The sequence below is a fragment of the Podarcis melisellensis genome (assembly GCF_964234715.1).
Source record: "Podarcis melisellensis genome assembly, chromosome: 2".
Classification (NCBI taxonomy): domain Eukaryota; kingdom Metazoa; phylum Chordata; class Lepidosauria; order Squamata; family Lacertidae; genus Podarcis; species Podarcis melisellensis.
Window position 1 is genome coordinate 68,241,490 of NC_138529.1, and position 60,948 is coordinate 68,302,437.

The 60,948-nt window shown below is 47.6% G+C and overlaps 1 protein-coding gene and 2 long non-coding RNA genes across 3 annotated transcripts; all 3 read left to right on the top strand.

Moving 5' to 3' along the window:
- Nucleotides 1-16,150: 16,150 nt before the first annotated feature.
- On the top strand, nt 16,151-19,688 carry EGR1 (early growth response 1). The gene is made up of 2 exons (XM_081899280.1): nt 16,151-16,594; nt 16,993-19,688. Exons 1-2 carry the CDS (start codon nt 16,333-16,335, stop codon nt 18,396-18,398), a joined length of 1,668 nt encoding a protein of 555 aa, XP_081755406.1. The 5' UTR covers nt 16,151-16,332; the 3' UTR covers nt 18,399-19,688.
- A 5,906-nt stretch (nt 19,689-25,594) lies between these two features.
- Nucleotides 25,595-47,764, top strand: LOC309363895. The gene is made up of 4 exons (XR_014165625.1): nt 25,595-26,186; nt 27,212-27,298; nt 42,763-42,855; nt 47,452-47,764. It is a non-coding gene; the product is annotated as an uncharacterized lncRNA (long non-coding RNA).
- A 960-nt stretch (nt 47,765-48,724) lies between these two features.
- Nucleotides 48,725-60,528, top strand: LOC309363910. The gene is made up of 4 exons (XR_014165644.1): nt 48,725-48,805; nt 54,588-54,682; nt 54,937-55,017; nt 57,607-60,528. It is a non-coding gene; the product is annotated as an uncharacterized lncRNA (long non-coding RNA).
- Nucleotides 60,529-60,948: the final 420 nt, after the last annotated feature.

Consider the following 60,948-nt stretch of genomic DNA (forward strand, 5'->3'; position numbering starts at 1 on the left):
TGAGAAGTTTAGGAATCAGAGGAAATTTCCAAAATTTTGACCTTTTGTTAGATCCCAAGACCCAAGTTTCCTTCTTGCCATCCTTCCTCTTCTTTGGTTCCTGAATAAGCACTCAGCATTGACCTTTGTTTCACACCAGTCTGATGAAGCTTAGGCCACTGTGTCAGTTTCTCAGGCAGTTAAATTGCTTGGTTAAAAATACAACAGTGTCATTTGACCCAAGGGTCACCTACAGAAAGCACATCCACACCATACACTTAAAGCCTTCTTATACCACTTTAACAGTCATGGCTTCCCCCAAAGAATTCTGGGAACTGCAGTTTGTTAAGATTTTTCCTAACAACTCACAGCACCTTTAACAAACCTCTGTCCCCAGAATTCTTTGGAGGAAGCTATGACTGTTAAAGTGGTATAAGATGTAAAGAGCATGCTTTGGATGTGACCAGTATCTCACCCCACATCCTTGCCATAGGTCTTTTAGGCTGGCAGCAGTAAGAGTCCTGCTCTTCCATAGGTGGCAGCAGCTAACAATCCATTGAGCCATTCTATTGTGGGTTTAACCCCAAGTATCCAAGGTGAAGCATTTATATGGCCAGCAAAATCAGTCTTTCTCGTGACCCTGCTCCTACAGGGGGTGCCAAGGTAAAGCGAGAGCTAAGGGCTCTCTTGTAGGGGACGCAGGTGGCGCTGTGGGTTAAAGCCTCAGCGCCTAGGACTTGCCGATCGAAAGGTCGGCGGTTCGAATCCCTGCGGCGGAGTGCGCTCCCGTTGCTCGGTCCCAGCGCCTGCCAACCTAGCAGTTCGAAAGCACCTCCGGGTGCAAGTAGATAAATAGGGACCGCTTACCAGCGGGAAGGTAAACGGCGTTTCCGTGTGTGGCTCTGGCTCGCCAGATGCAGCTTTGTCACACTGGCCACGTGACCCGGAAGTGTCTCCGGACAGCGCTGGCCCCTGGCCTCTTGAGTGAGATGGGCGCACAACCCCAGAGTCTGTCAAGACTGGCCCGTACGGGCAGGGGTACCTTTACCTTTACCTTTAAGGGCTCTCTTATATATCACACTTGTGTTAAATCTGTGAAACGCCTTTAATCTTCTCAGAGCAAGACAATTCCTTTAAAAACAAATCTGTGTGGTTGATGGCTTAAATAATGCAAGTCGGATATATTTTTAAAGCCAATATTTTTCAAAAGGTTAGTTTTCAAACCTTAGATGTGCTATTGAACTCGAGGAGATCAAATGCCTTTGACAAGTTGAAAGATATTTGGATGAAAAAGAATGCCAAGTAATTAGATTCAGCCGCGCTGACCTACCATGTCAGGGTGTCGTAAGGCTTAATTAATTTGTTTATGCCAAGATCTCAGAGTGCTTGACAGAGGCTCCAAAACGTGGAGGAAATATCTCAATACCCACATTAAGGAGAGGAAGGAAACAGAAAATAAAGTGGCAGCTCGGCTTACCAGGGCATGTCATTAAGAAAAACAAGTGTTCCATTAATGTTGAAAAAGACAATAAAATGGCAGCTCTGAGACTTATTGTAAGTCTGAAGACACAAAGGACCCAAGTCTTGAATCAAAGCCTGAAGATCAATTCTTGCGAGCTTTCTCTGTTTGCTTATGAGTGTTCAACCTCAGAGCCCTTCAGGCATATAAAGAGCCATGGTGTAGCTCTTTGGCCTGTGCAACTGACAGCACTCAGAAGCTTCTGGGTTGGCCCAGCCTAGTATGGCCAGTAGGAGCCTGGCTTGCTTCCTTCCTTCCTTAAACAGCACAGCACTTCCTGTTGTACAAAACCAAACCTTTCTTCCTCCAAATGAACAAACACTGACTAGCACTCCTGAAATCTGTTGCAGGTTTTCCCCCGATCCTGGATCTGACTGGGAGTTGGTAATCCAAGAACATTTGGAGGTTCATGGAGGCTCACCAGCCATTTGCCAGATAGTCCGTGTAGATCCAGAGCAGCTGCTTCTCATTGATCTGTACTTGCCATGCAAACATTGATAGGATGGAGTTACTACAGTTTTTTGGTGGCGGTTGCTTTTAAGTTGGAAACAAGTCACTTTTCATGGCAGAAAAAACTGCCCATTTAATGTCTTCAGTCCTGCTGGTAAAGGGTAATACAGAGTGTTGGGAGGTTTGGCTAACCCTTCTCTGTGGTGTGTGTTAGAGTGTGTCTATTCATAGCTAAGCAAAATGTAATTGCCCTACCCATTAACAGGAACTTCATCAAAATCAGATCAGCAGGGGTTGGGAACTTCTGACCCACAGGCCTAATCAGGCCAGCTAGGCCTCATTTAGCCCATGAGGCGACTTTGTGCCAAGCCATGCCCACCTGCCCACGTGGACAGGTAAAACCTGGCTCAGCCAAAATGGGGCTTGCAGGCACCGCCAGTCAGCTGATTGTCAGAAGTCCCATTCAAAGCTCTGCTCAAGTTAGTACTTTGAGAGGGTCTGCCAAAGACCCCTGTAGGCAAAAAAGCTTGTGTGATGTCAGGTGAGACTCAGCCTGCATGTCATACTTGGCCTGCGAGAGGTAGGAGAGAAAATGATTTGCCGCCCAGCCAGATCCACTGTCCTACCCCCAAGATAACAGATGCAGCATAGTTGTTGTTCTTTTTAATGCTGTTTCTGTAGTTTATGAGGTGGTGAGGAGGACTAGAACACAAAGCTATGGCCTCTTTTTTCAACATATTGAGCAATTTTGTGTCAAGAGGGAAATCTGGCCAGAGTATGAATGAGAAGAATAGCACTTCAGACCATGAGTTCTGCAGAAATGGTCTTTGTCAAACTATGGCATCAGGCAGCTAGCCAGAGGGCCAGTGTGGTGTAGTGAATGAAGTGATGGAATGGGGAGACCTGAGTTCAAATCCCCATGTGGCCATGAAGCCAATAGGAGGGCTCTGAGTAAGTCACTATCTAACCCAAGAATAGCTAATGTGTTACCCTCCAGATGTTGTTGGACTACAGCATCCATCAGCCCCAGCCAGTGTAGCCAATGGTCAGGGCTGATGGGAGTTATAATCCAACAACATCTGGAGGGCACCACACTGTCTATCCCTGATATAACCTGTATACAGACACCTTTACATTGTGTAGACAGGAGCTGGCTATCTTTTGGTTGGTTGATTGTGTTGCTTCTCAACCCGAGCTCTTTGAATAGCGTTGGCTACAAATCAGAGGGAACAAATAATAAATAAATCACAGACATCTACCAGCCCAAGGCACAACTGTCAAATGTTGAGTGTCTCCAAGGCCACAAATCAGAGCTGGCAGCACAAATCTTACGTCTTGTCCCAGTTTGATTGCAATTGGCTTGTTACGTAATTTGCAGAAAAGCAGCGGAGATCTTGGCAGCTCGGCCAGTCTGCACTGTAGTGCTTCAGACCATCTGCTCCTGAGTACATCGAAATGTGACTGGCATTCAGGGATGCCACTGAAAAACAACTATTACCACCAGTTCCTGATGACAACAGTGTATGTGCCATGACCCCCCAAGGGTAGAGAGAAGTCTACATGGCCAATGAGAAAATGTGATCTGATTGAGTAATCAGACCCAAAAAGATACAAAAGGCAGGTCGCTGGCCAGCAGTGATTTAGGGAGCAGACAATAGGAAGGACTCTTCTTTTTTCCTTTCCTTTTGGTATGTCAGTCTGTGTCCTGTGAGTGATGTTTTCCTTTTGTTTTCTTTCTCCTTAATCTGATCACATTGAATCTTGATTTTTTTCCCTCAGACTTGTGGAAAATGTGACAGAAGCAGAGAGCAGCATTTCCTGTGTCAGGGTGACTGAGATGTAGCAAGAAACCACAATGCTTATTTCTGGTGGTGATGCAGCAGTCTGGAAACAAATGTACTGCAGAAGCATCGCTCTTCCTCTTCTTTTTAAAGACCGAACTATTTACGATAACCTCGAGTGGAAACATTTACAGCCCGGCGGAACAGGGCGTGTTGTCCCTTGTACAGACAAGGCATTCAGCCTCATTTCTTTCCTTTGCCATATTAATAGTAAGTTCCAATGCCACATTTGAGATAAAGGAACAGGTGCCACAAACGGCCACTTACAAATCTAATTTTGAAAGGGTGGGGAGACATTGGACTGTACCCAGCTCTTCAGAGGCCAATCTTGCAGTGTAGCATCAAGGCTAAGACGACTTACAGGGTCAAACTCCTCCAGACAACTCATCCTGATTTGCTTCCACAAAACTTATGCAATGATCACACTATGTCCAGTCTATATTGAGCACTCATTCTGGTTTTCAAAGCAGTTATACGACAATGAGCATTCATCCTGATTTGCTTACATGGGTGTTTTTACTCCTTCACATTAATCATTGGTCATCCCACCCTTTTCACTACATTTCCTTGTCACTTTCCAAATTGCAAACAAAAAACATCAGGGTGGTGGTTTTTAAAGTGGATTTGCTGTGCTAGGGCAACAAAGTGCTTTTATCCACTTCAACTGCACAAACCTAAACTTCCAGCATGCACTTGAACCTCTCCTGCAAAACTCTGGCTGCCTGAAGGCCCCCTGTGGTACCAGAGGTCATCTACTTGTCACAGAAGGCGAATGGTCAGTTGCGCAGGCAGCTAACATGTCTCGCCTGCCGAGTTAGCATCCACCCAGCCAAAACGGCTTCTTTTCATGCTAATATCAGCAAGGTGAGAAAGTGCTTTCAAATGCTGCTGGATGGATATGCTTACTGGCTGCTAATGGCCTTGCAGCATTATGCGCCAGTGCCACACGAAACCAGTAACAGTCCTTTTGTGTGTCAAAATACATGCCTTAAACATACTGCAAGGGATTCACAATTGACTGCAGCTCCCTGAGATGCAGACTCATAAGGGAAAGGAAATCAACAAAACCACAGTCAGAAACCAGGGACAGAAAGAGTAGATAGAAAGTAGTGTGTCAAACTGAAGAGGCACAAGGGAAGTGTTTATGTAGTTTATAATACGAGCTTCTCAGTTCTGTGATTCATGTTTTATTGTCTACTTGCCAGAAATAACAATAATTATGCTGCTTTTATTGTTTTGTATGGTATTTTTCCATATTGTTTTTTATTCTTTTAATTTTTGTATGTCACCCGAATTATTTAAGTTTTTGGGCAGCCGTACATGTACAGTAGATCGATAAATAATATTTTCAAAAAAACAGATTACTCTCTTAGCGGACTGTGGAAATGCAGCAGACATAATGGTATGACAAGTTTCAGGGCTCCCAGGGCCTGCATTGGGCTTGGCTTCCTTGAAATGAAGATCACTGAAGACTGGTGATGTTTTCCGTGATGTTTTCTGTTTATTTACACAGGTATAGAGGCTGAGAATAAAATGGAAACATCCCACCATTATGCCTCCAAGAGAAACTGTTCCCACATTATATTGGGGGGGGGGGGCACCAGCACCAAAGCCATTGCTTTGGTTTCTCCCAGACAGCAAACCAGGCCTCTCTGTCGAGATTGCTCTACTGTTGCTTTTCTTCAAGCTGCAATACCATCACCTTCAGCCAGGGGAGGAGAGAGAGAGACATGCCCCCTTCAGCTTACCTTCCAGAAGCATCTACAGTGGTACCTCAGGTTACATACGCTTCAAGTTACATACACTTCAGGTTACAGACTCCGCTAACCCAGAAATAGTGCTTCAGGACAAGAACTTTGCTTCAGGATGAGAACAGAAATCGGGCTCCGGCGGCGCGGCAGCAGCAGGAGGCCCCATTAGCTAAAGTGGCGCTTCAGGTTAAGAACAGTTTCAGGTTAAGACGGACTTCCGGAACGAATTAAGTACTTAACCCGAGGTACCACTGTACAGCTAATTAGCTTCTATTACAACACTTCCGCTAAAGCTTACATAACCAAGCAGTACTCAACCGACCTGGCTAGGCTGCTTACTTACCAAAGAAACTGGTCAGATAATTTCTGCGCTCTCCTTCCAGGAAAGAGTGACCCATCTGGTGGGGCAAAGCCACAGCAACAATGGAGCTGCTGTTTACTAGGAGGTGAGAGGTGAAACCTGACACTCACATAGCCCTAACCTTGTTGCCTCTTCCATCCCTTCCTCTCCTAGTGACTGTGATGCTACTTCTAGGAAGCTATTGCTGGACAAAGTGTTCCTGTCCCCTTTTCTGCAGAAATCTTGCAGCTATAGCTATACAATCACAGGCTTAGAGGGGAGCCCCCCAAAGCCATTTAATCCAACCCCAAACATATTATATTCCTCCCTTCCAAAGAAGTCTGCCTCCCATTATCTCTAGAGACAGATGGATGCCAACTCAACTCCCCCCCCCCAAAAAAAACTGGCGTACTGTAAAGCAACAATAAACCTATGGCAGAAGAACTATTTCTCCTCTAAGGCACAACGAAATAGATCAATACACGATAGAAGCATATATGATTAAATACACACAGTCATTGCACAGTTGCATTTGCTAGCACCAACAGAAACCCCTTTCAGGCAAACTTTTTCCTATTCAGACCTCAAGTTCACAATACCAAAAAAAAACAGGGCTAAAGTCAATTAGCCTTCATCATCCCTCCTAGTGCTCAAACACAAAGGTTAGATTGCTCATTCTGAAGAGTTCACCCAGTCCCCATCACCACTAACAAGGGTAATAATAATAAAAACAAACAGTGTTACAGTAGGTGTCAGATGCTGATGGTGGTTGCTCGTGAGTAACCAGGCAGAACTCCGACCTGTCTTTTACAGGTTTTATTGTGCAAACTATTTACAGTGCAGATCTACAAAGTTCATATCCATCTTAGTCACTTGCAGAATCCGGGAGTGGCCCTTTCTGGCTTCTCCCCCAACACAAGAACTTCGGCACCCCAAGCCTCCTCCTTCCATCCTTGCGTTTCTCCTGGCCAGCCTGGCGAGGAGAGGCGCTGGGGCTCTCAGCAGCATCCTTGAGCCGTTTTCTCACTTGACTGGACCCTTCCCTCTCTTCTCCACTGGAGGTGTGGCTTTTCCCACTGCTGGAAGAGGAACTGCTCCTCAGGAGTTTCGGAGGCTCTCTGTATCCCAACAGCGCCCCTGCCTCCCTCCCCTGTTCTGATGGCAGTCCGCTGACAGTAGGCAATGGGTATGTTCCCATTAGGACCTGCTCCGCATCCAGTGTACTCCCACTGCCAGTATTTGAAGCCATATTCACATGTTAGCTACAATTCTTGATAGATACTGCTGTTTGTTGTTTTTTAAATCAAACCAGTTTCAATCCGGCTAGAAAACTGGATGCAAAGTAAACGGTAATGTGAAAATACCCTAACAGCCATCATGCATGCGCAGATGAGCACACATACGCAGATTAACAGCTTCATGAATAGGAGTTGGGGGGATGTTGCAGGAACAGGGAAACCAAAAATGTAGGGGGCAGTGAAGATCCCTTCCCCATTCTCTGATGAAACACAGCAGGGGGAAATGACCTTTCTTCAAGTTGTGGATCAGTAATTTATCATTTTATCATGATCTCAGCAAAGCATTTAACTAAGTGCCCCCATGACATTTAGCTTATGAGCTAGCTGTTTAAAAGGCCTAGGGTGGATGCTAAAAAGACTGTAAGATGGCACCAGACCAGTCTCTCCAGGAAGGCTCTTCCATAACTGATGTGACACCACCAAAAAGGCCTCCTCTGCCTTGCTTCATTTGGTGGAAGCACCCTCAGAGCAGGGCCTCTAATGAGGATCTTCAAAGATCAGGTAGAGAAGATTATTCTGGCAAGATTTATTCTTGACAAACCCATGCTGGCTGACACTAATCATTACATAGTTATGAAGATGGTTGCTCTGCTCCCCGGCTGAATTTCAGCAGGAAAAGGGGGCTTTCTTTCAGTGCAGGAAACCAAGAAGCTGTGTCCCTGTTAATTCTTCTGGATCACTCAGCAGCTTCCATTCTCATCAGCCATCATATCCTTACAGACCATGTGTCTGAGATGGAGATCGAGGCCATAGTGTTCAGTGGCCCATTCCCATTGGGATAGCCACTTCCAGAAGGTGGTGCTGGGGGACTATCACCTTGGCCCATGGCATTTTTGCTGTGGTGTGCCAGAATGTCAGGCCTGGACAGGGAATCAAATGCGGCCCTCCAGGCCTCTTAATCTGGCCCTCTGGACTCTTCTCAGGCCATATATCCCCCCAGCCACACCCCTTCTCCAACCCCCATGAGTGTTTCTGCCTGGCGATGTTCTTTCTCCGGTGCTGGAGGCAGTATGTCTCTGAATACGGGTTGCTTAGAAACGCAGGTGGGCAGAGTGTTGATGCTCTCATGTCCTGCTTGTAGGCCTCCCACAGACATGTGATTGGCCACTGTGACTAGATGGACCTCTGGCCTGATCCGGCACTTTTCTTATCATCTTGTGTGTCCTTTAACTCTTGACAGTGCCACTTGCTTCTCTGGTTGGAGAATAGAGAGGGGTGTGCAAGTGGGTGTGTAGAAAGAGGTCTGTGGTACGAAGGGGAAATGAACCTTTGTTGCCCTGCCTGCTTTTCCTTCTGGGCCCACCCACCACTGGCATTGACCCCTGGAAGGCTGCTGCCTGGAAGGAAATGGATCCCTCAATCTACATGAATCTGTTGAGTGAGGTCATCTGAGGATATGCAGTGCCGTGTTATCAGTATGCTGATAACACCCAACCCGTCTCCCTTTCATCAAATTCAGGTGAAACTCTGTAAGTACTGGACCAGTGCCTGGAATCAGTAATAGATTGGATAAGGGCCAATAAACAGAAGTTCAATCCAGACAAGACAGAACTACTGTCAATGGTAGATCATCTGACCTGGAAGGTGGATGGTGGCATTCAACCTGTTCTGGATGGGATTATACGACTCCCTCTGAAGGATCAGGTTCACAGTCTGGGGGTATTATTATTAGACCCAACCTTGTATTGGGAGGCCCAAGTGGTTCTCAGGCTATGAAGCATCTCTCACAGCTTAGGCTGGTGCACCAGCTGTGGCTACTTCTGACTAGATAGAAATAGCCTGGTCACAGTTATCCATGCTCTGGTCCTGCTGGGACTATTGCAATGTTCTGTACACACAGCTGCCTTTGAAGACTGTCTGGAAACCGTAGGTGGTTCAAAACATTGTGGCTGCATTTCTGACTGGCACTGGGAGTATGGATCATATACTGTACTATAAGTTTTGAAACAACCACTTTGGCTCCCAGTCTGGTTTTGAGCACACATCCTTATTGATTGGTTTTAACATTTGATGTAATTTAAAGTCTGTGACTCTCCTGCCAACCTAGCAGTTCGAAAGCACGTCAAAGTGCAAGGAGATAAATAGGGACTGCTCCGGCGGGAAGGTTAATGGCGTTTCCGTGCGCTGCTCTGGTTCGCCAGAAGCGGCTTAGTCATGCTGGCCACATGACCCAGAAGCTTTCTGTGGACAAACACCGGCTCCCTCGGCCTATAGAGCGAGATGAGCGCGCAACCCCAGAGTCGGTCACGACTGGACCTAATGGTCAGGGGTCCCTTTACCTTTACCTTTAAAGTCTGTGACTAGGGTATCTTAAGGGCCAAAGTTTCCCACTTGAATCTGCCTAGGTATTATGATCACTGCCAGAAGCCCTTCTCTGGCTCCATCCACTACCAGAGATGAGGCGGGTGGTGACCTGAGACAGGGCCTTTTTGGTTGTGGTGTCCCATCTCTAACATTTGCTCCCGAGAGGTTTGCCTGGGGCTGAGTCTGCTTCTTTTTCTTTTCTATGTGTGTTAGGTGAAAACTGCTGTTGTCCTGGGAACCCTTGTGAGCTGGAGTCACATGCCTTAAATAAGCAAGAAAAAACAAGGTAGTGTTGTTATTTCTATATTAGGAAATGAAGAACAGAAACTGAAAGATGGTAGGCTGCCTAAAACCACCTCATGCTGAAATGAGCTTTGAACTGAGAACTTCATAGTTTGCTCTTAAATTGAACTATGATGCACACAAACATGGGAGTGAGTGCTAATGATTTTTTTCTTTATTCAAAACTGTCAGATAGCCTGGGGAGCAGGCAGTCCCCACAAGACTGGAAATCATCAGAGGCCTACACTTACCCCTTTATTTCAGAGGCAGCATGGTGAGTATGTTACTCCAGAGTAGGAGATCGGGCCACTCTGCTTATCACAGGGTTTCCTCCTGTCCATGTAAAGTCCCAGCACCTCACCGCCTGTATAAAATCTCTCCCCGAATATAACCAAAGCATGCATAACAATGGTCAGATTCCCTTCTCTAGTTCAGCTAGCACAGGGATGTCCAACTGGTCAATCGCGATCTACCGGTCAGTTGTTCCTGGTCAACTTTGGGTTTGACTCCCCAATAAAAGCTGAACAACTTCGGTTAATCCAATGGGGTAGATCACTGCCAGTGTTTTTATAGTGGGAGTAGGTCAAAGTCTCTTGGAAGTTGGACACCCCTGAACTAGCACATCATCCAAATAGGGTTTTCCCCCATCCAAAACTGGAGAGAAACACAGCTGTTGCCTGAGTAATGCTGAATCCAGCAGTATTCCCAAGCCCCTCTCATACAGTCCCATGCAAGGTAGGTCATGCACTCAGCTCTGAATTAGCTGTTCTGCTGAACAAAAGTATCTCTGTGTTGACTTGATTCAGTTTCCATTGAGCAATGTAGAACTTGCTTCTGAGTAGACATGCAGAGGATCAAGCATTAGTCATTATGCAACAGTTCTCAGGAAAGGATTCAATGAGGAAGGGACAATAAATCTGAAACACATCAAAAACTGTACTAGAGAAATGCTATTTGTAGGAAGAGCTCAGTCCTATGCTTGCTAATTAACATTATCAACAAATTAGATGATTAGCAAATGCGTTAGAAATCAACAGAGGAAATGGATAAAAGGTTCTGGTCTGCTCTTAAACATGGCATTACAAACAGCCTTAATGGGGTTTTTTTTTCTCCTCATACCTTTGGGATTTATTATGATTATTTATTAAACTTATTAGAATGTGACCTGAATTAGGCCAAAAAAAATACCTGGCCTAGTTTTATCCGTTTTGTTTTCAGCACAGAGCAGGAAACAGGGATTTCTTGGAAGGGGAGAGAGGGGAGCCTCCTGAATCTACCTCTGACAGATGTTACAATGTTGGCAGATGAGGATTTCTTTCAATCCCCCTACAGAGAGATGTAGATGGAAGTGCAACCTACAGCCTTTGTAGACATCTTTACAACCAAAGGCAGAATAATAGCCTACTCCCCTCCCTGCCACACTACAGGAAGCTGCATCCCCAGCCCCTTGCCCAAGAGCGAATGTGTAATCTGCAATTCTCCTCCTTTCCAAGTCTCCTGTCTCAACGACACAAAAACAGGTCTGAGAACCCTTCCCTTCCTTCATTTCCTTTGAGCTACTTCTGGAAAACGGTGTGCATGTTCAAGCCTGCCTTTGCATGTTCTCTGTGTTACACACGTGTGGCGACTTCCACATCTCAGTGATGTCAGGCGGCAAAATTCCCTGTTGATTTTAGCAGCTTGTAAGCTTATTGATTTATTTCCCTTGTATCCAGCTCCAACTCAGATCAACTTGCATCTGGTTGCCAGGGCACTCTCCCATCCCAGCAGCTTACAAAGCTAGACCTGTTCAGTTTTCAACAGTGGAATCGCAGATGATGCTTTCAGATCGTCGTCTGCGCTGTCTGGTATCATGGGTTAATTTTATAGGTTGCTCACCTGCTTTAGGTAACAACATGTAAATCTGAGCCACATGATTGGCCCAGTGGTTGCAGCAGTATGGTCATTCTTCGCCCCCTTTTGACCTTTGAGTAGGAAGTCTAGAACATAAAATATTAGCTCTGTGTGTGTGCGCTCTAATTTACAGCAAGTGCAATCTGTTTTCACTGTGCTACCTCACAGCATTTCCCTGTCCCCCAATCACAGAGAAGAGTGCCCTCTTCTGGATGGATGGTATCACAGCATTTGACATCTTTATTTCAACTGCATTTGTTTTTGTCTTTGCTTTGTGGTTTATGGGCCATTAAATTAATAGAACACTTAAAATTTTAGTATAAGAATATAGGTTTCCTGTAGTATCAAACAATGGAAAAAGGATGAATAAATAATCAGACAGAGTGATATGATATAGCTTTTCTGATATAACTGAAAAATGAATTTAAAATGTAGTGGGTTGGATTCAGAATTCAGCATGCCTGGTGCAAACTGAATTCCTCACCTTCTGGTTCCCACAACAGCCTTCCTAGCACCTAGCATTGTTCCACCAAGGGTTGGGGAGCCCCGCTGAATGGGGTCGGCTGTTGTGCAGATAGGAAGGCTGAGAGGATGGGTCACACACAAAAAAAAGCTGAGTGGAAGCTCCTTCCATGAGCAGAGCCCCCATTCGCATCAGTTTCCTCTGCCCCATTTGAGAGGAGGCACACTTCCCCCTCAGCCCCCTCTGCCACATCTCAGCCCACCCAACAAGGACCTTATGGAGCACTGGAAGGTTGCCATGGGGGCACTCAGCTTCAACCAGCTCTCTCACACATGGCTTAACTCCGTGTCCAACTCATTGTATGAACTAAGCTTAAATTGCATGTACACCACAGATCACCTTATAGCCTTTCATGCCTATAAAGCCAAACGTTTTGCTTAAAATACCAAGTCCGTAAAGGGGGGGGGAATGATATAATAGCTTTAACCACTTATAAAAGCAGTTTAAAAATATGCCACGATACTTTCTAAAGCCAGAATTCTGTCCCGTTTCTCTCACTGCAGCCTGAGTATGTGGCCAGCTGTTCTTGAAGAAAGGCCACCTTCCTTGCACCATGTTTAGGGTTAAAGTAATGATTGCATGCCATCATATGCAATCCCATCCACATTTTTCAGAATTTCTGATAGTCAACACACTTTCAGTTTCTCCCTATAGCATATTTTCTTATTTTTGTTCATGTTTCTTGCTGTACACTGCCCCAAAATCTCATGCAATAAAAGATGGTAAATAGGGGTGTGGGGGTGTACACACATGGCTCCTTCTAACAGCAATCTCATGCTCTGAGTGACAACGACTATGCGGCCAAAATGGGGCCACTGAGAAAGAAGTGGGAGGTTATGTGGGAAAATCCGGAAGTCGGCAGAAGGACAACTTTAAAAGCAAACAAACCCATAGGGGCTTATAAACAGCCTTATGAGGACTGAGCATGCTCAGTAGCCAAGGTATATTGAGTGTCGTGGGCTGGGGTGGGGAGAAGGAATGAAGCATGCAGAATTAAAGCAGGTTTAATTTTTGCTTAATCTTGACTCTTTTGTTGCAGGTCCCACCTTTTCTCTCTATATAACTGCGGGGTCATCTGCGGCCTGTTCACACGTTTAGATAATGAGACTTACAAGCGTGAATATTCAGGCGGGCTCCTTTCGTAAGCAAGGACTCCCTTGGATCATCCCCGTACCCGGATCCTGCAGCGGTATACGCTGCTCTGCAAAGCGTTCCCCTAACGGAGCCGCGTTCAGACGACGCTGCTGAATGACTAATCTAACGGGGAGGGGGTGCCTGTCTTTCTTTCGCCCTGCCGCGGAGGGAAGGGATCCCGCAGCAGCTGCCAAGCCGGGGAGGGAGCCTCCGGAGCCCGCAGAGTGACGTGGCCAGGAGAGCACACGACAGGCGACGACACATAGGGGTCTCCTGGGCATGCGCAGTGAGGGAGGAGAAATATTGGGGAGGGGGCGATGCTCGGACGTCTCATGCCAACGAAGCTCGTATGGAGCCATCCTCGCTCAGGTTCTTGCACGGCGGCTGGCTGCTGCCTGGGAATTCAGTGGAATCCGTAAAAATGGGGGATCGCCCCCCAAATCACGCGCCCCTTAAGATCAGGAGTTGTGCTGGGGAAGGGGGTGAAATCCAGCCTCACAGAGAGAATAATGAAGAGAAGATGCTTAGAAAAGGGGAGATCATCCACTGGCCCACCAAGGGGTTGCCCTTGTAGCCGCGTGGGGCGGGAGGAGGTGGGCAAAGGATGCCTCGGCTTGGGCTGCCTCTGCCCGGCTCGCAGCAGCCTCCGCCTCCGCCTCCCGCCCAGGCTGTGAATGCCGAGGATTTCCCTCCCGTGGCAGGGATTCCTCCTCCGCCGCGGCCCCCGCGCGCGGAGGGGGCGGAGGGGGGCTGGGCTGGGCTGCTGATTCCGCGTCTCTCTGCAGCACTAGCCTAATTCCAGCACAGGAGCCTCTCTCCAGCTCCCAGCTCCGAGCCGAGTCTCCCAGGACTGCGGGGGAAGCACTTGCAGAGGCGGCCGCGCAGGCTCAGTGAGATCTCACTGCGTCTCAGGTTCTCTCGCTGGGCAGATGCCAAGAAAAGGGGGGGAGGGAAGCGGGGGAGAGAGAGCCAAAAGAAAAAACCCGAAAGCCTGGGAAGCATCAGGGGCTTCTCCTTGGCACCGAGGAATCCCTGGGCTGCCTGCGCTGGGGAGTGGGGCGAATCCCACCTGCTGCTGCCAAGCAGCCTGTTTTGCAGGGCCAGCCAGCTGCGAAAGAGACGCTCGGTCGCAGCTGGCCCTGGGCGCCAGGGGGCAGCACTGAGCCGCCTGCTTTGCAACTCCCCGAGATTCCCCTGCATTTCGCATCATCAGGAAATTCCCTTTGACGAGATGCCTCTGCAGCCTTCTGCAGTGTGCGCGCCCGGGGTGCTTGGCGCTGGCACAAGCTTTGCTTTCTGTTTCCCTCCAACCTCCCGCCCCCAAACCAGCCAAGCAGATTACAAGGATAGGCCAGGCTGGACGAAGCGCCCGGCTCCGCCTGGAGGAACAAAGGGCACCCCCAAAACTGGCCCCAGAGGAAACAAATGTTTAGCTCGCTGAATATATATGCAAACATCGCGAAGGCCTTGCAGCTTCAAGTTGGTGAAAACGAATCCTTGCATTCGCCTTGGAAATGGGGGGGGGGGGAGCAAAACCAAAATAAATTGAGGCGGCTCGACCACTTCTCTAAGAGGTCAGTTGGGGAAATGAACACCTTGAGGTGAGAATAGGCGCGTGCGAAGTGTCTCTGGCAAGCTGCCATCCCGAGCAAGAAGAAGGTGCAGCAATGCTACGTGGTCTCAGTGGTTGCCTCCGCCATATAGCGCTTATCCGCACAAGGCAGGCTGTCAGCAGTATCAGCCTCCCCGAAATGTATCGGGAGGAAACACGTGCACCCTACAGCCGAGGTGCAATAGGAAAGCATAAAAAGGGAGAAGCCCCAATTCTGGAAAACACCTCAAGGAGCATGCCGATCCACCTAAAATATACATATACAAGATCACATCCGTGTGCATATGCATATCACTAATTTTGGAATCAGAATTATTGCCCGGTTCCGATTGCACCCAGGTCCTAGCAGTGACCTAACTTCGCCCATATGCACGTATTGACAAGAAAGGAGGAAAAACCCATCCTTTCGCCCTCGCCTGCCCTGATTATCGTTTAAAGCGCGACTAATCCGCTTTAGCGGAGTTCTAGAATGCACGCTTCAAACTTGGGAAGTTATTCCCGCAGGAAGTTCGACGGGCGCCCTCTGGCGGCGGATGCGCTTCTCCGGCGCCGCTTATTGGCTCTGCCCGCTGCACTTGCCGCCGGCTTTTCATTCTCCCGCGCGCCCCCTGGCGTCCGGGGGGCGGGAGGGCTGCTCCTCGACTCGGCCCCCGCCGATGCGGAGTTGCCGGGAGCGCCGATCAGGCGGCTCCGCAGCGCCTGGCCCCACAGGGCAGCAGGGAGACCAAGGGCTCCTCCGCGGCTCTCCCAGCTCCTCCTCCCCCTCCCTCCTCGCCGGTCTCTCCTCGCCTCCCGCCCCTGCCGGAATTGCCATATAAGGAACAGGAAGGCTCGTGCCGGAACAGGGCCTTTTAAGGGCATGGCCTTATATGGACTCTGCGTCCGGGGGCTTCCGGGGGCCGCGGCGGAGACTGCAAAGCGGGGATCCCGCGGGGGGGGGGCGTGCGAAGGCTCCGGTTCCGAGGCCCGTGCCGAGGGACGAGGTCCCCCGGGGCCCCAGCGGCCCAGGCAGGCCGCGGGACTCCCGCCTCGGGCCCGGCCGCAGCCCCCCTTCTCGGCTTCCCCCAGTGTCAGGCTCTGACGCCAGGCGGGGTCCTCGCGCCCGGGAGCCATATAAGGGCTTCCTGCCTTCCATATTTGGACATGTACGTCAGGAAAGGGGCGGTGCGGGGCCGATGAGACCCGATATATAGAGGCTGCTCTGGGGCGGGCGGGGAGCCGAGAGCTTCTAGCGAATCGAGCCAGGGGGAGCCCCAGGCAGGGCGGGCGGGGGAAGGGAACGCAGCGTCTCCCGCGGGCACAGCCAGGGGGAACCCCAGGCCAGCGCCCACCCCGTCGACCCCCGCTCCTCTCGCCGCCCCACGGGCGCCGTAGCCCCCGGCCCAGCGCCCCCCCCTCGCGCCCCCATGGCCGCGGCCAAGGCCGAGATGCAGCTTCTGCCCTCGCTGCAGATGGCCGATCCCTTCGGCTCCTTCCCGCACTCGCCGCCCACCATGGACTCCAACTACCCCAAGCTGGAGGAGATAATGCTGCTGGCCGGAGCCGGCTCGCAGTTCCTCAGCCCCGGCGGCGGCAGCGAGAGCGGCGGCGCCGGAGGAGCAGGAGGCAACGGCAGCTTCAACCCCTCGGGCGAAGGCGGAGAGCAGTCCTACGAGCACCTCGCTGCAGGTAGGCAGAGGCACGTCCCGGGATGGGGGGGCAGAGGGGCAGCCCTCCACCCCGTCGGGCAGGGGACTCCGCTATCCTGAGCGCGCGCGGGGAGGGAGGGGGATTCTCCGACGTGCGTCACCCGCCTGGGCCAGGTAGCTCCGGCAGCTGGAGCCGCGCCAGGCGCTGCAAGATGTAGCGCTCCATCCTTCCTGAGCCCCGAGGGAAGCTGGGGGGGGGTCCCCGAAGTGGGGCCGACCAGGCGAGCGCGATGCCCCGAGATGAGCAGCTAGCTGGGGGGTGGCAGCTGTGGCTCCGATGCCTGCCTGCTTGCTTGTTTGCTTGCCTTTGGGGTGGCGATGGACGGAGGAGGAGGCGGCGCTGTGGGGACTTACCTTGGGCCGCTCTTCTCTCGGCAGACACTTTCCCCGACATCTCCCTGAGCAGCGACAAGCCCTTGGCGGTGGAGACCAGCTACCCGAGCCAGACCACCCGCCTGCCGCCCATCACGTACACGGGTCGCTTCTCCTTGGAGCCGGCGCCTGGCAGCGGGGGCAGCACCCCTCTGTGGCCCGAGCCTCTCTTCAGCCTGGTCAGCGGTCTGGTGGGCATGGCCACCCCGCCCGCCACCTCCGCCGCGGCGCCGCCGGCGTCCTCCGCCTCGCCGTCCATCCCGTCGTCGTCGTCCGCCTCTCCCAGCCCGGCGTTGAGCTGCTCGGTGCAAGGCAGCGACTCGAGCCCCATCTACTCGGCGGCGCCCACCTTCCCAGCCCCAGGCGGCGCCGACCTCTTCCCGGAGCAGCCCTTCGCCAGCCCGTCGGGGGGCTCGCTGTCCTTCCCGCCGCCGGCTTACCCGACGGGCAAGAGCACCTTCCAGCTGCCCATCATCCCGGACTACCTCTTCCCGCCGCAGCAGCAGCCGGGGGGCGACCTGGGCCTGGGCTCGGCGGAGCAGAAGCCTTTCCCGAGCCCGCAGCCGTCGCTGACGCCGCTGTCCACCATCAAAGCCTTTGCCACGCAGAGTAACGGGGGCGGCGGCGGCTCGGCGGCGGCGGAGCCCAAGAGCCTCCCGGGGTCGTACCAGGCGCAGCTGGTCAAGCCCAGCCGCATGCGCAAGTATCCCAACCGGCCCAGCAAGACCCCTCCCCACGAGCGGCCCTACGCCTGCCCCGTCGAGTCGTGCGATCGCCGCTTCTCGCGCTCCGACGAGCTGACGCGCCACATCCGCATCCACACGGGCCAGAAGCCCTTCCAGTGCCGCATCTGCATGCGCAACTTCAGCCGCAGCGACCACCTCACCACGCACATCCGCACCCACACGGGAGAGAAGCCCTTCGCCTGCGACATCTGCGGGCGCAAGTTCGCGCGCAGCGACGAGCGCAAGCGCCACACCAAGATCCACCTGCGGCAGAAGGACAAGAAGGCCGCCGACAAGGGACACGCCGCTGCAGTCGCAGCCGCCCCGACGGCACCTTCCGTGGCCGCCTCCCCGCTGGCTCCCTACTCCGCCTCGCCGGCCTCCTACCCGTCCCCCGCCTCCTCCTACCCCTCGCCGGGGCCAGCCTCCTACTCTCCTCCCGTGACGTCCTATGCCTCTCCCGTGACTTCATACGCTTCCCCCGTGACGTCGCCCTTCCCCTCCTTCCCCTCGCCCTCGGTGGCCACCAGCTACGCTTCCATGGCTTCCTCCACCTTCCAGAGCCAGGCGGCAGCCACCCCCTTCCCATCCCCCGGTGGCCTCGGCAGCCCCTTCAGCTCGCAAGTGACTTCTGCACTTTCTGACATGGCCTCCACTTTCTCGCCCAGGACAATCGAGATCTGCTGAGAGGAGAAAAGGGGGTGAGGGGGGGACATACAACCACCACCAAGACTTTCGCAAGACCCACCCACCCACCCGTCTAGGTAGGGTAGGGTGCTGATAACGAATCTTCCTCCAGCACTTGGTGAAGGAACAGTGGACTCCCTCCCAAGCCAACCCGGCCCCCCAGCTTTCCAGCGGCCGTGGGGTGGGCTGGGGTTGGGACTTATCTTTCAACTTCAACTGCCTGATGACACAAGCTCCCGGACACCGGAGTTCCTCTCCACTTCTGTTCTGCATGGACGAGAGAGGTCTTTTTTCTTCCGCGATGATTTCCCCCCAGCCCGCAATTCATTCCTTAGGGGGGAGCAATGGGACTTTGGGGGAAAAATCCATGCATAGACAATGTAATATTGTATTATGTGCCATGGCTTTGCTTTCCTTCTGGGTTCTTGACGTGAACAACCTCTTTGCATATTCATATTGCGTTCTTTGGAGTACGAAGGGCCATCTCTCTCGCGCGAGCTCTTTCTTTTTTGTATAAATGGTAATTTTTCCGCTCTTTTCGTGACGACAAAGCTGTACTGGGTTTTACAACTTGTTTTGGGGGGTGGGGGGTGGGATGGGGGAGGAAACCAACAAACAAAAAAAAGCAGCACTTAACTATGTATTTGAGCATGTCAACAGAGTGTGATGTTCTTTGTAAATATCACCTAGAGGATGAAACACTCTCGCGTGGCGAAAAGTTTTCGTTTGGTTTGATTTGTTGTTTTTCCTTTTGAGAACAAAAAAAAAAAAACACGTCCCAAGTCTTGGTGCCTTGTTGTGAAGCCCTGCTGACGTCATGCAACTCTGCGATTGGATGCTTTGCATCTAGCCTTAAGGTGAAAAAAGGGAAAGTGGGGGGGAAGGGGACTCTGAGGCTCAAAAACACACACACACACACACACACACACACACACAGGAAAAAGGGGAAAGGAGCCGGGAGACAGAATGTAAGCAAAAAAGCAAAACAAAGCAAAACAAAAACCCCGAACTTCTCAAAAAGTCTATTTTTGTTACAGAAGTGTAAAATTTATAAATATATTCAGCAGTTGGAATGTTGTAGTTACCTACTGAGTAGGCGGCAATTTTTTGTATGTTATGAACATGCGGTTCATTATTTTTGTGGTTTTATTTTTGACTTTGTACTTGTGTTTGTTTAAACAAAGGTGACTGTTTGGCTTATAAACACATTGAATGCGCTTTACTGCCAATGGGATATTTGGTGTACAATACCCTCTGGAAAAGTCAATAAAAAATATCGAGAGACCAGCAGCCCGGCTTGCTCCTTGCTTCCTTCCTTCCCTATAGGCTTCCAGGGCTCTGGCCCGGCAACTCTCCTTTCACTCACCCCTGCTCTGGCCCTTTTCTGTACCTGCAGCCCAGCCCGATGGCTGGGCCTCGTCCCGCACCAGTAGGAATCTCTACCCTCAGGGTGGGAAGTGATCTCTGGATTTCTCTCTAGGGGGAGAATAAGATGCCCAAGTTCTCTACGACCCAGTTGTCATGCTTATGCGTGCGGCTGATGTCTCTATTCGCTCTTCATGCAATGCAGAGGTTTGTTCCACGCTGAACGACGTCGCCTTGCTCTCCCAGACCTAAAACGCCAACTAGCCCTCTCTTCCCCTTCCCACTGGGCATTGGGGGGGGGGGCGATCCTCGCGAAGGTTGGAGGGAGAGGACTCTGCCCCCCGGATCTGCCAGGTCTGTGCCGAGCAGCTCGTCGTCGGAAGTGTCTGCACGTCTCTGCGGTGTCTAAGAGCACAGCTGAGTCCACCGCCAGCGCCCTCCATTAGCTTAAACCCGACGGCTCTTTATTTCGCTGGTGGAGGCGTGTTTGCTGTAGAGACGGTGGCGAGGGGATCGCATGCCCCCAGGCAGGTGACCCTAGACAGATAACGCTGGAGGCATCCCGGTGGCGAGGGGGAAGCATGCCAGGCACTTGGCTTAGATGGGGCAGGCGGGATGTGGGGCTCCTAATCCCCGTGGTCCGAGATCCCAGGCAGCCGTGAGTCCCTCAAGCCCCTAGATAGCAGCTCTTCTGCCAGGGAGCTAAAGAACTGACCTCCTTCCAGCCTCCCCCATGATAAGGGTGGAGAGGATGGATCCTGTTCCCACTCTATAGCAGGGCTGAGCTGCGGGTCCCAAGATCAGGACCAGACTAAGCCGAGAGAGAGAGACCCTCTACGGAGGCACCTTGGCCAAACCCCGCTGCCTCCGTTAGCTGTTCACACCACAGCTACTAAGCACGCTCGCTCCCTTGGCAGAGCAGATACAGTCTCTCTCTCCCGCTTCAAACATTGCCCTAAGGCAGGAGTGGCGGCATGCAGAGAGACCCATCCAGAATCGGGGCTGCGAATTGGTTCTCTCGCTTGGTTCTTGGCTTCTCTAGCCGGGTTCAAATGGCTGAGGAGCTCATTCTAGGATGTTGGACCCTACCTTGACTGTTCTGAAGGGCCAAATTCCCTTTCAATCTCAAAATGTTGCTTATCACCCCGGAGTCTCCCTTCTGCTCCGGTTTATACGCAAGTAAGCCTCAGCGTGGGGTTTATTCCCTGGCAAACGGGTGTAGGGTTGTAGGTCTCGATCGCAATCCTCTGCATGTTTACGCAGGAGTAAGTCCTTCAACAGGGGCTCAGTCCTGGATCAGCGGGCACAGTATTGCAGCCTGCGTCGTCTCCGGCACAGCAGTAGGTCACTATAGTTCCCATTTTACAGATGAAGAACTGAGGCTGGAAGTTATATAATGACGGAAGTGAGCCGTGAAGCTATACTGCAGTGAGGGGAGCTGCTAGAGAGAAGGTCCCCCTGCTTCTTACTAGCGCAGGTTTAATACACTCAGAAGCAGAGGTTTAGCAGAGACTCCCTCATTCTCCAATCCTGGAATACTTTCGCTCTCTTCAGGGTTGCCAACTTTTTTTTTTGGATAGGTTCCTGTGCAAGACAGGCAGAAACCTCACAGGTGCTGTATCTCGCAGCGTGGTGATCAGAGTGGTAGGAAAGCGCCACCCGATACATTTCTGCCTGTTCTGAAGCTGTAAACAGTTCAGGAAGTTGTGACAGAAAAACAGCTGGGTGTTTTTCTACTATCTCTGGGTGGGCCCTTTCTCACCTCCTCATCCTCAGAGCCTGATACGAGACAGGGCTCAGCCTCAGAACTTGTTCTGAGTGTCTACATCATTCGGAAAACCCCGCGCCAAGCAGGAGCAGCCTGCGTGGCTCTGGGGCTTGTGGAATCATGGAAAACAGCCTTCCTCTGCACATGTGCAGAGTGCATTCGCACCCATCTGGTATCTGTCTCCAGTCTTTAGGGCATTTCGCTGATGTGAGGGGGAGGACTTGGGGGCGGAAGGGACATTACTTCCGGACAGCTTGATTTCCTCCCCCGCCATTCAGAAACCGGGCGCTGCCCCCATAGGCCAGTGGTAGCCAAGGCATTCAGATGATGGACTGCAACTCTTATCATCCCTTGCTTGGGGGGGGCAATCGGAGTTGGGAGTCCAGCAAAATCTAGAGGGCTCTGAGTTGGCTACCTCTGCCCTAGGCTGGGGGGTAAGTCGAACTGACTTACCCTAGATACCCTAAACAGTATCTAGAAGTTTGCATTCCGACTTTCATCGCTGGCATTTTTCTACGAAGCAAACTGGATTTATGCATCTGATTTCAAAGTGGATCTTGTTTTTGACTCTGGGTGCTTGCGCTGCGCAGGAAAGATGAGGATATTTTAAAAGGATGGGCTGGGAGGAGACGCCCAGCTCCTAATAAACTCCTTCGTCCAGCATCCCTTGAAAAAGAAGCCGCGAGGCTGTCCGCGCCGTCGAACAGACAGGACTTTGATTCCACTCCCGCGCCATATACTGTATTAGTTCCGCACCACCCAGTCTCTTATTTCTGAAATGGCAGCAGCCGGCTGATACTGAGCCCCCCTTGTCCCTTCCCCGCCAGCAAGCTCAACCCACCCAGTTAAGTCTGCTGCCCGACTTGGCATCCCGCTGTCTTTTCTTTCGACGGGGGCAGAAATGATGGCTTTGCTCCAAAGCGGCTCCTCCCGCCGAGGAGGCGCTATTCTGAGGCTACCCAGAGGGCAGGGCTTGGGCTTTTTGGATCTTGCGCTGGGCGGGGAGGGGGGGGAGAGAAATCTGGTTCTGAAATCCCACTCTGGCCGCTCACGAACCAGACCCCCGCCCCCTGAGCCCCCTATGCCTTAAATGCAGGGAGAAACGCAATGGGACAAGCGTTTCCTTGCACGGAGATGCAGCGTGGCATCGCCTTGCCATTCCTGGAGGAAACCTGCCGCCCCAGAAAGTCGTCACCCCAGTAGCTCTGGGCATTTGCAGCCTTTCAAATGGGAGTTCTCAGCAAACATATTTGGAAGTCGGTCGGGCACACAAGAACTGGGCTGGCTTTGAAATAGGCGAGCTTAGCGCGGTGGTGTCAGCCTTGCAATATACTAAATCCTCATAATTCCATGGCAAGAGCGTCCTGAGAGCCAATCGACCTTTTCTTTCTGCGCCGTTTCCGAGCTGCGCCACAGGCGCAAGTTCAACCGGTGAAGCTTCCTCCCATCACTTCATCCCAGGGCCAAACAGAGGCTGCAGCTCGGCGGCCACCTTCTGCTTCCTGCAGGGCTGGATGGAGATGTGGCTGGGGAGTGAAATGGAGCCCCCAACTGACAGCACTTCTCTCTCATCAGGACCACCGAGCCCAGCCCTTGCTGCAAGGCAGGCGGGCAGGCGGGCATCCTGCACCTGCAGACCTCCTGCCCGTCCTTTCCTTGAAGGGCTGCTTCCACAGCCAGGCAGCTCGTGGATTCGCTCTTCTAGCCTTCTCTCTTAGGAACAACGCTTATTTTGATACCCAGCCATCACTCCTTATCCCCCCCTTTCTAAGCAGTAAATTATGCTTTCCGTTTCTCATTACAGTATCGGCAATCCTTCTAACAACCCTGTAAGGTTGGCCAGTATCATTATTATTCCCGTGGGACTTGAGTCAGGGAGTTGTTGATTCACTCTCTGATCTGCAGGAGTCTCTCCGTCTGACAGCCTGTATCCTGCTTGTGTTTGCGATGCTTGAATCTTCCACTTAGCGCCACCAGAACCTGGTAGCCAATGCCAGTTCCTTCATCAGGGTTCTCATTGGTCAGAGTGTTTGGGGGGGAAGGGAAAAGGCATTGATTGACATGTTGGAGTGGGGCGGGGGTGGGGGTTCCTCGCTGCTTCAGGAGGCTGCTTCGGTTTTACCCGGAGCCCACGAGGAAAACTTCAGATAGCTGAACGCATGGGATGGGGCTTTGGGGGACAAAAGGGGTGTTTACATCGTTGGGTCCTATCCTAATCCTATCCATTTCCACTCAGACTGCCATGAGATTTCTCCTAGGGAAGCAGCGCGCAGGATTGCAGCCAGCGGGAGCTCCAGCTGACACATATTATTGGCTGCTTCAGTCCTAACCGGGGGGGGGGGCATATCCTCAGGGGAGGGGAGGCGAAGGGAGTCCATCGATACAGAACCAACCGGCTGGCACTGAACACAGATGTGAGGAAGGAGAGACTGAGAAAATCAGAGAGAGAGATGAGAAGCAGTCTCCATTTCTCCCTTTCCTCGCCCAGCTTTGCTGCTTGTTTTTTTCCCCATTTGTGTTGCTGGACATATTTCTCTGCAGTATCTCTTTCCCCGGTGCCAGATTTGTAACTAAAGGGACTCCAGTAGAATAAATCTATCAACGGGCTGAGCTTCTGAGTTCTTGGAGCGGCCTCTCCACCCACTCCCGCCTACCTCTGGATATATCTTTCTCAGGCCCATAGATCTCTCCTTCCGGGAGTGGGCTTTCATCTGTGACCCTGGTAGGACTCCAATGGTTTGGCTGCGAGTTTGTGTCTTTTATGGGTCTTGTCGTTGGGTTCAACGGGATCATAGTATCACAGAGTTGGAAGGGATCACCAAGGGCCATCTAGTCCAACCCCCTGCAACGCAGGCATCTCAACTAATGCATATTTCCAGTCTATTATACCCTCTTCCTAGTCTTAATAGGACTCACTCCTGCAGCCTGCTCAGCCTTGGCGCTATAAAAGAAAAGGTGCCTTGAAGCGTGTGCAGAATGCCTTTCTCCCACCATCGAGTCACCACAACCAGACCCCACGCATCTGGGGTTATGGAGATGTGTTTATTGGACAGAGGGTATAACAAAGAGGCACGTTTTCAACTGCAGGCACGTTTAGAAATGAAATCATTTAGCTGCAGTAGTCGCTGAGACCCATTTATATTCCACAGAATTGGAAAGTGGGAAGATCTCCCCAAATTCCCCTGTGTTTTATCTCGGATATCTGGGTACTCTTCTAGGTATGAGCTTTCTGGAGGTCCAAGGCTGCAAAGAAGGGCTGAGAGGAGAGCTGGGCTCTTTATACTGGTTTTGTAATCCAAGTGAGTTTTGAAGGCAGCTATGAGCCTGCAAACCTGCGGCAGAGCTGCAAATAGGGATGTGAAATGACGTATCCAGGAGCTCACCTCCTTTTATGCTGAGCTAACCCATCAGAAATCCCAGCTTTCTGAATGCATCATAACTCACTAGGATTAGACCCACGACTAAAACGCGGAGAAAGAAAAAGGGGGAAGCCCCCTCCCCAATACATGATTGTGGGTGAGCGTCTGATCAGCTGGGACCGTACGCTGATGGGCACTTAAGGCATCTGCACTGGGTTATACTCGGCAGTACTCAAAATGCAAGCGAGCTGCCCATCGTTTTGGTGGGCGCTGCCCCTCCTGCGCCTCTCTGGGTCCAGGAGGAGCCTTCCCCGTGCGAGCAGCACAGAGCCGGCTGCCCCGCCAACCCACCGTCGAAAGGGTGCTGCGCGCCCTTTAAAACGCGCCCTCCACGTTTCTTCCTAGCCGACTCTGGGAATCCCCGCTTCCTTGGCAAGCGACGGAGCTCCCAGCTGCCAAGTGGAGGATTTTATTAGACGGCCGCAGCGGGAGCGGATGAGGGGGAAGGTGCTGACTCGGTCTGTCTGCAGCGAGGGATGGATGGATCCGGAGACTTTTCCTGTTTTTCCCTTTTTTTTTTAAACCCAGGCTCGGTCGGTTCACACGGTTTTCGCCGCGAGGACACCGGATTCCTGCGCGCCCTGGAAGCTGGCGCGCTCTCCCGACGGGGCCAGTCAGCGGGGGAGAATCTGTTTTGGCTCAGTTCGCCAGCAGCTGCTTGTAATTTAAAGCCCTGCTTCGGCGCTGACCATTAAGTGACAGGAAAGGCCTTGCGTCACTCTTGGAGCCGGCCCAGGCGCAGGGAAAGACGGGGGGGGGGGGAGAGAAAGAGCACGCTAGTAGGCCATGCTTTGGTAGTAGTAGCAGCCGCCGCCGCTGGAGGAGCCCCCACTCCCGGGCAGCCTCCCGCGCCTGGGAAGCCAACCCCCCAGCGAGCAAGCGCCGCTGCTTGGCGGGAGCTGCCTGGCTCCCACTGCGGAAGCCAAGCGCAGGAGGGAAGCCGCCTCACTCGGCTTTTGCCAGCCTCCGAGCCGCGAGAGCAGCGAGACGAGCCGTCCCCGTCATCCGATCCCAGCCGCCGAGCCAAAGCTGAGCGGAAGCAGCCCTCGTTTGGTTCCAAGCAGGAACTGCCTTGCCCATACATGGCGCTTCCTGCCCTGCGCGCCATACATGGCCCTTCCTCGCGCGCCATAAAAGGCGCTTCCTTCCCTCGGCGGCTGCTGGCTCGAGGCCTGGCCTGGCCTGTCCCGGCCCAGCCCGGCGGCGGGAGAGCAAAGGGAACAATCCGCCCGCGGGGTGAGGCGGGGAGGGAGGCAGGGAAAGAGAGAGAGAGAGAAAGGCGAGGTGACTGGGTTTGCCAAGCCCTTTATGGAGCGGCCCCGGAGGCCACGAAAGGAGGAGTGCTGGCGAAAAGAGGAATGGCTCTTTTGTTGCTGCCGCTGCTCAGGCCGTTGCCTGTTAGAATAAAAACAAAACAATGCCCCCCGCCCAGCGCCCTGTTTTACCCAGAGGGAGTAATAGCGAGGTGAATAGCGGAGCTGTTCCTTGCATTCTGAGCAGATAGACCTCTCCTCTTAGAATACGAATTTCCCAATAAGACAGCTTTTCACCTCAGAAACCCATTCAAAGCCCCCACCCACAGTATCTCAGTACATCCAAGCAGTGACTGTACATGTCAACTCCTTTTGCCTCCAGGTGAGCACCACTAAGTTGCTTGTTTTTGTCTTTCTTCAGTCAGGGTTCCTCTAACATTTTGTTTTATGCCACCCCAATCTCTGAGCAGAGCACTTACCCTGGATACCCAGGGTTCGGTTTCCTTGGAATGAGAGACGGCGGAGACTGTGGTGTCTTTAGGATATATGGTTTATTTACACATGTATACAACCTGAGCCAATGGTGGAGGGTGTCACAGCATTAACACCCCAAAAGGGTATTGCTTCTCCCATGCCAGAAATCAGGCATGACTTTGTCTCTCAGCTGCCCAGCCTGCTTCTTGTTTCTAAGTCACACACCTCAGATCTGGTTTTGTTCTTCTAACTACCAGACCCGGGGAGGGATATGGACAGACAGACACCCATTTGTTTTCTTGCACAGAGCCACTTCCTTTGTGGCCCTAAGGACCCATACTTAGGAGTCCATTAACTCACCAAGAAGTTGGCCTGGCTATTCCAACAATTGAATCCTTCGCTAGATTTTAATCCTTGCTGGATCCAGGAATTGGAAAGCACTCAGGCCTACAGCTTAACCTCCTCTCCAAAAGCCTCACAACAATATGCATGATGGGCAGAGTTCAACAGGTTAAACATTTACCCTCTCTGCAGGGCCCTGATGAGAAAAGATGACGTGAAATTTCTGCCTGTAATGCAACAACTGAAGGTGTAGGAGCCTAGCCTGGAAAAAAGAAATAGGTAACAAGCAATGCTATTTTATATTAGCACAGTTACTATGTTTCCCTGTATTTAGTAAAGAAGATTGGTAAAGCCTCACTGCTTCTCAGCTTTGTATGCTCAGGTGTTGCAAGCCTTGGTCTAGAGGAGCAGCTCCCCAACATTTTTGTCCATGGACCACTTGAAAAGTGTTAGCAATGTGTGCAAATTTCCAAGTGTGTTCAGGAGGCAACTGTCTTGTGAAGTACCCATCTTTGGTGCAAATTGCTCTCCTGTTGTGCCAAGTGCCTTTCCCTCTTAATTCCCATTACCAAACTTTCAAGTGTGGGAAAATTTATAATATACTGGTTGTAGTGGGGTTTATAGTGGTTGTAGTATGCTATCATTGGGTAGTGAGTTAACACCAGCTTTCTACAACTTGGTGCTCTCCAGATGTTGTTGGACTTCTAACTCCCATCATTCCTAGCCAGCCGGTCAATGCTCAGGGATGATAGAAGCTGTAGTCGAAAACACTGGGAAGCCTGACTTATACCACATTCTATACTCTGTCATACCAGGGTCAGGGTAGCATATATATATATATATATATATGTATGTATATATGTGTGTGTGTATAAAATATTGAACTCAATGAGAGGGAGTTTCCTTAGAGGAGCTCCCCAATTGGAGCCTAGACAGGGGCATCTCTGTGGCCTTGGGTGGGTGTAGAATTTGACACAAGTGTAGTTCTTGCCCCTATCACCTCTGTCCCGCACATAATTTCACCCTGTTTTCGCCACTCTGGTGGCATATCTTCGCAGGTGGAACAGCTCTGCCAGTGGAGTGTTCCATTGGTGTATTTTGAATGTTCCACTAGTATATCTGTCAGACCAGCAGGGTATCTCATACCCTGCCAGTGCAAGGGGGCTTCCACAAGATCATAAGCCTCTCAGACTGCAGAACCTGAGTATGGTGTTACATCCCTAAATATGAGTTTCCAATAGGCTGCTGTAGGATTTCTTCAAAGTAATTGGCTTGAGAAACAGTTTAAATTTATTTAGTGGTAAAAAGATGTTTTTGTTGTTGCCAGAAATGGCAATTTCCTTTTTTCAGATTATTGCTTACAGAGCTCCTAGGAGCAGCTCTTAAAAGACCCCTGCTTTAGGAGGGCCAAGAATAATATTGTGTAAGAGGCAGGGAGGAGGAGCGGATTCCATCTGTGTTTATTTTGGCCAGATTCTGCTAAGGTTCAGTAGTGATTGAAGCTGGCCAAAGTTGAAGGTTCCATCAATGTCCCTCAAGGAGTGTTAATATATTGCACATATTGGGCCAATATAAGAAATGCAAAGAAAAACAACAAAACCGAAAACCCAAACCCTTCTGTTAAAACCAAACTGAATACTTGACTTTGCAGGTTTCATGTTAGGTGGTGCCAGGAGGAATGGTAGTTACTCCAAAGGGCTTTGTTGCTAAAATTTGTGTTTGGCACGTAAACCTGAATGACTCGTGACTGTCTTGTTAAAACTTGCTTTTAAATAATGAAGCATAAAAGTGTATGTGCAGATGTTAGAAAGTAAGAACTCTATGTTGACTTTCTTAGTATTAATCACTGGTAAAATGTTGCGTGGCAAAGCTCAAATGTTGCTTTAAAGGAGGAGGAGAGATACCTCTTTCTCTTTGTGTGTAGATAAATAACACACACACAGAGAAAGTGGTAATCTTTGTGAGGTTGAGAGAAAACCCAGCTCCTCCTCCTTATGCAACAGTCATGCAAAGGCAGGTTTATTTTTCTTTTGCCAGCATGCAGGGAGGCAATAAGCTTCTATTCCAAATGGAAAAAATGCCATGCATGCTTGCCACTCCCAATTCTTTCTGGATTCTGCAGATGCAGCAGAACAGGGACCTATATAAATCTGGCATCTTGACTGCAGACTCATAGAAATCTGTAGGACTCTCCTCTTCTATAACCTAATTTATTAACATTCAAGGTTATGATGGATACTCTGCCATTTCTCTCTTCCCTGCTTTAGCTGCTATATGAACACCTTACTATTTATTCTCACTCAGCATGATTGTCCATCAATGGTTAAAGGTGGCTGGATCAAAGGTTTGATACTTTATGGAGCATATGGGGCATTGTGGAGCTATCTTACCCATAGACAGTGGCTTAAACTGTGCTTTGCATGAAATCTATTGGGAATCTGGAAAGGGAGTGCATGAGAACAGTGGGTACAACAATGAGGCAAACAAATTGATGCATTCTTCAGCATCCCACAGCAGTGGGACTGCCAGATGTGAAGAGAAAGCCAAGTACCTTAATTATCATCAAAGCTGTGTTTGGTATATATTGTTCCATGCCACCCCAATCTCTGAGTGGTGTGATTCCAGTGGTCTTGGCACTCACACAGGATTTGTATTTCCTTTGGAAATTAGGCACAATGGAGACTGCAGTGTCTTTATGATATATTGTTTATTTTTACATACTGTAGATACAACCTGAGTCTACAGTAAGGGTTTTCCAACATTCACATGAGGGGGGGCTTGCTTCCTACAGAAGCATAGTGTTGGATTCAAAGGCAGCCAAACACCCATCTCTGTCTCTTCTCACATCTTGTCCCAGCCTGCTCACCAAGAGCTCTCGCTCACTTCTCCCCTGCTTTTCAAACCCCTTTCAAAAACAATTTTTCTTCAGCCTCCATCATCCAGGATGAAACCCTATTTTTTTTTCCTTTCTCTGCCCACTAGCACATACAGTTGGAGGAGGGCCCCCTTCCCTATATCACAGTCTTCTCCCCATTGATAGCTCCCCCCATGGGCTGATGACTGGCTGTCATCAGCCTTCATTCCATTTAATAGCTTCTCTCCCAGGTAATACCTTTTTCTGGGAAAAACAGGGTTAGCCTGCATTTTTACACTTCTAAATGCAACATTTGTCAACCCATCTTAATTCTCAAAGCACTGATTAAACCCCAAACACCCCAGAATCTAGTGGGAGTCAGGGCACCCACAAATCCATAACAATATACATCAAGTTCATAGCATTATCAATTGTAATACAATATTTGATTAGCTGTCTGTTGAGCTCAAGAACAATATTATTTACCTCCTAAGATTTATTTTATTCATCTGGTGAGTCATCAAAGCTAACCACAACTGGCAATGAGATTTTAGTTGTTGACAGAAGCAAAAGATTGGAAGTTTTCTTGATCTGAGAAATCAATCTTAAAACTTATACTTATGTGTTTAGCTTTGATACTCAGTAATATTGCTAAGGACTGTGAGACTATTTTCCTGCATGTGTGAAATCTCTCAAGAAATGCATTCCATTGGTGCAATTGAACAAATAACTAATATTAGCTTATATATGAGTACAGAAAACAGAAACTGGAGAGAAAGAGAGAGATATGATGGATATGTTTATTTTTAACTTGGATGTATAGAGATGCCAAGAATATTGAAAGGTAAAATATGAAAGCCTAGGGCAAAGACAAATAGTGCTCTAAGATCCAAGTATTCACCCCAGATTGGAATTCTGCTGAGGGCACTTGAGGCAATAGTGTGAGAGAACTAATTAGACCTCTGACTTTAATTTCAAACAGATACACCCTCCACCTCTCAGTGTAAAAACCAGGCCATCTGACGCTTAAATAAAATGAAACCAGAACAAATATTTTAAGTACAGATGCTGAAATAGCTAGCCATAGCCAAATTTCTCAAGTCTTGCAGGAGATGGATTCCTCTTGGGGTTTTATAGGAAATGAATGTAGTCAAGGTCAGTCTTACTTTTAGGCAGAATGAGGTAGCTGCCTCACACAGGAGTTGCTGAGAGGTGCAGAATAGACAGACCTGTGTGTGCTGTATGACCAGACCTCCACCCCCCCAAACTAACCTGTTGCCCCCAGAAGATGCTCACTGTCTCATTGCAATGTTGAAACAAAACTCAATTGCTAGTCTGGTTGGCTTGTGTACATGGCATGGGGATATGTACCATCTTGTCCTTAGGTGGAAAAATATATTGGGCCAGCCCTTTCTGCAGTGTTTATAAAGTCCAAAGGTGAAACCTGATAAGAGCTACAATGGAAGAGATAACTAGACTCCTGGAAGAGCCTGACAATAGAGTAAGGAAACATGGGGAATGGAGATTTTGTAACCAACAAAAATATTTCCAAACCTTGCCAAAGACAATTCACTTGGTAGAAAGTTAGTAGGGTTCCTAGCACTGGTTACCCAGTGTTTGGCAAAAAATGTATGGTGGAGTGTTTGCTTAGTGCACTGAGATCCTAGCTATTAGGAAAAGGCTTGTCCCTTTGAGGCAAAAGTAAATAACTTGGATACACTGAGAGAGGTAGTTGGTGAGACTTTCAGGGACTTGATAGAGAAGTCCCGCTATTGCTACTGTAGAGAATAAGCATACAGACATAGTGAGGACAGGGATGGGGTACCTGTGGCCCTCCAGATATTGTTGGACAATAATTTCCATCTTCCACTAGCCAGGGAGCTGATGAAAGAGTTGGAGTCCAACAGCAGGATTCTAGGATGCCCCGGTTTCCACATTCTTGGAAGATGGGAGTGGAGTTGTATTGTGGGGGGTTAATTAGAAGCAAGGAGAGATGGGGCTGTTGTGAATGTTAACACGGCAGACATCACACACTATATTGTTAAAAGCCAATAGCGCAGTTGATGGATGGGGGAGATCAGTGATTCTAGTACATGTTAGTGTCAATTCATTGGGAAATACAGTGGTACCTTGGGTTAAGAACATAATTCATTCTGGAGGTCTGTTCTTAACCTGAAACTGTTCTTAACCTGAGGTATCACTTTAGCTAATGGGGCCTCCCACTGCCACCGTGCCGCTGCTGCTCGATTTCTGTTCTCATCCTGAATCAAAGTTCTTAACCCGAGGTATTATTTCTGGGTTAGCGGAGTCTGTAACCTGAAGCGTCTGTAACCCGAGGTACCACTGTATAGTTATCTAGTCCTGGAAGTCAAAGCTGTTACTCATGTTTAATTTCACAAATAATATTTTAAAGTGCATTCTTGCTTGAATGAGGCAATACCTATATATTTAGGGCACAAACCTGGCAAACAGAATTGGGAGACCCAAGCTGATTGTGCCTAAGAATATCTCTGAGGAAGGATTTGTATTCAAAATATAGTGGGTTCAGTTAATGGATTTCTGTATAGCTGGAGGCTTATTCCTTTCTTTTTGTGCATTTGGTTTATACCTCTTCATTTTTGGGGTAAGTGGGTACCTTGGAAGTAAGCATTACTAAAGGTAGAGTTGTTCAAGATAGAAAAGGCCTTGCTGAGAACAAATCAGTGTGGTTCCTGTAAACTTAGAGAAGTCCTGTCTCACCAACCTTACAGAACTGAAGGTATAAATAATTATATACTTGGATTTCCAAAAAGCTGCTGACAAAGCCTTCTAACAGGCTTGGGAGCCAAATGTACCCCTCCTAGCCTTTCTGTCTGGTCCTAGGAACACTTCCTGGGCTTAGGAACTCTCTGCAGGCAACACCACTGCTTCACACCCCAAGTTTTTTTGCATGGTTGGGATGTGTCTGTGAACTTGGATAAGGCCTCTGGCTTATCAGGATGGATAAGCCAGGATGATTACTATCCCCATTTTTGCTTTCGTCCCCATCCACCACTGGGATGTGGCCCCCAGAAGCTTGCCAAGAGGTAAATGTGGCCTTGGGCAGAAAAAGGCTCCCCAAACCTGATTTAGAATATTGTGTGTGGTTTACATTAAAGGTAAAGGTAAAGGGACCCCTGACCGTTAGGTCCAGTCGCGGCCGACTCTGGGGTTGCGGTGCTCATCTCACTTTATTGGTCGAGGGAGCCGGCGTACAGTTTCCGGGTCATGTGGCCAGCATGACTAAGCCACTTCTGGCGAACTAGAGCAGCGCACGGAAACGCCGTTTGCCTTCCTGCCAGAGAGGTACCTATTCATCTACTTGCACTTTGACGTGCTTTCGAACTGCTAGGTTGGCAGCAGCAGGGACCGAGCAACGGGAGCTCACTCCGTCACGGGGATTTAAACTGCCAGCCTTCTGATCGGCAAGTCCTAGGCTCTGTGGTTTAACCCACAGCGCCACCCGCGTCCCTTGTGTGGTTTACATTGCCTTGCCTCAAAAAGGAAATTGTAGCTTTAGGAAGGTGCAGAAAGAGGAAAACCAAGAGATTAAGCGATTCAAGCAACTCTCATATAAGGAAAGATTACAATATGTGGGTCTGGGTCTCTTTAGTTTAGAAAAGAAACAAGTGAAGAAGGACATGACAGAGGCTTATACCATTGCGAGTGTTATAGAAAAAGTTCTCAGGAAAAAATTAAAGGAGTTGTCCAGTGAAACTGATTGGCAGACAGTTCAGAACAGGCAAAAGTTCAGATTCAGCAAAGCTCTTAGAAAACCTTAGGAAAATAGGTTCAAATGGCTTCCCAGGAATGACTTTGTGTTGGTGTATGTGCACTAACCAAATGCAGTCCATCCGGGAATCATACATGAGATAGACATTTGCTGTTGCCCAAAGAGGTATTCATTTATCTGCTCCAGGCATGCCAGGGGAACTGCTCTTCTGAAAGTGCCTACTGCCCATTATATTTGGTTCTTTATAGAAATAATTCTCAAACTTGTGAGATGTCCACCTTTTGGGGAGGGGCACGAAGTGGAAGGAGGATCAAAGTTTCAGAGGAGATGGGACCCTGGGGTATGCCATGGATCTTTCCCCACTAACCAAGACCCAGGTAGAATGATCACCTTCTGACAGTGAACATCCTATTGGATTTGTGTGCATGATCCCATCCTTACTTCTCCTTGACTCCAAATGTGATTTGGGAAGAAGCAAGTTTAGGACTATCTGCTGTGCTCTTAATGTTTCCTGGAGTGTATCTGTAAAAGAGGTTCAGAGATATTCTGCAGTAATGCATATGTCAGATTACTGTCCTGATTCTCATGTCATTGGATGCAGCTGATGGTTGCATGCATGTAGCTATACACACATAACTACATACAAGGATCTATGGATATTCACCCATGTAACAGATAACTAGTGCTGAGGAACTAGAAAGCAGTGAAAGTTTTGAAGCGAGCAGAGTTAAAAATAATACTTGAGAAACACTGCATAGATTCACCCGACAGGCAGGAATTATTTTGGCAAAGACAGATTTCCAGAGAAACAAGAGGTAGAACAGGCCTGAAATTCTGGCTAAGAATTGCATACTTTTCTTTTAAAAGCCTGCAAACCATAAAATTAACTTAGCTTTTGGGAAAGCCAATCTACCAAGCACTTACACGTCCCTGGAAATTCTTTCCTGTGGCATTTCTTTGTTTACACTGCCCTCTTACGGTTTCTGGTAAAATAGCATCTGTATCTAAATTTGTAAACATTTTATTGCAGTTCCTTACATTATTATTTTTCTCTCCTTGGTCCTTGTCTTAGAAAACCATGTATCATTATTGCATTGTTCCTTGTGCTGGACAAGGATCTGGGAGACCAGGGTTCAAATGCCCACTCGGCCATGAAGCTCACTGGGTGATCTTGGGCCAGTCACTCTCTCTCAGACTAACCTACCTCACAGGGTTGTTGTAAGGTTAAAAAGGGAGGCTGGGAGGGGGAAGTGTGCATGCCACCTTGATCTCTTTGGAGAAAAGGTGGAATTATAAATGTAATACTAAATAAATATTTCCGATCAGTCTGGTTCTTGACTGATATACGCTCCCAAGAAGATGAGGACCACTGAAAAAAATACGTTTAAGAAGAACCCTGCTGGATCAGGCCAAAGGCCCATCTAATCCAGCATCCCCTATTCTCCCAGCAGCCAGCTAGGTGTCTGTGAGAAGCTTGTGAGCAGGCCCTGAGTGCAATGACACTCTCCCCATTTCTGCCCCCAGCAACTGGCATTCAGTCGCATTACTGCCTCCAACAGTGAAGGAAGAACATAGCTGTGGTGAGTAGTTGCCATTGATAGCTGCTTCTTCCATGAAGTTTTCTGATCATCTTTTAAAGAGATCTGATTTGGCTGCCACCAAATTCAATTGTTTGGGTATGTGCTGTGTGAAGAAGTGCTTTCTTTTGTCTGTCCGGAATCTTCCAACATTCAACTTCAGTAGATGGTCCTGAGTTTCTAGTATTGTAAGAGAGGGCGAAAAAGTCCCTGTCCACTTTCCCACACCATCTTATACCCCTTTACTCAACTTTTTTTTTTTCAAAACTGAAAAGCCCCTTCAGCTTTGTTTGTGTAATGGGGCTTCTCCCCCTCTTCCCCCAGCATATACCCCATGAAACCCCAAAAGTTGGCTCTTAGGGGGGGGTTGGGAGAGCCTCCACAACCCTGCATGCAGGGAGGAGAGGGGAGATCACTCCTTTGGAACTATCCCCTTAGTGTGATGTTGAATTCCTCCTATTATTATTGTGCAAATATTATGCACACGTGTGGCATGGGTTTGTGCCCCCAAATACCCATGCTCCCAGTTTGTTGTACGGATAAAATGGTACATGTACATCACTTCTAGCCACTTGGAGGAAAGGCAAGATCTAGACATATTCAATGTGGTTTTGCTTTTTGGCTGTAGGCTAATGAAATCATACTTCTTGTGAATGCATGATGCATCTCGTGATTAAGTCCTGAGAGGTGCTGCATAGGGTCTACAAACAAGAGTTGTGGATGAGGAGTAGAGATCTTTTGCTGTTAAGCACTCAGCATCAGAGGCATAGCTGCGGAGGGACTGGGGGGCGGGGCGCACTGGGTGCCACACTGCATGGGGTGGTACTTAACTCCTGGGAGCGACATGGTGGTTTGGGTGCCTGCAGGCTCTGCGTTGCCCAAAATGGCAGTGTGGGGTTTGCATCTGCCTGCTGCCTCCCCCTATAGCTGAGGGGGAGGCAGCAGGCAGACTCCTTGGAGGCTCCTCCCAGCATGCCCTGCCCCAGCTCACCCCACCCCCATGGGCGACTCGCCTTGTCCCCGGGCACAGGGCGTGCGCACTGCCCTGGGTGCCCGAGCGGCTAGGTACACTGCTGCACAGCATCATCGAAGGGCAATGGGATATTCTTAGGGAACTTCCAGGGGACAGATGGAAAAGAGTTTCTGAAGTAATGTATAGCTGATTTTATGGCAGGGAGAGAGGAAAGGATAGATGATAGATAGATAGATAGATAGATAGATAGATAGATAGATAGATAGATAGATAGATGCTAGTACTCAGAATTTGTTCTCTTACTTGAAGACTGATATTAGTAGAAACAAAATATGATGCCTTTTCTTTTCATTCTGATGGATGTACATGTAAACCTGTGGTCCTTACAGTAGGTGTCTAATGGAGCAGCTAGCAGTGTGGCTTGTACAATCTGGTCTTTGTAGAACACATCATGTGTATCCATTTGACACTGCAGCTTAGATTGCTTGGGAATTATGCTGGAGAGTTCAGCATATCCAGGAGGAGACACAGAAACTCTCACAGAACTGGTAAATTTGGTGGTTACTTTCCATATGTACTCTGCCAAAGACAAAATGGTAGAGAATCTAATTGAACAAAACAAACTAATCGTTTGGCAATCTATGTGATAATTGACAAGGTTCTTATGGACACAATGCTTGCTAGGGGATGGCAAGTAGAAAGAAATGTTGAGTGTATTAGGAACTGTCTGGGAAGACTAACTTCTAAACAGTGACGGCAGTATTCTTCATCTGAGGAACTTGGTTTCTTTTTTCGCTCCATCTGTTTTCTGCTTCCTAATGTGCTGCTGGCATGACAACTTTTCCACTGTCTATTCACTGCTTCATTCCCATGACAAGCCATGGGAATCTCTCCTGAGTGCAGGAGTCAGTGTGGGATTGTATCTCAGTTTGATTCATCCCTTCTGGATGTCGTATATGTTGTCAGCTCTTTGGCAGTAGTCTTTCTGTGTTGAGAGAATAAGAACAAAGCAACTCTCTTCAAGGCTTCAGCGGTTACTTAATTTTGAGAGGCATGACCGCACACACGTAGCTTTTAAACTGCAGAAGCTATGGACTCTTACCATCGGGTCCTTGGGGGTGCAATGCACAGGGCTTTGTCCATTGTACCTGGCTTCACAAATTCCACAAATCAGCTGACTGGCAGAGTTTGTGAAGTTGCATACATAAGGCCCCCATAACAGTTCAAGCTTCAGGACCACCAAAATGTAGGTCTGCCACCGGCTGCAGCCCAGCCCAGTTTCAGCTATCAGACCAATCCTCTCCTGCCCCTTTCATCTTGCCTAGCCTTTTCATCTTGCCTAGCCTTGCCAAAGCCCAGTAGTCCTTGTTCTAAGGTGCAGCAGGCACCAAAGCTAGGCAGGCAAGCAAGCAAGCAGTCCCACCTCTCCTTCTTCCTCTTTTTTCCATCCTATCCTCCTTTCTTGTCACTTATACAGCCACTGCTGCCCCCTTCCTCTTACCTCTCCACCTCTGCTTGCCAAAATGCCCAGGGAGCAGCTGCAGCGAGATCAGGCACTCCCTTTCTACAAATACCATTGGGGAGGGTCCAGATAAGCCACTCCACCTTTTAACTTGCTGGCTACCACTGTCTCCTACCTAGGACACACTAGGCAGGGCTGGCAGGTGGGCATTAGGCAGAGCAAACCAAGAGGGTGGCCTGCTTACAGAGACTTCCCCATACCCTGGTCTCCCACTTTGCTTTGCAGTTTGTAGCCTATGTGGGTGGAAGTGCTTGGGCAGATTAGGGATGTTGTCTGCTGTATACATCCAAGAAGCTAGAAGTGTGCTAGTGTGTTGGAGATCTTTAATCTGCCTTGATTTTCTGCTTTTCATGGTCTTGTGTTATCATTAGTATCATCTTACAATACAATATCCTGACTACTAAAGTGATTTTTTAAATGCCTGTACTTGAATTTTAAACTAACAGGGCAGTATAAAGAAAAAGGACAACTCTTTACTTATTTTCAAAGTATTGTATTCACCCAAACACCAACCTATTTGAAGCCTTTTAAAAATTGCCTTTAGGGTGAGGGGGCAACACTGCTAACTTTTGCTCCCTACAGCACTGCCCCCCCATTTGATAGCACCGCCATTAGAAGTATGTGTAACATGGCTCTGCAGCCTTAGTAACTTTCTCCCTCACAGTATCTGAGAAACTTTTTAAAATCCTTAACTTATAAATTATACACTTATAAATTCCCTTTAGTACTTTCCAGAATAGTACCACAAAGTCTGGGAGGGAAAATGTACCTACACCATTTCCTGCAGCAATGCTTTGCCATTTTAGAAGAGTTTCTACTTTATATTATTATGATGAACATAAGCAACTTAACATATGTAACTTAGCATATAGGCATCTGGCTGGCCACCATGTTAACGGGTTGCTAGATTAGGGGGACCACAGACCTGATCCAGCAGGCCCATCTTATGTTCTTAGCCATAAGATGTGGTGATAGGCAGTGGCTTAAAAGGTAAAGGTAAAGGGACCCCTGACCATTAGGTCCAGTCGCGGACGACTCTGGGGTTGCGCCGCTCATCTCGCTTTATCGGCCTCGGGAGCCGGCGTACAGCTTCTGGGTCATGCAGCCAGCATGACTAAGCGACTTCTGGTGAACCAGAGCAACGCACGGAAACACCGTTTACCTTCCTGCCGGAGTGGTACCTATTTATCTACTTGCACTTCGTGCTTTCGAACTGCTAGGTTGGCAGGAGCTGGGACCGAGCAATGGGAGCTCACCTGGTTGTGGGGATTCGAACCACCGACCTTCTGATTGGCAAGCCCTGGGCTCTGTGGTTTAACCCACAGCGCCACCCGCATCTTAGATGGCTTTAAAAGAGAACAGTTAAATTCAAGAAGGATAAGGCTATCAATGGCTGTTGGCCATAACTACTAAACAGTGCCTCCATGTTCAGGGGCACTGTACCAAATACTGAAGACAAATGGAGTACAGTATGGTTATCCACCACATACCCAATCACTGATGGAAGCAAAGTACTAAGCTACAGTGACCCAATCCTGCCAGGATGACAGTACTATGATCAGAGAAGGAAGGGGGAGGGGAGTCTGAAAGGAATGGCTAGACAACACTTTGTGCATTACCACAAGTGACCACATGATGTCACCAGGTGCCAAGGTACTCCTGATGTTTGCAAGGAGCACATCAAGTCTGAATAATTCTTAAGCAGCTGGCCCTCCAAAAAACTCCTACCGAAAATCAGAACAATTTTGTTTGGCAGGAAATGAACCTTGCTAGTTAGCAACAATAGATTTATCTTTAAAGACAGTGTTTTTCATCAGATTAATTTTGAATCCTTCATTTTGTTTATAATCTTTCTCTCCCTTTGTCATTTGAGGGGTCTGGTGTGTTGCTGTTTTACAGTGAGTAGGAGGCCATGCTCAGCATTCCTCCTTTCTTATAAACCTTAATACAAGATCTCAATGTGGGCTGCTGAGATGTGTTTGTAGAGTTTTCTGACTCAGGTGCCAAATTAAATTGGCTTGCCCTAGCTAGTGTATGTGTGTATGGTGTTGGTGTATTGGGCCTGCCCTTCCACCACTGCCAGATACACACACACACACACACACACACACACCTATTGCAGATTAAACTCTGCCCCATTCACTCATTGCTTTATGCCCACCAGCTCAATGTATGCTTTGCTGCCAAGCCACCTGTTGCAATGTTATGGTGTATCACGGTACTTGGTTTATGCTTGTTAGGTTGATGACTTATCCATCACTAAAGAAGAGGAACTACATAGCCAAAAGAAAACAAGGACACAGATCTCAATAAAGTTTTCATTATCTTACCATAATTTAAATAGAAATACATCTCATTCACCATAGTGGGTAAGACAGTATTCAGTTGACCCGTGTGCCTGCTCAGTCTGCTGCCAGCTGTTGCCTGTTGACAAACAGCTTGAAGGTTCCACCTGCTTTCGCTTTTTTGGGTTCTCTGTATCTTTAAACTGGACTTGGATTGGTAGTGCTTCACACAGAGGAATCTTTCCGTCAGAAGACTGTCCTCTGACAGCCCTTCAGATAGAGATTTGTCCTCTGTAAAGGAGGGCACATGGGAACCCAGATTGGCGGGGGGGGGGTGGGGGGCGGAATAACTGGAGATGCTTGGGCACTTTTGATTTACAGTTAAGGCCAGAAGGTAAAATATATATTTTAAATAAGAGCAAAATCTCTTAAAATATAAAGAAGAAAAAAATTATCCAAAATGTATACAGTGGTACCTCTGGTTACGTACTTAATTCGTTCTGGAGGTCCGTTCTTAACCTGAAACTGTTCTTAACCTAAAGCACCACTTTAGCTAATGGGGCCTCCTGCTGCCGCCACACGATTTCTGTTCTCATCCTGAAGCAAAGTTCTTAAAGTCCTGTATACCTGAAGGAGCATCTCCACCCCCATCGTTCAGCCCGGACACTGAGATCCAGCACCGAGGGCCTTCTAGCAGTTCCCTCATTGCGAGAAGTGAGTTTACAGGGAACCAGACAGAGGGCCTTTTCGGTAGTGGCACCCGCCCTGTGGAATGCCCTCCCTTCAGATGTGAAGGAAATAAGCAGCTATCCTATCTTTAAAAGACATCTGAAGGCAGCCCTGTTTAGGGAAGTTTTTAAATATTTAATGCTGTATTGTTTTTAACACTCGATTGGGAGCCACCCAGAGTGGCTGGGGAAATTCAGCCAGATGGTCGGGGTATAAGTAATAAATTATTATTATTATTATTATTATTATTATTATTATTATTATTATTTTATTATTAAACCTGAAGTGTATGTAACCCAAGGTACCACTGTATAGATACACCCGAGTTCTTTAAAAAACAACAACTTGTCACAGCAGTTTTCTGAAGGCCTAAATGTAGGGAGGACTGCATCTGAATCTGAGACTTTGGTTGAAGCTAGTTGCCTTGGGCAATATAGTCCACAAAGTAGACACTCTACCTGTAAAGGCTTTGGGTTGTCCCACCACAGATTTTACCACTGCTTTGGACTTTGTGCAGTTCATCACTGAAGGACGTGAAGGCTCATATGTATTTTTTCCCCTCCCATAATTTTTTAATTAGATTTTTACATTTTTATACACTTTAACCAATTCAAACATTAAATTACAGGGTTCTCTTTGGACTCCCTCCCCTCCCTCCCATGGGTTCTTATATTAAAAGTTTAAGTTTTCTGCATCTTTTGCTTTATCCAGCTATTTATCCCTAATTATCATAATCAATTTCACATTACAAATGGCATTTCAACGCTACCAATGATTTTAACTGTTTACAGTGGTTTTTTTAAGTAAACTACAAATTTACTCCAGTCTCTAACAAATACTTGATCTTCTTGGTTTCTGATCTTGCCCGTCAGTTTCGCCATTTCCGCATATTCCATCAGTTTCGTCTGCCAATCTTCCTTCGTTGGTAGTTCTTCTTCTTGAAGGTTCATATGTATGCCAGGTGTAATGCATTTAGGCCTGGTGATGACTTATTAGCTGATTCTGAAAATGCTTTGGCTATTTTAATTTTTACTGTGGAGACTCACTTACAAAATTTTGCCTGTTTCTGAGACTTAACCATCGCTCCCACACATCCATTTGCTTTCCCCTGGGATAAAACACTCTTTGCTGCTGAATTGGAACTCTGAGGAACACAGAGACCCAGAATGTGGCTCAGCATAAGCCCTTTTCAGCTTCCATCTCTGTTGCTAGCAGCAGTAATTCTTCCAAATACCAGTTACTGGAAACCACAGAAGAGGAGAGCGCTGTTGCACTCTGGTTCTGATTGCAGGTTCCCCACAGGCATCTGGTTGGCCACTGTAAGAACAGGATGCTGGACTAGATGGGCCACTGGCCTGCTTCAGCAGGCTATTATGTTCAGGCATTCATCTGAAGATGTGAGGTTTAAAACAGGAACAGGGGGATGTATGCAAGCCCTGCCCCCAAGGTCCTATGTTTAGGACATCCTTTCATACTTGTGCTCTTTGAACACAATGGTCTCGAGGGGGCTTTTACATTTGGGGTACAAAATGTGCTTAGAACTGCGGTAGAGAGCAGGTCAGATCCAATAGTGATGCAGACAAAGCGACAGTAGTGTTGGTGAAGTTACAAGATCATAATAATTTTGGCTGTAAGTCCTGGAAGACCTGCTCCTTCTGCCTTGCAGGCCTTTTTTCCACTTGGCTGGAAAGGGCGGGGTCCTGACTGATGCAAGCTACAAAATTGAGGCTGCTGAACAGACTATTGGGCTAGGGTGGCTGTTACGTGGGGCGGGGGGGGGGGGAGATATCTTTTTGTATCTTTATTTTAGATCTTGGGATTTATGTGGACATTATTCAGTGTATTTTTTATGTTTACGGCTACATTTTTTATGTTTTACGACTACATTTATTATGTTGCAATTGCGTATATTTCACGTTGCAACCTGCCTTGAGCATGGTTTGAACTGTGGAAAGGCAGCATACAAATAAAATTATGTATGTATAAATTTTGCTGGCTGTTTTGCTGTATTGTAGGAAATGCATCCAAGCCAGTGCTGTTTATACTTTACAGGGACTTCTGGCAGTGTTTTGGATCAGGGATGTGGAACATTTTTCCACCCTAAAGGCTCACATTTCCTTGGGAGGAACCTTCCAGGGCTTACAGGTTAGCGATGGGCAAGACTCGAGACAAAAGTGGGGACGCAATAGATGTGACTCTCACCTTTCTACAGTAAGCTGCATTCCAGTCATGCAAAGAGGTTTCTTTGCAGCCACTCACATGCCTACACATCTCCAGCCTCCATCCAGGCAAAGAAGACACATGAATACAGTTCAAGAATACATTCCAGCCTGGCGAAAGCAGGGCGTGGAACAGGGCAAGTGGATGATATGGCCTGGGCAGAGTCCTGGGGGCCAAATAGAAAGGCCTGGGGGCACATTTGGCTCCCTGTTCTCAGGTTCTTCATTCCTGTTTTAAACAAACTTCAGAAAAGAAAGTGAAATGGAGGAGAAGGGGAATGGTGGCATGGGTAAAATGGAAGTACAAAGAATGGATGCCAAACATGGCAGGAGGACAGTGGATAAGCAAACACAAGGGAGGGAAGGAGGGAGATTGCGCTGTCGAGGCCAGAAGCAATCTGAAATACTCACTGCTCATTTTGGATTAGTTGACCTCCACCTCTCCACATCACACTGATGCCCTTTGCCTTGTTGTTGTTGTTTAGTCGTTTAGTCGTGTCCGACTCTTCGTGACTCCATGGACCAGAGCACACCGGGCACTCCTGTCTTCCACTGCCTCCCGCAGTTTGGTCAAACTCATGCTGGTAGCTTCGAGAACACTGTCCAGCCATCTCGTCCTCTGTCGTCCCCTTCTCCTTGTGCCCTCCATCTTTCCCAGCATCAGAGTCTTTTCCAGGGAGTCTTCTCTTCTCATGAGGTGGCCAAAATATTGGAGCCTCAGCTTCACTATCTGTCCTTCCAGTGAGCACTCAGGGCTGATTTCCTTCAGAATGGAGAGGTTTGATCTTCTTGCAGTCCATGGGACTCTCAGGAATCTCCTCCAGCACCAGAATTGGTCATTTCAAATCCCTGTTTTAAGCCGTGGGGGTATTACTACAAACAACTGCATGTAAAATCCAGCGGCCCTAATAACATAGTAAAGAGTAGCATGTGAGGTTCAAGGGAAATTTTTTCCACATAAACTTTGGGGGGGGGCATTGGTATCATTTGTTCACTTGTCACCATTTGTCCCCAGTCTTTGAAACAAATTACATATTTTTGTTAAAAACCAGCAATTTCACAACTGAGTTATTTACCAACCCGCAGACAGATACCACCTAGATTCTCTTATCTGCTCATTTTCAATTTGTCAAATTGACAAATTCATGACAGGTGTATGCTAGTTATGATAGCCATTTGCTGCTTCCAGAATAAGAGACAGCCCATCTTGGAGTACCATAGAGTTAATGTGCTTGTGTCTTGCTTGTGGGTTTCCCATAGGCATCCCATTGGCCACTGTGGGTAGTAAGATGCTAGACTGGCTGGGCCTTTTGGTTTTATCCAGCAAGGCTCCTCCTCAGCTTCTTATGAACAAGCTGCCCGATTCATTGGAAAGCCGCTTCATATGGGTTGCATTTCTGAAAAACTTGGTGATGTGGACTGTAACCCACAAAAGTTTATTGGATTTGTTGGTTTTTAAGACCCTTTGCTTGTATTTAAGTACAAAAATTACATTTCCGAATAACATCACTTCACTCGTGGCGTAATTGGACTTGTGGGGAAATGGATTTCTAATTACTGTTGCATTTTGAATCTTAGAAAACTTCTAGTGCTCTACAGTATGCTAATGTAGTCTGGTACAACCATCATGCTATTCCATTCCCACCTAATGGATGGCCTTGTGGCAATCTCGTTGCAAGGGAATTAGCTCTTCAGCGCTTTTTGTTTTCAGTGAAATCAGGGCAGTAGTGTGCTGCAGTTTCAGAAAGATACATTTTTGGCATCCGAAGAACTAAATGCAATGGGCAGTATCCAGCCAAACACGTTCACTAGTGCAAGCACAGCAGAAATCCCCCCTCCCACACTTTTAGATCTGTTGTGGAGTTTTTCCCAACCCTCTGCAGCAGATTTAGAGGGCACAGGGTTGAGAGGGGAAGTTCGGTTGCATAGCCAAAAGTGCTTGCACCAGTGGAATGGCTGAGTTGGCTACCTCCCAAAATATTTAAAAAACAAAAACTGAAATAGCAGGGCCTTGCCCCAGGGAGTGGCAGTCACCACTTCTAATGAGCACATTAGAATGCTATAGTAAGAGAACACAGCACTCAAAGATCACAAAATGATGCAAGCATGAGGGGGAATTTGTGTCACTTATCATTAGGCACTGTCCAGGGGCCTGAGCCCTGGGCTTTTTGCCCCAGGTCCTGGATCTGTTGCCCCTCCCCCTTTAAAATAAATAAATAAGCAAGCAAGCAAGTAAGCAGACTTTGCTTACAGGGCAACTGAGCATGCCACAAAGTGCAGTGTTGGTAAGATGCCAACCATCTGTTACCTTTATTTGTTCGAAGGCAGTGCAGCAACTGGGGAGGGGCTTGTGATAGAGAAGCTTCTTGAGTGACCATGAAGCTTACTGTGTGATGGTGGGCTAGTCACTTCCTTGCAGCCTAACCTACCTCTTAGGGTTTTTGTAAGGGGAGAGACTCCATCAGGCAAGGCCTCCTTCCACCTGCCTTGCCCCACCCCCTGGCCCTGGGATTCTTCATAAGAAAACTGTGCCTGGAGGAAGAACTGTGAGGGGAGAGACTTCATCAGAAAAGGCCTCTTTCCACCTGCCTTGCCCCACCCTCCAGTCTCTGCTTCTCATTTTGTATTGTATTATGTTGTTCTTTTATTGACTGGAGTTTAGAAATTACTTATTGTAACTGTTGAGTGGATTTCTGTCTAATTTTGAAATGCTGATATTTAATATTATTCTATATTATTTTAATGAATGTTGAATGTTACTTTATTTGCATATTGTATATTGTATTATGCATATTGTCTTATTTATATGATGTTAGCCGCTCTGAGTCCGGCTTTGGCTGAGGGAGAGCGGGATACAAATAAAATTTACTGTTGTTATTATTATTATTATTATTCAAATATGTACAGTGGGAAGCCACAACCACTGCCCAGAACTCACTGAGGAATAGAGTCCAATCTGCAGGCAAAGTACTGGGCCTAGAAAATCCTGTTGCCATCCTATAGCTCAAAAGCCTTGTCAGCAGGCGCTAATGTTTGTTTGTTTTTCTTCTGAAAGTGAACCTAAACTTGCATATATACAAATGTATACATATAAATGCATACATATAAATCAGCATATTTTATGCAACCGTGTCCCAAATCCTTTTCAGTAGTTAGCAACACGCCTGCCTGTGACACTTAACACAATCATATTCTGCACAGTATTAGCAGTAAAATAACAATGGGCGTGCTACTTGGAGAAGAACCACAATTTTCCTGTGAATGAATAACTGTGGTTTGGTGCTGAGAAAGCATCTCTTCAATGGAAACACTTCCTTAGGAATCTTGATGCAAAACAAATGAGTAAAAACTGCACAGTTACTGTGGAAAAGAAAAAGAAAATGTCTTGAAATATCTTTACAAGAAGAAGCACAAAACGACATTGGTCTGATGGGGCAAACTGAGGCTGAGTAACAGCTTGAAGAGATAGTGGAGATCATCAAATGCCACAGGATCACTATATCTTTAAAACCTCACACTGCAGACATATCCCAGTCTCATCCTGATCACCAGGAATAGGAGAGTAGATAAGAAAACAGCAGAGGCCTCTTTAAATAATTGGGGGGTGGGGGTGCATTTGAAAGAGCCTCTCAAAACCTTTAGGGGAGTGAGACATGTTTTAAGATTGTGAAATCCTGCCTTCGGCTATAGTTCCAGTTTAAGCAGGTAAGTGGTAGGGAGCCTGGGTTACCAGCAGCCAACAGATTGTTGACTGGAGTCAGCATTTCCACTATCTCTTTTGCCCAAGGCAAAAAAGATAGTGATAATGGAGAGGGGGTGCAGGATTTTGCTCTAAATGTATTTGGGGTTTTTTTTCTAACCCAAGAGCAGCATTGTAACATTTGAAAAATGCGAATGCCAGTGGATATCAAGTTCTGATTGGCACATTAGTCCAGGAGGCGCAGATCAACTTGGTTCATACTGGAATTCACAAACTGAATTCCTCAAGCAACTGCTCCCCTAGCTAGACTACTGCAATGTACTGTGTGTGGGGATGACTTTGGAGACTGTTTGGGAACTACAGCTACTGCAAAACACGGTCACTAGATTGCTAGCTGGCGCCAGATGAATAAAGAAGGCCTTCGCTGTGGCAGTGGCAAAAATCTTGGGGTCTCAAATTTCAGCGGTGTTCTGTGTGATGCCAAAATTCAGTGCCCCTCCACCTATCTCGCTTCATTGTAAACCATAGTTGCAGCACCCGCAAGGTTCCGCACCCAGTTCAGCTGAACTGGTCACACTCTCCTAAATCTGCCTCTGGCTATGATGCCCCCCTGGTCTATGGAACTCTTTTCCCAGTAAGCCTTGAGTGATACCCAAGTTATTGCCTGTTTGGCACCAGGGGAAGATCTTTTTATTTCCCCATACTTTTAACATCTGATGAGATTTTAATACCCATTCTAGTATTTCATTTTCACGCTGACTTTCCCCTGCTGTTTGTATTATGGAAGGAGTTCTATGTCTTCATGTTCTCTTAATTTTGCAGGTATACTTGAACCTACTGGAGACAAGACTGGAAACATGAAGCCATGTCTGGAGCCTGCAAGTCTGCAAGATACAGTTCAATCTAGTTCAAGCATTTAAATGTGTATGAAAGGTCTGGTGCTTATTATGAATCTTTAGTGAGTGCATTCTGTCTCTCTGTCTCCAGCCTCTAACATCACTTTTGTTTTCTCCATGAATTGATTTAAGTGACATAGCAAGTTTAAATTCAGTTGGACTGGTTAATGAGAGGAATATATTATTTTGCGCTTACCTGTATGAATGCCTGCAAATTAAACAATTTCACGTTCCTGCAAGCAGATCATCCCCATTTGACTCACAGCCAGGCTCAGTATCCTTCCAGCTGCCTGCTATGGGAGGACCTATGCAAAGCCCGGTGGACTACTTCCCAATTCAGAAGGGCTCCAGGCAGCACCTGCGTGGTCAGAACTGAGCTAACCATTGTACGAAGCATGAGTGAGGGATATCTCTATTGTCTAACAGGTGATGATGCTCCTGAGTATGAATAGCAATCTTTGCTCTGTTCCATCAGCTAAGCCATTCTATAAGTCCGTACAGTATAGTAATGACCATTTCATGACCATGCGGCAGGAGCACCAGGGCCCTCCGCTATACATTGGGTGAAGTGAAAACCTTTTCTGCTACAGAATAGTGCTTGTGTAGCCTTTAGTACAGCAGTCTCACTTTCCAAAGGAGGCATGGTAGGGTTGAGACCACTGTTCGTCGGCATTGTACACATCCATTTAATTGGCCATTATCTAATGGTGGTGCTGAGCTACATATAAAAGTGGATGAGGGTGGCAGAAAAAATGGTCAGCTGGCAGTTTTGTACTGGACATTTCAGAAAGAGAGGAGGACAAGGCAGCAGCAATCTATGTTGTGTGCACGTTTGGCTTACTATGAAGGTAAAAGATCTAGGGCAAGTTACAGGTCATCAGAACCGTATGCAGAGCATAGAATATTGTTATGCTCACCCCTCTTCTCCACGTGGTGAGAAGTTCCAGGAGTGTGGTACTTGCCCAGGTTCAGTTTGCTTTGGAAGGAAATTACTGGAGACTTATTGATGTTTTGTAATATTTGCATTTACTTACTGATATCTAGTCTGGGCATAGGTGGAGGCACAGTGTAAACCAAAGCTGGCTCCAGGTTTCATATGCTCTTGGGCAAAACTCTTTTTGTGGGCCCTTCTCCCTCTGAAACTACTTTCTCACTGCAGTTCTCTTCCTCCTCACCGCTACTGTTGTCTCCTTTATTGCCAGGCAGAAAGAGGATCAGCAAGCAGGCTGTGGTATCTATTGCTCTCGAGTTTTTCCTACAAAGCAGATTTGGAGATTCAGGTGACTTTATATTCCCATGTCCACCTTGTGGGGCCAAAAGCAGCTGGGATAAAATTTTGATTAGGAAAATGTAGGGCAGGGGGAGTTAAACACCCATTCTGCCAATGTGGGGCTTCAATTAAATTAGCAGCACCCCACAGCTACAATTCAAAAAGCAACAGGGGGCAGTATCCAACGCACTCAATCCTTTAGCAGGAAGATTTGTACTTGTGCAACATAACTACCTACCCACCACTGCCCTGTGCACCCCACCCCAAATTTGCTCTGGAGGGTTGGGGGGCGGGGAATACAGAATATATTAATAAATCTTTGTGCTTGCAGAAGGAGGTACCTAGTGCTACAATGGCTACAAGACAGGAGCTCCAGTCACAGCACTGGAGTAGCCAAGAGGGGGCAGGGAGGGGCAGCTGCCCCCAATCAATAAAAATCAATAAAAAAATACATAGCAAACTGAGGCTCTGCCCCCCCCCTAACAAAAGACCTGCTCCCCCTAACAAAAATCCTCGCTACACCCATGAGTCACAGGTCATTTTAACATGTAACTTTGTTCTCACAACCCTTTGAGGTTGCCTAGGCTGAGGGAGAGCCACTTGCCCAAAGTCTCCAAGTTTGGTATAAAGCTTGAGCAGGGATTCAAAGCACATCCAAACCACAGTGCTCTAGCCACTACATCACATTATATAATTTGTAAAGTATTCCTGGAATAAATTAAGCTGAAGTCACATTGCATTTTGAAGTGTTTTTATCATCTGACAATCTTCCCCTGCTTCAATTAATGTACATTACAACCACTCACAAGTTATTCCCCCCCCCCCAATTTTAAATGCCTCTCTCCCACTCTAGCTATTGCAGGAGTTGACACTCCCCGACTTGCCTGCTTTGGATAGTGGCCCACATTGCTCTGTGACTAGACACAGACACAATAACAGCACACTGTGGCTGGTGATAATGCGAAATTTCCCCCCTCCTCTTTCTGCACTCTTCCCATCTCAGTAGGATTTTGTTTGCCACCACCCTCTTCCCTCTAGTCTAGAGAAACTGACAAAGTTAGAGAAAAGGTCTTCTCATTTTGACCATCTGTGACTCTCCCTTTGCCAATGTTGTACCATCCAGGACCACGTCTCCCATCAGCCCCAGCCAGCATTGCCAATAGTTAGGGATGCTGAAAGTTCATAGCACCAGGTTGGCAAAGGCTAATGTACCGTAACTTATCAGTGGAACTGGCGAGTTCAAGGGGAAACCTTGTCAATTTAGAGTGCAATCCTATAGATGCAGAACCAAATTTCCTTGTTTTCCATGGGTATAGGACGGAAGCCATAATATGCCTGTGTGTTTCCTTGAAAAAAGACGGATATGTGGGGGAAGTAGGAAAGAGAGCCATGTCACACACCTATCCTGTCTAGTCATGTTATATGGGATCAATTTCAATCTGTTACCTCTGAGGATGTGGACAGGCTGCTTGGACGAGTGAAACCAACCACCTGTCTTCTTGATCCTTGTCCATCCTGGCTGATAAAAGCAAGCCGGGAAGGGCTGAGTGATGGGCTCCATGGGGTGGTGAATGCTTCCCTCTGCGAGGGAGCCTTCCCAGACCTGCTGAAAGAGGCGGTCATTAAACCGCTTCTTAAAAAAACATCTTTAGACCCGGCCATAATGGCCAACTATCTCCCAGTCTCAAATCATCTATTCTTTTTTTAAAAAAATAATTTTTATTAACAGACCAATCAAATCACATAAATTCCGAATTACAGAGCCTAATTTTAAATTTTTTGGGGGGAGGTACCCATATTTCAAGTTCTGAAAGGGATCCAATCCTCTTGTTGCTGCTGCTTTAAAAGTCCACAAATCTGTCCAAATAATGTTCACAATTCTGTCCAATCCTTTCTTGCTGTTTTCCACATCTCTTCTAGTTTTTCCTTTCTCTTTGTCTTTGTGGCCTCTGATAGTCTCCATAAGCGGGTTGAAACAAATTTGTATTCCTGTGTGGATTTTTCCGTTCATCCAAGAGTCATATTTCAGACAGCTACCGTATTTCATCACTTCCATAAAGAAAAACATTCTTGCTGTCTACTCGTTAACTTTTCACAGGTCTGTCCCTCTTTCTAGGTCCTCGAGGAGGTTCTACCAGGAATCCAATATGAAAACAAAGCTTCCTCCTCCCGATCATGAATCTTTTGACAGGACCTGTCAAAATGGTGACTCCCTTTTTGTTGCTGTGCCATCAAAAGCCCTTGTTCTTTTTCTCGATCTCACAAGCCAAACTTTTGGTAGTAAATCATTTTCACACAGTTTTTAATCATCCTGCTTAGGTCGGTTATGCGACGGTTCTTTTTGGGGAGGGGTTATTGGTTAATCACATAGAAGAAAAGAAAAAAAGTCATCCCCCCCATCCAGTCCCGCTCCGGCATACTGAACCTGGTGTATTTTCTTCATGTTGTATTCCGTTAAATCCAACCCGCCGCTCTCGTTTCACAGAGGTGACTTCAGTTAGCAGTCTTCACTCCCGTTCTTCACTTGAAATATGTGCATTTGCTTCTTTTCCAATTATATATTTCGAGCTGATGCAGCCAGTGCGCTATCAGAGACAGCGTCCGGGAGAGCCGGACCCCACCCGACGGCTTTGTGCCTAGTGCCCTCACCCCCTTCTTTCGAATCCGGGGGTGAATTATGGACACAGCAGGCAAGGCAGCGTTCCCCATTCCCTTGGGGCAACGAAGGGAGGCTGCATACTCCCATATCAGCCTCTTAATTACCTCGTGTGGGTCAGAGAGATGTTATTGTCGGCCATCTTCCAATGCGCCCCCTGGCGGCCCCCCCTCAAATCATCTATTCTTGGGCAAGGTGATTGAGAGGGTGGTTGCTGAACAACTCCAAGCACGCCTGGAGGATGCGGACCATTTGGATCCCTTCCAATCGGGAATCAGGCCTCATCATGGGACTGAAACTGCCTTGGTCGCACTGGTCGATGATCTCCGGCGAGCTAGGGACAAAGGTGAGAGCTGTTTCCTAGTTCTGCTGGATCTCTCAGCGGCCTTTGACACCATCGACCATAACATCCTTCCGGACCGTCTAGAGGGGCTGGGAGCTGGGGGAACTGTTATACAGTGGTTCCGCTCCTTTCTCCTGGGCCATGTCCAGAAAGTGGTGTTGGGGGATGATTGTTCAGACCCCTGGGCTCTCACTTGTGGGGTGCCTCAGGGTTCTGTCCTCTACCCCATGCTTTTTAATATCTATATGAAGCCGCTGGGAGAGATCATCAGGGGGTTTGGGCTGGGTGTTCATCAGTATGCAGATGATACCCAGCTCTACCTCTCTTTTAAATCAGAACCAGTGAAGGCAGTGAAGGTCCTATGTGAGTGCCTGGAGGTGGTTGGAGGATGGATGGTGGCTAACAGATTAAGGTTGAATCCTGACAAGACAGAAGTACAGGGGGCAGGTGGGTGTGGGGGACTCCCTGGTCCTGAATGGGGTAACTGTGCCCCTGAAGGACCAGGTGCGCAGCCTGGGAGTCATTTTGCACTCACAGCTGTCCATGGAGGTGCAGGTTAATTCTGTGTCCAGGGCAGCTGTCTACCAACTCCACCTGGTATGCAGGCTGAGACCCTACCTGCCTGCGGACTGTCTTGCCAGAGTGGGGCATGCTCTAGTTATCTCCCGCTTGGACTACTGCAATGTGCACTACGTGGGGCTACCTTTGAAGGTGACCCGGAAACTGCAATTAATCTAGAATGCGGCAGCTAGACTGGTGACTGGGAGTGGCCGCTGGGACCACATAACACCGGTCCACGTTTCCGAGCACAATTCAAAGTGTTGGTGCTGACCTTTAAAGCCCTAAACGGCCTCGGCCCTGTATACCTGAAGGAGCGTCTCCATCCCCATCATTCAGCCCGAGATCCAGCGTCTAGGGCCTTTTGGTGGTTCCCTCATTGCAAGAAGTGAGGTTACAGGGTACCAGACAGAGGGCCTTCTCGGTAGTGGTGCCTGCCCTGTGGAACACCCTCCCTTCAGATGTGAAGGAAATAAGCAGCTATCTTCTCTTTAAAAGACATCTGAAGGCAGCCCTATTTAGGGAAGTTTTTAATACTTGATGCTGTATTGATTTTAACACTTGATTGGGAGCCGCCCGGAGTGGCTGGGGAAACTTAGCCAGATGGGAGGGGTTTTAATAATAATAATAATAATAATAATAATAATAGTGGTACTTCGGGTTACATACGCTTCAGGTTACATACGCTACAGGTTACAGACTTCGCTAACCCAGAAATAGTACCTCGGGTTAAGAACTTTGCTTCAGGATGGGAACAGAAATCGTGCTCCAGCAGCGCGGAGCACCATTAGCTAAAGTGGTGCTTCAGGTTAAGAACGGACCTCCGGAACAAATTAAGTACTTAAACCGAGGTACCACTGTATTGTCAATTTCTTTGGAAAGATGCAGGAAGTTTGAAATGTGATTTGAAACCCACTTTCCTGTATGGCTGTAAATTGATTAAAAAACCTGATACCGGCACATTTAAAAATGTATTTTTGACTTTCATACAGTACGAGCAAGATTCAAAAGTGCTTTAAACAGCATTTGTGAAATTGCTTTTTGCATTATGGACTTCACTAGGTCTTTGTCCTAAACAAGGGAGCTGTTGCCTGACACATTGTGAGGAAAATGAGCCTTTGTGCGTAGCTTGTGGTGTCGCATGGGTTCTCTACTCTGTGGAGTGCAAATGCAAGATTCTTACTCCAGGGACAAAGGTGTGATGGAATAAATGCATTCTTTCATTGCTCAAACTAAAAGGCTGCTGTATTTGAACTGGAAACATTACTGAGTTGCTGGCAGGTGAGAGAGGATTTGGCCACTAGTTCTCAGCAGGTCTGGGCAAGGTTGGAGAATGCAGTTGCTTATCTCCCCTCACCCATAAACATTCCTTCCTAGTCATTCATCTGTTTGCCAGATAAAGCCCAGCCATTTGAATCACACAGAGAGCAGGAATGGACAAGAATGACAGATGCAGATGATCAGCCCTCCAATTCCATCCTAGATGTCCCACCTGCTGACAAAGCATTGGGAGGTAGGGAAGGTGTTTGTCCTGTTGCTGGGCTGACCCCAGGGAAGGAGAGGCTGATCATTTGCAAGAAATGCAGATAGTATTACTGGGGAATGTGCAAGCTTTTGGGTTTATAAAATCCTTCACTTAAGGTAGCCCAGTAAAAGACAGAAGGCTGCCTACTTTGCCTTCCCCACAATCTCCTTCCCCCTTCCTCTCTGAGGGCTGCTTTGCTTATTGTGATTTTAATTGGTACATGTTTTAGACCTTTGTTGTGTACCTGCTAAAACTGTAACAATTAAGAGCATACAAAACCCTTGGCAGACTGCCCTAGTATATTTCCTTGGAGTTTAAAAAACTGCATATTGGCATCAGGTATTACAGCTTTAGATGCAGGTAGCCATGTTGATCAATGGGTGGGAGGAATACCAAAATCACCGTAGAGGAATAAATTTATGAGGGCTAACTAAAATGTCACAAAATTGTGAGCAAGCTGGAGATGGTATATAAGTGTACATCTTAAAGCTGCAACCCTTCCCAGACATTCTTCAGTTGTCTTCAACACAATCCGTCCAGCACCGTGTTAAGGTTGCAAAATGATAACTGTTCTATGCAACACATTAATTTAATGTGTATGAAAATGTCATACTTTGCATGGAATTTCTAGCTATGTAAGATGGAATCCCTGGTTTAGGAACACTTAACCAATCCAAGTCTCCATTGTTTTTGTTTGATCCAACAACCAGCTCATCATTTCAGGAGGTCTCAGCTACACTTAATTCCCATGGACTTAATTCCCAGCCTTTATTCAAGGTTTCTAATGACACAGGAAAATACAGTGGTACCTTGGGATGCGAACGGGATCTGTTCCGGATCCCTGTTCACATCCTGAATAGAAAGTAAGAAGTGTCTGCGCGTGCATAGGTCGCGTTTCGCTGCTTCTGTGCATGCGCATGGCCTCATTTTGACCGTCTATGCATGCGCGAGTGGCGAAACCCAGAAGTAATGCGCTCCGTTACTTTCGGGTCACCATGGAGCGCAACCCAAAAATTCTTATCCTGAAGCATATTTATCCCGAGGTATGACTGTACTGAGAAGGGCCAGTCTATAGATTGTGCAACTCCAAAAAGCTCAGACACAGTTTGATACCCAGAAAGTTGTCACTCTTTCTGCAAGGTGAGACCTGTTTTACTATTATAATTTTTTAGGTACAAGAAGTATGACACTGAGCACAAAGACACAAGCCCAACTAACAACTTGAAGTGGCTAAAATATTTGGTGTAGTGTTGGGTAACCTAAGAAAGGTCCCAATATATTATAGGGAGCCATTGCAAAGGACCAAACCATGTGTGTGCATATTTGTTAATCCATGCTCTAGCCAGCAGAGGTGGATTTAGGGGAGTGCAACTGGTTTGCCCTCACTGGGCACTGAGCCGAGAGGACACCACAGGGTTTGCTGCAACAATGATGAGCAACAGAAGGCAAGAGGTGGGGTGGTGGTGGCAAATTTTGGCCTCACACAGGGCACCACTTAAATTTTAAAGCCCAAAGTCTGCCACTGTACCCAGTTAGACTACAGTGGTACCTCGGGTTACAGACTCTTCAGGTTACAGACTCCACTAACCCTGAAATAGTACTTCAGGTTAAGAACTTTGCTTCAGGATGAGAACAGAAATCATGCAGTGATGGCGTGGCAGCAGCAGGAGGCCCCATTAGTTAAAGTGGTACTTCAGGTTAAGAACAGTTTCAGGTTAAGAACGGCCTCCAGAACGAATTCAGTTCTTAACCCGAGGTACCACTGTATTAAGCAGGTGTGGAGGGTATCTGTTTTTATTATCGCTAAATGGCCTGAGTTGGGATAGGTCTTACTTTCTTGTTCCATTAGGTTTAATTGGATAGGCTATGACTACTGTTAGATAGATCAGGACCCTTAGATTTCATCAGGTTTTTGCATTAGTGGAAACTATTTTGGGGTAGCTCAGCAGACTAAAACCAAAGTGGCAATAAAAATTACACAATGCTAGGGATACCTTTGCCCTTAGACTCCAGCCTGCTGTACACACAAGTTGTTTCGTTGTAAATCCTGACTCAGCTTAGTGGCCTGGGGTACTTTGAATCACTTCTGAAATGTTCCTGGTTAGAAAGACTCAGGTTGCAGAGGTCACAGAGTTAGATCTGCTTTTGTCCTAATCTTAATTTTATATGTCCAATGCCTTGCTTTCAAGAATGGGCAGAAGAAGGTGATGATAAAAATGAGGTCAGTTTTTAGGTGTAGGGTGAAAAGAAGTTTCTAAGGCATTTCAGGGAGATTCTCTGCTAATTGTAACATTGTAAGTAGCTGAAAGAAGACGGAGGAGCCTACTTTATCCCCTCCTCTTCCACGTGGAGGGACCATGCCACAGTGGTACAACATGTATAGTATTTTGCTTGCAGGAGGTCCCAGTTTCAGTCTGTGACATCTTCCATTTAGAGGATCCCAGATCTGCAGCTGGTACAGATACCTGCAGGAAGACTTTGGAGAACTGCTGTCTTTCAGAGGAGGCAATACTGGTCTGGAAGGGCTGGTGGTTGGATTCAGTATGATGCCCCTTCATACGTTCATACCTGCTTCCTCCGATAAGCCCATGAAGGGCGGAGGACGGCACAGACAATAGAATTCTGCATGAACAGAATTGATAACGGAATGAGATGTGAGTTTGTTTTCCCATCCTTTCAAGTTTGCCTGATCAGTCATTTCTCTGCTAGAGGTGGGGATGTATAGCAGAGGCTGTCAGCAACATTCTGCATGTGCAGAAATTTCCGATACCCCAGCTCAGCTCTGCTCCAGATACTGGAAGCTGAACTCATCCTGTAAATATGCACGTATTGCAAAAGCTGAATGTGGCCAGACGTTGTGTTTCACCTCTGTGACCGAAGGCAGCAGGTACTGTGTTTGAAACATTTGGCTCTTTAATGTCACACAGTTGTTCCATTAAGAGGGTGCCTTTGTTTATGCTCTGCCCTCTTTTGTATGGCAGGATGTGGGTGGGTAGTGAGCCAGGCCCGGAGATATCTCTTAATGACTCAGAACAATGACCCTCTGAGTATAAACTGGTCGGGCCAGTCCATGGCTGGGCTGTTGTGTGAGAGTTCAAAGGCCCAATTACATGTTAAAAGGAAATACAACCTGGCTACAAAACTTGTCTCCATGCCTTCCAGGAATAACGGCCAGGGATTCCAACAGTTTTAAAACACAGCATGGCAGTTTAATTCCTGGCTCCTCTGGAGTTCAGGCTGGTTAGTCAGTCAGGCTTGGAGAGAAAAATAATGTTATGAAATAACTCTAGCAAAAGTAACGAGTTGTTCTTATAAGCTGAGAAATCACAGACTTGGGGATCTACAATAGGGTATTACTCAGAGGGACAGTTGCACACAGTGGCAAGGTTATGTCTACAATGCCGAGATAGGGGTGGGAAATGAAGTGCGGTGGTGTAGTGGTTAGAGTGTTGGACTACAACCTTGGAGACTAGGGTTCAAATCCCCACTCAGCCATGAAGCTCACCGGGTGACCTTGGTCCAATCACTGCTTCTCAGCTTAACCTACCTTACAGGGTTGTTGTAGGGATTAAATGAAGCATAGAAGAACAGTGTACACCACCTTGAGCTTCTTAGAGAAAAAGGTGGGATATAAATGCAATAAATAAATAAGTGACACGCAGCCTAGACTTTGGGTACAGAAGTCTGTAAATGCAGATAAGACAACTCTCTACTTCTGCATCTCTGCAGTGCAAACCCACATGCCAGCCATTGACAGGTAAGAGTGGCACATGCAACAATTTGGATTTAATAATGAAAATGCCAAAGAGGATTGCATTGTCACTGTGGCCTTCTGATAACAGCATCCTGCCCACAGCAACGAAGTTCCAGAGTGGCTGAACAAAAAAACTTCTAAGACAGCAAGTAATAGCCTTCCTTAGGTGTTAAAGGTTTGCTCACTGAAATCCAGACACCTGAAGATTTGAGTTCCACAGTCAGAAATGTGGCAGAATTTCAAATATAGTTGATGGAGGCAGCTTGAGGTAATATGGGACACAGGTAAACAAGATGGAAAGTATCCCACATAGACTTCTTTACAATGAAGATTTCTTCAAACGATCAGATTTCACTGTCAGTCCCATCATTGCATCAATTACACACTCAATAAACAGAGGAGCAAGGATCGCTGCTCTTACTAAAATTTGCCTGGCAACAGGAGAGACTGAATCCTCCCTATCCTTCCATTGGCTGAGAAGGTTATAATATTTCTGGTCTGTTCCTCCAGCTGCTGCGCTCCAGGTGACAGCAGTGGCATCCCAGAGGCCGCATGCTGAGTGAACCTTGCCCCCCACCCCAAGCAAGGCAGAGAGCTTAAAAGCTCTTTCCTTACTGGAAAAACCTTGCTTGCATTGAACTTGCAGGATTTAAACAAGCAAGCCTTCAGCCTTGTAGTTGTATGGTTTAAATTGCGCAAGTTAAAAGTGTGTAAGATGCAATCCTCCTGTACTACGTAGCATTCATGTAGTGCTATCTCTATAGTTCTTACAACAATCTTCTGAGGAGCCCTAGTATCTTTTTCTAAGGAGCTGCAGATGAGTGGCTGAGGTTGGGAGACTGGTGTTTTGCACAACACTTTTAAAAGTGTTTGTGGAGGGATTTGACGAGAAGACTTTCCATGTATATGTTTTTGATCAGATTCTCCAGTGATAGCAATTGTGTAAGACTGACTAAGCTAAACTTTTGGTTTATAGAGCATAGCATCATGACAGCACAGGAAATCCTGTGATGTGACAGTGATTCAACTAGCAATGGTACCAAGTGGAAAATAAAATGATAATTGCCTTGATATATGATTATGAGACCATAGTGTGTATTGGCTGACCAGTAAAGTCACACATCCCAGAGATAATGGACACTATCCTACATGAACAAAGTAGAAAAAGAGATAAGCTGACCACAGGATGTCTTGCTAGTACTATGCCACCAGTGCCAGGAACTTGAATAGCACCTGCTGTTCTGATGCATGCTTGCAAAAATTCCCTTTGCTTGTAGTTGGTTTGGGTTTTGAGTAAATGAAATGGGTTCATGCATTTTCAATGGCATTGTGCATAAAAAATTAATATGTATTTGCTTAATACGCACAGTTGAGTTGGACCTATGTTTTTGTCATTGATAACTTCATTTATTGTTCAAAACATGGTGCGTTTATAACGTTACATGTGAATGATATGTGGTTCAGAACATGCAATTGAATATGTATTATTACAATGTATGCATATGGAAGCTTCCATATGTGAATGTGTGCTCTTTGCAAGGGTGTGCATTTGTCGCCTGGTGCATCACTGTAAGCCTTGCTATCTGTGTAGTGTGTCAGTAGCCCTGGGGGCCTAAGTGATGTGCAGTGTCCTCAGCTTCATGGTAGGTTACTGCCAGGAAAGCTAGGAGAAGTCAGATTGTGGAGAAGGAGAACTTCCCTTCAGTATGAGCTCTTCCTTCGCTGTCGCCTTTCAGAAACACTGAGAAGCAGTTGGGACACTTCATAAAACAGGAAGGGGCACTCTGGTCTGAGGTTTCCACAGTGATTGTCATCATTAGCTGGTGGACTCTCCACTGGAGGTTTTTAAGCAGAGGTTGGATAGCCGTCTGCCAGGGATGCTTTAGTTGACATTCCTGCTTTGCAGGGGGTTGGACTAGATGGCCCTCAGGGTCCCTTCCAACTCTACAAGCTAATGATTCTAGAGTGCTCCCATCTGCCCACCAGCTGTTCTAACTCGCAGCAGAGGAGAAGAAAACCTCTGCTCTTCAGATCAACTAAAGGTAGAGGGTGCAGAATTTGTTGACAACCTAGAAAGAGATCAACAGGAAGAGAAAGTCAGAGAGGGAGAGCTGTGATTAAGGAGCCATGATCACCTGACAAAGTGAAAAGGTCCCACTGATGTTGTGGCTTTGCTTTTGTAATTATTTTCACTGCCACAGTCACACCACAGAAATATGTGGAATGGGTCAGGTGTGTGTGTGTGTGTGTGTGTGTGTGTGTGTGTGAGTGAGAGAGAGAGAGAGAGAGAGAGAGAGAGAGAGAGAGAGAGAGAGAGAGAGCCTGGGAATTCTAATAGCAATTTGGAAAACTGGTATGTGTTCCTATGACCATTTCAAAGCAACCTATGCATTCAAATAGCCATTACCAGTCATTCAAAGGTATGTTTTTTTAAAAAAAAATTCAATGTAGGCATATGAGAGAAGTGGAGGTTCTTTGTTCTGTTTCTATATATCTTTTCTGAATATAGTAACTCTGGCTTATGTTGCCTGCTCACTGCCCACACACTACTCTCCATGACCGCATGACAGAGGAGTCCAACGGTCAAGGCTGAGTTTAACCATTTACAGCCAAATGTCACTGGCTGCATCAGTACACAGCTCCTGGGGTTAAACCACCTTAAATTGGTAAAAAGCATTTGGGCTATAAGAGGCCTCTCTCCCTCAGCTTCTCAACCATACAGTCATTGACAGCTGCTTGTGCTGTGTGAGGGCTTTCATGGAGTTTTCCTGGGACAAGGATTTAATTGGTGCTTGTAACAGAAAATCATGGCAGTTGAGGAGAAGCTGTGGCAACTGCATGTTAAATAAAGAATTCTACACTGTATTTCCTTGTGATTTTCACACCTTTAACTTCAGCAGAGTAGGAGGTTACCAGGAGTACATGAAAGACTTTCTGAAAGAGCCTTCATATATCACTTTACCAACAATTTGTGTTAACGCCTAGGACTTGCCAATCAGAAGGTTGGCGGTTCGAATCCCCACGATGGGGTGAGCTCCCGTTGCTCGGTCCCTGCTTCTGCCAACCTAGCAGTTCAAAAGCACGTCAAAGTGCAAGTAGATGAATAGGTACTTCTCTGGCGGGAAGGTAAAAGGCATTTCCGTGCGCTGCTCTGGTTCGCCAGAAGCGGCTTAGTCATGCTGGCCACATGACCCGAAAGCTGCCTGCCGGCTCCCTTGGCCAATAAAGCGAGATGAGCGCCACAACCCCAGAGTCGGTCACGACTGGACCTAATGGTCAGGGGTCCCTTTACCGTTTACACTTTAAATTCATATTTC

What these genes read in the sequence shown, in the direction of transcription:
- EGR1 (XM_081899280.1), top strand. Translation starts at nt 16,333, where the DNA reads ATGGCCGCGGCCAAGGCCGAGATGCAGCTTCTGCCCTCGCTGCAGATG. An exon ending in CTACGAGCACCTCGCTGCAG is followed by an intron (nt 16,595 to 16,992) that starts GTAGGCAGAGGC and finishes TTCTCTCGGCAG; the next exon opens with ACACTTTCCCCGACATCTCC.